The sequence below is a fragment of the Nilaparvata lugens genome, chromosome 1 (genome assembly GCF_014356525.2).
Source record: "Nilaparvata lugens isolate BPH chromosome 1, ASM1435652v1, whole genome shotgun sequence".
In the NCBI taxonomy this organism is placed as follows: domain Eukaryota; kingdom Metazoa; phylum Arthropoda; class Insecta; order Hemiptera; family Delphacidae; genus Nilaparvata; species Nilaparvata lugens.
In genome coordinates, this window is record NC_052504.1 from 8,390,628 (window position 1) to 8,462,716 (window position 72,089).

Sequence of the window (72,089 nt, forward strand, 5' to 3'; positions counted from 1 at the left end):
TCAGGATTTTAGAGTTTTAATTTAGAAAAGTTTAATGAACAGTGTTTTTGTCTTTGAACAATTTTTGTCATCGACAGAAAGATTGTTTATTTCATTTGTTATCAAAATTATTGTAGCTTCTCTTTTGTTTTTGATAACAAACGTGCTCGCTTGTGCGACTGATAAAAATATGTATTTGAAATGGCTTCATGTTTGGCATTGACTGAGTTATATATTAATACCCAAAATTTTACTTTTGGTGTGTGAGTTCGTTCGTTAGGACTGTGAGTAAGTCCGGCTGTTCTGGTGAAAGGGGATAGATTTTGTTCTTGTTTTGTAATACAGTTTTCCTGTCACAGTTCGGGCAGTTTAAAGAGAATTGTGTTATTGAATAGGAGGGGATCTGAACCCATTTCATAAGATCAGTTATTTTGATTTTAATTAATAATTAACGTCGCGTTTCAACCAGTGGATGCCAAATTGGGAAGTCATTTTCATAAAGGTAGGTGACTACTGAGTCATTGTTTTAAATTTTCCATAACCACAACAAATGAATCTTCACTAGCAGCAAAGCGAGTAGCCCTTGAAAAATTCATCTGTTTATTATTATTTCGTAATTTCTAATTATAATTTTAATTTTGTACTAATAATTTATTGTTTGTTTTAAATATCAAAACCTGTACGTTCTTTTCTTGTTTTTCATTTTCCCACCCTTACATATTCAGTGAAGGCACATATTGCTTACATATTTGGTGGAGGCTCAAGGGTTTTTAATCCAGCTTTTAAAATTTGGACTTTTCCGGTTACCTCAGTGAAGATTCAATTTTGTGTTTTCATTTGTTGCTGTGTTGTTGTTGTGATTTATCTTCTCATTTATATTTGTATTATGGAATGAGTGCAGTGGTAGATCTTAGGAATATTCGTACAAAAGAATTGAATCTTAAAGAAGCGTTGTTTATAGCTCAGCAATATAGATTGTTTGTTCCCCCAAATGCGGATTTAGATTTTTGAGATCTCATATTAGGATCTTGAAATTGTCGTTGTTACAGCCTGAACAGCATTTACTTAGTCAAGAGAAAGCTCTGAATCATATAATAGAAGGGGTCAGGTTATCGAACGAATTAGCGTTACAGCATCCCAATCTTGTCTTTTTAGAGCAGACGTTGAGAAGAAAATTTATTCTGGATTCCTCAGAAGTTAGTAAAAGTGAACAACCTATATCTGGAGACGAGGATTCAAATATTCTTAATAAAACTTTTATTGAAAATAAAGATAGTGCGGTTCAGACAGACGTTATTATAAAATCGGATACAGTTGGTTCATTTGAAACATTGAATATGGCTGATAAAAAGCGACCTTTCTTAGCTCCACGGATATATGGAGGAAAGAAATCGGAGGATGTTATAGATTTTTTTATTCATTTTGAAAGAGTTTCAAATGCAAATTCGTGGGATGAAAAGGATAAATTACTATATCTACCATTTTACTTAGAAGGCAGTCCTTTGAAATATTTAGATATGATCCAACTCTCGTTGACGGAAGCGAATAGATGGGATTACAAAAATGTTCGATCTGAGCTCGAAAAGTATTATCAGCCTATTCACATGGATAGGTATGAAATGAAGTTGACAAACATAAGAATGAAACCGTGTGAAGCAGCTAGGGAATATATGGCCCAAGTTTTAGGATTGTGCTCAAAGGTTGACCCGCATATGTCGGAAGGTAGGAAAATAAAATATGTATTGAAAGGATTGTTACCTCATATTCAGGATAGGGTAATAATGCTGCCCAACGAATCCATCGATGAGTTAGAAAGAAATTTACAGCGTTTTGAATTTTCTCAATACATAGTGGAAGATAGAGTAGGTCTAGGCAAAGCTTCAATAGTTCAACGGGATTCATATGATCATCACATTATGCAGATAGGTAGAAATGTGGATTATTTTCAAGGGCGAGTAGCCCTTGAAAAATTCATCTGTTTATTATTATTTCGTAATTTCTAATTATAATTTTAATTTTGTACTAATAATTTATTGTTTGTTTTAAATATCAAAATCTGTACGTTCTTTTCTTGTTTTTCATTTTCCCACCCTTACATATTCAGTGAAGGCACATATTGCTTACAATGACAAGACCGACTTGGCGAGAGTGTAGACTAGGCATTAAAGGTGCATCAGCTGACATCCTCTCTGGTTCGTCAGCGTGCTTCACATACCACTGGTGGCTCTCTGTGGCCCCACTGGTGACCTATTTTTATGTCCTAATGTAATATGAGCCAACATGTCCTTACTATAATTATTAGTCCTATTCAGCGAGTTATTGCAGGGAGGAGAGCCGTTTACACTACTGAAATAAAACGCCAGTTTTATCTTTAATTTCACTTTTTGAATAATAGATATTGGCTTTTTACTCAAAATGTGGAGCGCTTTCGGACGCTCCATGTCCATCTTCAACACTGGTTGTCACTTCCGTTTTTGGAATTTATAGTCAGTTAGCGTGAGTAGTATGAGTAGCATCACGCCACTCCTATTCCCACTACCCACGCTGCTGACTGACCATAAATGCCAAAACCAAAAGAGGCAAACGGTGTTGAAGATGGACGTGGTGTCCGAAAGCGTTTTACATTGTGGATAAAAAGCTAATAGCTATATTCTGAAATTTAGACTGCTGGGCCGTATTTAAAGTATTGAAAAAATGCCAATTTTGCATCAATAAACTAGACCCTAAATTTTATTTAAAATTTTGACAAAATCATTACTTGATACATCTTTCTGGAAACGCTGTCGCATCGTGGTCGTCAATCTGTAGAAATTCATCTAGTGTAGAATGGTCTGATTATTAGAAACATTTGTTTTATGAATATTATCGCTTGAACAATTCTATTTAAGTGTGCGATTGAACTCCAGTGAAAACCATACCAATATCATTAGTTTACGTTTCAACAAATTTACCATTTTTTTTTTTTTTTTTATAATGGACGAAGACAAGCAGGAATTTTTCCTAGGTGGAAATAATTAAAATATTGGTAATCTAAATTGTGAATCAAATTCATCAATAATAAATGTTTGATGTTTACCTTAAGGGCCAAGCCACATTAGGCGTTTTTGTACTAGCGATGGACGAGTTGGCAGTGCAAAAAACGCTTGTCTTGGCCCCAAGATTATGGTAGTCAAATAAGAGTCTCTGTTATTTTTGTTAAGAGGGATCAATAGTAAAATATGGAATGACTTGTAGGTACAAACGTATTATACTTTTGTTCGATAGCGTTTTTGACAAGCCTTCATCAATTATTAAATAAAAAGCCTAAGAAATTAAAAAAAAAAAACAGATTTTATTGAAAGCTAGAAAGACCGGCTTCAGTTGTTACACCATTGTCAATCGCTGATCAACTGTTTCTAAACTTTCAATAAAATCTGTGGTTTTTGAAAATCTCTTAGTCTTTTTATTTAATATGAATAATTACCATAATATCAACTTCTTAACTACACAAAAAGTTCATCAATTATTCTAAAGCTGGTGAAGTGCAGTTAAAGCTGAAATGCAAGTTTACTGACAGGCTACTCAACATTGTTAAAAATAATAATTGAAAGCATCAAGTAAACCTCGAGATAGCCTTCTCATCAATGTATCACACGTTTTATGATTAAAATGATAAGTTTTCTGACGACCTTGTTCAGGTTACATCTTGCTCGTTCATTTCTCAAGGTATCTATATCAAATAAAATGAGAAAAATACTACTAAAGGTACGGGAATAAGATGTGAGTTTCGGTGTACGAGCTTCCTTCAATTGATTACAATGTTTTTTTTTTTTGCATTTCCATTGTGTCTCATTCTTGTTCGTTTAACACCCCCATACAAAGTGTAAATATATGACTTTCTACAATAGGTTTCCATACTCTATTACGACTTGGTATGTTATTATCATAGAACTTGAGTCAATATATCACAACCTTCAAAAATGAACTGCATCTGGAGTATATCCTCAAAGATTATTATCATAGTTTAACTTTACAAGGAATTCCCAAAGTGTCTTTGAAAAGATAGTGTTAACTTGTGGTAGTACATGAATTTACAATGTGCACTGGAATAGCAAGTTTATTTACAAAACCAATAAATGCTGATAACAATTTGAATATAAAGTAGTTTATAACAAAGTACAATAACATCTCTGTATATACATATAATTGATAGTCAAGAATGTTCCGTAACTTCAATCTACACAAAGTAGACAAGTAATCCAATAAAATACATTATAAAAAATAAATAAAATCCTACTACTTCTAAAGCTCTGAATGTTTCATACCCAACTTTGTGAAGGTCAACACAAAATAGTAACAAATGTAAGGAAAGAAATTGAGAAACCCTAATTTGACTAGTTCTATGTAGTCAGTGATAACATGATGGAATACAGTCAGCATTTATTTATTGCTTTAATTAGCGGGCCTTTTTTTGAAGAGGCACTTCCCTGTATAGGCTACATTGAACACGGTCGGTTGTTTGACAACACGTTTGCGCGCTGAGGAATTGGTTTGTTGGGCTGGGAGGCTAGAGCAGCATAAGTTGCGGCCTCTCGATCAGTTTGCGGAATGCGGCCAGCCATTGAGCGCCCACGGCGCCATCTACCGTGCGATGGTCGCAGCTCAGTGTCACGCTGATGAAGTCAGCCGCTCGCGATCTGAAATACGAAAGTACCAAATTAAATATCAAATTCAAGATTCAAAATAATACACAAAAACAATACTGACAAAATGGGAATCGTTTCCTACAGCTCTCATATCCAGCATTACTGGCTCACGCCAAAAAGATCGAACGCTCTCGTATCCAGCATGGCTGGATATTGATGTTCAGGTACTTATTTATTTTTAATAAAATCAGGATCTGATTGGTGGATGACTTTAGCTGTGATTTTTGTTCAGAGCTACATAGATCAAAACAATCACTTCTTTCATTGCAATATGTTGTTAATGAGTTTAAAAAAAAGCTTTTTTCCAGCCCATGATAACCTTTGCTTGACATTGATGCAAATGAACGTAATTTTTCAATATTAATTATATTATTTTATTAATTTAGCGATTGAAAATAACAGCTGAAAGATGTTTTCATTAAGCAAACATAACAGCTGGTTTGAGTTGCATAGTAGCACAGACTACTGCAATGCCTACTTTGGTTCAAACATACATACAGTTTTTCTCTACATAAAGTAGAGAATTATTCTTTTATGTAGCAGAGTTTGATTAATTTAGTTACTTAGTCACTAGAAAATATATTATTTTCCTATGTTTCTTCGAGACGTATTGTAGAGTGCTAATATCTACCAAATATGAGTGATGAACTTGAGCAAGTGATGACTTGAGGAAGAGCTATGAGGTGTTTTTTAATGTATATCAACCTCTATTATTGAAGATTTTCATAAAATATGTGCGATTTGAATAAATAATGATTTATCAATCTGAAAAATACATTTATAAAACTATAAACATATTTTTAATCCAAAAAATAAAAATTTGGTATGTGCTTGTATAAGGGTTATTTAATAAAAATAAGAATTCTATTTTGTATTTTGTATTCTATTTTTGTGAGTTACTACTGTGCAAGTGCCAGAGCTTTACGGCCAACTATGGAAATTCTGAAGAGAGCTGTAGCAGGAAAAGAGGGTAGCCAGCGATGCTGGATATGAGAGCTGACGAACAGGAACCCGTCTTTTTGGTTCAGAGCTGTAGTGAGACACGCAGTATCCAGCTATACTGGATATAAGAGCGCAAAGGGTTAAAAATCACTTGGTAATACAAAAATATATAACCTTATGATAAGAGTATTTTTGATAAAATTGTATTAATTTACTTGAGTACAGATTTGAGCGCCACGAACACGCGATTTCACTTTTCATCAGCTGATGCAAAGCTTATTATACTACTGTAGCTTACTGTTTCAGTAAAAATACAGATATGAGCTGATGAAAAGCGAAATGCGCGTATTCGTAGCGCTCAAGTCTGTACGCAGCTCAAGAGAAACGTCCTATCAAATCGTCAATACACCCATTGCGTTAATGACGCAGATCCAACGTGCATGATTGTGGAACAAGGGACTCTGGTTCGATCCCAGCCGAAGGCAATATTTTTTTGCTACGATTTTTCAACTTCAATGGAGATTATCCATGTAATTTGTAATTTTAACCATTGTTGAGCACGGATTACACCAAGTTGCTCGTGTAAAATAATATTTGATTCACATAATTTGAATGAATAATAAATATCAAAGGAATATCAAGGAACCCTGTACTCACCCTCCATCCTTAGTTGGAATGAGACGTTTCTGGAGTCCACCGACGGCTAGAATGCACGACTGAGGTGGATTTATGATTGCACTGAAGTGTTTAATACCAAACATTCCAAGGTTTGAAACTGTTATTGTACCTCCCTGAAATAAAAAAGAAATATAAATAACGGTGAAGGAACAAAAGTTTGTAAACCATTGCTAAGATCGATAGATGTCATCGAGTTGGCCGTGTGTATGCGTCACTGCCCCAAACAAATGATAAACAGCAGCCTCGTCCTCCATCTCGAGCAATTCTAGTAAAATTCGTTAGTTTTGAGACAAAGCGGACCATCCTGACTGCAAGACGAATACTCAGCGGCACCGGTATTACTGTTCGTGAAGATCTGACACAACGTCGCAACAAATTGTTCCAAGAAACAGCTGACAGAGTTGGTATAAGAAATACATGGACAATTGATGGCAGGATTATGTGGCGGGAGAATGAAAAAGTATTGGCAGGCGGAAGATAATATCCTGATAATTATGAATTAAGATGTTATCACAATGATTTAGTATTTTCAGGATAGACTCAAATAATTTTCCCCTTTTTATTTGTCTCTTTGTGCCATGTTACTGAAAAGCACAACCATCAGTCGTAATATATAAAATAGAGGTGCAGGAGCTGATTGTGCAATTCAGGTGATTTGATAATATACTGTACATTACTTACTATTCTTCACGATTTCGACTATATAGTGATTAGATTTTTCCTCCCATATTAGATAAGAACATAGCCTACAACAATGATACAACTCGAAGACGAGGACTTGAGTACAGATTATACATTTATAAATTTCTCAGACTGGATAGATGCGAAAAACCTTTTAAAACAGACTGATAAATCAATAACTGAATTTAGATGTATATGTACAAATGTAAGATCTTTGAGGAAACATTGGGATACATTGAACATTGAATTAAATGAATTAATTGATGAAATAGATTTAATTATACTGAGTGAGATTAATCTAAGGAGTGAGGAAACTGAATTGTATGGCATCTCTGGATTTTCTAGTATTTTCAGATGTAGACCGGATGGTCGAGGAGGTGGGGGATTAGCAATCTTCTATAGGGAGAATTTGAAAATAGAGGAGATTACATGTAATTTTGAATCTGCTGAATTGATATGTTTGAAAGTTAGTGATAGGGATAAATCAGTAATCGTAGCAGCATTCTATAGACCTCCAAATCAAAATGTTAATTCTTTTAGTGATGAATTGGAAAGTTTCTTATCTCTGGAGAGGATAAAAAATGAAGAAAATATTATCATGATGGGGGATATTAATATATGTTACTTGAATGATAGATATGGTGCAGATAATTATCTTAGCGTTTTGTATTCATATGGACTCTATAATAGTATTCAAAAGCCTACTAGAGAGGAGATATATAATAATGTATTAGTGTCATCATGTTTAGATCACGTAAATGTTAAAGTGAATGATGAAAGCTCTTATACTTCTTTCATTGTTGAGAACAAAATCTCCGACCATTATTGGACAGGGGTAAAGATCAGTATGAATAAATCCTCAGGTAGACAATAGATAATGGTTATAAGAGTGTTATCAATACAAAAAAAGTTAATGAATTAATTAGAAATGAAAACTGGTGGCCTATCCTAGATCTTAGAGACCCATCAGATATCTACAATGAAATCGTTAAGAAATTTGAATTCATTTATGATAATAGTACAATAAGGATAAAAGTCAACAATAAACAAGATAGGAATCCCTGGATTAATAATACTATCAAGCAACTAATAGATACAAAAAATCGCACATGGCAAAGGCTTAAAAAGGACAAACATAATTTAGAACTAAGAAACCAATTCAAGGCCATCAGAAATGACCTGACAAATAAAATTCGCTTGGAGAAGAGACTTTATTACCATAGATTATTTTCCGATAATTTTAATAATACAAAAAAGACTTGGGAAACTATTAATCAATTTATCAATAAAAAACGTAGACCAACCATAATGGAATCAATCAAAAGTAATTTCAAAGTAACTGAAGAAAATCATATGCATGACTTAACCGAGAAATTTAAGGAACAATTTAAATTGACAATTGAGAAGGTTAATGGTGGGATGAATGGGCAACACTTTGACTTATCTCAGCATTTAAAAGAGGGAAATCATTCAATAGGCAATAAATTAAGCATGAACTTCAAGAACATGAATTTGCATTCTCTGTATTTAGCTATCAATAAACTGAATAGTAAGTCATCCTCAGGACCAGATAGGATTAGACCACGAGATGTAATAAGCAATATATTTTACCTGAGACTAATATTGATTCATTTGATTAACAGAATTGTTGAAACTGGTAATATACCACAACCAATGAAAGTAACTCATCTTAGACCCATCTTAAAAAAGGATCAAAGAAAAATCTGGGGTGTTACAGACCAGTGGGATCGATATCAGTTGTTATGAAAATTCTGGAACACTTCATAGGAATGCAATTGCAACAGTATCTATCCAGACATAGTATAATAAACAAGGCTCAACATGGCTTCATTCCCGGAAAATCAACTATTGATTTATTAGAAACTGTGACAGGTGACATTAATAGATCTCTGAATGATAATATGTTTGTAATGGCAGTGGCAACTGATTTGACTATGGCATTTGACCTTGTGAATTATCAAATCATGCTTCGCAAATTAAGTGAAATAGGTATTGGAGGTAAATTACGAAGATTATTAGAGAATTATTTCATGGATAGAACTTTGCATGCAGGTATAGGTAGCTATATTAGTAGCAGCTATGAGCAGACATGTGGATTAGTTCAAGGTAGTATCTTGTCACCTACCCTATTCAACATATATGTGAATGATTTTGCTAGTTAAACTTTAAAAGTAAAATTCTGCAATATGCTGATGACAATATATTCTATGTAATACACAAAGACTTGGAAACTGGTTTGAGACTCATACAACAGGATCTTGATTTGGCAACTAAGTACTTCTTTAATAACAGTATAAAAATTAATGCCCAAAAGACAAAGGCTATAGTGTTTAAGAATCAAAGAATTAATGTTGATGAAAGAGAAGTTGTTAAATTGACTTGCCATGAAACAGTATGCCTGAGAAACCAAAGAATGAATGATTGCAATTGCCAAAAACTTGATTACAGTAAAAGTATAAAACACCTAGGAATAACTTTCGATTCTGATATGAGATTCAAATCACACAAAGATTCACTAAAAACATAATGAGAGCAGCACTTTATAAGTGTTCTAGAATAAGTAGCTATTTTCCGGTTGGCACTAAAAGAATTATTTACTATTCAATGATACAGAGTACTCTGTACTATGGTATCTCAATATACAGTTTAGCTCCGAAATATATAAAACAGCCATTACAGAATATTGTAAAAAGGATAATAAGAACTCTTTTTAATGGTATTGATCGCCAGCTATTGGAATTATGTCCATGGGGGCCCTAGCCAATTATACTGATTTGACAAGGAATTATTTCATAAGCCAATTTAGAGAAATAAATGAAATAAACTATGAATTAAGAAACAGAGTATTTAGACCACAGAGATTCAACAATAATTATGGTAAAAGAACTCCAGAGTGCAGAATACCATATCTTCTGAACTCATTGCCTCTGGAATTGCGAAATTTACAAAGAAGGGGTGAAGTTCGGACAAAATTGAAATTATTTTTCATTGCAATAATTGATGATTGACATATGACATATGGTTGGATTTACAGTAAGAATGCAAGCTCACAATAGTTTCTCAGACTAGCGATCATTTAATAGTTATATGGGAAGGGAGGGATAAAATGAGAATAACTCAAAGGGATGATAAATATCAATTATCAAAGGAATATCTAACTCACCCTCCATCCTTAGTTGGAATGAGACGTTTCTGGAGTCCACCGACGGCTAGAATGCACGACTGGGGTGGATTTATGATTGCACTGAAGTGTTTAATACCAAACATTCCAAGGTTTGAAACTGTTATTGTACCTCCCTGAAATAACAAAGAAACATAAATAACGGTGAAGGAACAAAAATGTAAAACTTGTGCCCGCCGCAAAGTAGGCCCACGCTAATCCACGAAAAGCAGCAACCCACGCCGTAGGATGTTTTGTAAACCATTGCTAAGCTTCTCTAGACATCTGTGTAATACATGCAATGAATAATCTACATGTCAGCTGATTGATTATGAATAATTCTGTAGCAATGGTTTACAAAACATCCCACGGCGTGGGTTGCTTTTCGTGGATTAGCGTGGGTCTACTTAGCGGCTGGCCTTATACAATCCAAGTATCGTACAAAACCTTATTATAATCCTCCCCCAAAACTTTTGTTCAATAAATCCATTGACAAGAACAGGTTGAAGTGGAATTGGAGTGTTATTTTGAAAATAATTCATTGATATCAACAATACCAAATCAAATTTGAATATAATTTTCCCAATTTTAATCAACAAGAAATCATCACCAGTTTTAGTCCTATTTCAGCAACATCCAAATGCGTTTCATAGTCTCATTTGAAGTTTTACACATTATGGTAGTAGTTGAGATAGACACATTTTCAAAATTGTGGTTTTTAATAATCTGATGAGATGATTAAATGTGGTAGCAATATTTTGAGATTGCCACTGAGATTTGACTACACATTTTGAGATTGGTTTTCAAACTAACTATAATAGGTCTCTTCATCATAACTAGACTCCAAAAAATTGTTGACTTTTTTATAAATGCTCAGTATAAAATTTGAAAAGTGAGGATAGTGAGTTATTTACCTGGAACTCATTTGGCTGGAGTTTTCCTTCTCTTGCTTTTTCAGCGAGAGATCTGATATCAGTGCTAATGTCGGCCAAACCCTTTCTGTCAGCATCGAAGACAATTGGAGTTATCAGACCCGATTCAGTACTCACGGCAACACTCACGTCAACTGTATGATATCTGAAAATATCAAGTCGTGTAAGTAAATTTATCTCATTTATTAATTAATCTCAGTAAATTAATCCCATTTATCTCATTTTCTCTTTTCTATAACATCACAAAAATTACAACTCCTTGAAAATATTTACTGCGATTTACCTACTGCTGGTACGTTCTGGTTGGCATTGAATGCTCGTTGAAAAGTTCATGATTATAGGAAGAATACGCTCATATGGATAACATGAAGAGATACATGAACACATTAATTTTTAACGTACAGATGTACAAAGTTATTTTCAAAGAATTCAATTGTTAAGAAACATTTTTTCCCATCTTCAACAACAAACCTAACATCATCATGAAAATCAGCAAATTTTATATTTATCTAAAAAACAACTTCTTCTATCATTGAAACAGAACGTTGATTCTTACATCATATTAAAATTGAAGTACAAAACATACTTCATCGACAACATGAGTTAATCATATTTATTCATTACCTTAAATGAATTGTCTGTTAGGTAATACAGTACCAAATAAATTTTTATTAAACAAAAAAATTTTTTTAACTAAATTTCCATTCGTCTGTATTCCTGTTTTTTCTATGAATTTCATACTATTTCAGTTTTAAATAGAAAGACTAAGAAATTGTCAAAACCACAGATTTGTGGTCAATGTGGTCACGAAACTGTTGATGGTAGTTTTGAGATTAATTCTATTTCGCGGCGGATATCTTTTACAAAGAGTGGGCGCTTATGAGTCCCTAAGTTCATACTTCAGCTGGAACCGACAGTTCAACGTTCCCACCCGATAACACTAGAGTGACCTGGTTGAAACGTTTGTTATTAACCGGTTTTGAACCCGAAATCTCGAGGCTGCTACGCAAGCACTATATCCACTAGACCACGGATCACTTCTAAACCCCATTTATTCAACATTTAAAAGTATTAGGTACTTATTAACACAATCAAATGTCATAAGTTAGATAATACAGCTCAATCATTCAAATACCTTATACCTTACACCATATTCAGTCTTTCAAGACGTAATAAATCATAGCAAATAACAGACTCTTGATGCAAGTGGCCTTAAAAGCACAAACTAGATCCAATTATCAATTATAAATAACTAATAGTGAGTAGGTTTTTGATTTTGTATTCAAATTTTTCAAATAAGTGCAATATTTCTAAAGTTTAAAATTTATTGTTATACATTTTATGATTCATTTAGAGTATAACATCAACCTTCAAAATTTTCAAATAATTATTCCTGGACCAAAAATCAAGTGACGAAGCAGTGTTTGATTACATAACCTTAAATTTTGGACAACATTAACATTTATCAAAATTTTTGGAGAGAAATAGTACAGGCTCAGCCGAGATTTTCCTCCAATGTCATAATAGTATTATGATTATAGTGTTTTATACAATAAATGAATGAATGAATTGAAGATTAGTAAGGGAAGTGGCGATTGAGTTCTACTCACTGTCGGATGAATGTGTCCATCCAGGCGCTGTTGGCTTCAGGTACTTTGTGGCAAGCGAGTGCTGTGGCTTTGATTATGAAGTCGTTGATGCTCAATTTGATGCCTTCCTTTTCGAAATTAGTGTTGATTTCTTTCCTGAGATTTATCACTTCTTCGGCGTTGATGTCTATTGTCAAGTAGTAGTGAGGAATTGTCTGCAAAACATTAATGGGAAATAATGAATTCGTGGTCTAATTTAAATGTATGAATGGTGTTTACACGTACAATTGCACCAAAACTCCACAATTTACTTCCTGTACAGATCAAGATATTAGAAAATTTAAATGCGCCGTTAAAAACTGGAAGACATATAATAGAAAACATAATTTCGAACAATATGTGAGCTCACTTACCTAAAGTATTTGCACACCCACTCTGAATTTAATGTATTAATACTACATCTGCTCTAGTACATGATTGTGTTTCACATAGTTGAGTAGGTTAATTTTCGAGAAAATGCAATTTATTTATATTCGTAGTAAATTTCATATATTGTATTTTTGAATATTATGTACATTTTATTGATTAGATTGCTTGTTTGTATATTGAAGAAATTGTTATTATTTATTGTAAAAATGTTTCAAATGTATTTTAGAAGTCATCAACCCTTGTAAACTGATACATGCATCCAAATAGTGACTAATTTCATAGAGAAATGATATCATAAGAAGATATCACATGGTATAGGGCGTTTATGTTCTAAATTTCAAGTCGATTTTTTGTTTGCTCAGCCGATTACTGTCGACTATTATCGTTTATTACTATCTTGGATAGGTAAAAGTGTATGAACGGCACAGTATAAGGCTGGCCATGCGACGACAGGACATGCATGATGAACATGTGTGTACACCCATGTCGTCATTGTTGTGTCATCACAGGGAAATACTTTGAACACAATTTTTTTAATTCAGTTTTTGTATCTTCGAATTTTTGTTGATTATTTTCCCTTCGCTGCTCTATTTGAGGTTGAATTTTGTATCATTATAATTTGTAGTTTTCCAGTGGTTTATTTTTTGAACCGAAAGCAATAAATGAACCACTGGAAAATTAGAAAATTTTATCTCAAATGGAGCAGCGAAGGAAAAATAAACAACAAAAACTTGGAGATACAAAAACCTAACCTCAAAAAATTGTGTTCGAAGCATTTCTATGTGATGACACAACGATTTATGACGATATGTTGTGTGTACACACATGTTCATCAAGCATACATGTCTGTCGTTAGTGGCCAGCCTTCTACTGTGCCGTTAATACACTCTCAACCGGCCAAGACAGTAATAATCGACTCTACAAAACTCTAGCGTGTCATATTGTCCAGGGAGCATTGCTGCCTTATTGCTGTTCCTTGTGACGAACAAGAACTTAAGGTGGGCCGTCCACTAGAACCGTTTTCGTCTGAACTAGCATCGGCCGAAAACTACCGAACGATCCCCTAACAAAGAAAGGAATAGATGCTCGTCCATTGCAACAGGTACATACGGCCGTGCAATGCCGTCTCCGGCCGATCAATTTTTCGATCCAAATTAAATGGGATTTTCCGGCTCGATCCGGCCGAACTAACTAGTCGAGCTGAGACAACAAAGTGTTCCTAACTTAAAATTGTTTCACAGTCTTGTTTTTTTTTGAAGTTGTTCTGTTTTATAAAGTTGTAACTATGGACAATGAAAAGTTGATAAGTTTGGTTCAAGATAAGTTTTGTTCCATTGTGGAATATGCGAGACAAAAGATATCATCGTCATGATGTTCAAAGGCATCTGTGAACAAAGATTGCTTAGTAATAAATAACTTATTTAGTGGATATTTGTTGAAGGTAAGATTATTGTAATGAAACTAATTCAGTGGATATTTGTTTATTCAATTTTCAAAATCTCAATATAATCATTGTTTATGAAAAATTTTGGTGGCTATGATAGTAGTTAATTCAATAATTGGCAACCAGCCAACTACTGAACTAGACTGACGTAAACGGTTCCAATGGACGACCATATTCGGCCGAATTAACGGCCAGCAGATTCGTCCGATCCAACGGCCGAACGGATCAGTTGAATACGGTTACAGAGGACGGTTACCCTTAGAAAGAGAGTATAGTCACCTGTTTAGACTGGCAAAGTCTCTGCGCGATGACCTTGCGGATGTTGGAGACCTCTCGGTCGGTGTAGGCGGCACCAGCGGCCCCTGCACTCGCTGCCGCACCCGCGGGCGACGCTCTGCTCAGGTCACTCAGCTTGATCGAACCGAATAATCCCGACCCGGATTTCAGCGACTGTGAATCAATCAGATCACAATCAATTGAATCAATCAGAAATCTCAATCAATCAATCATTCACATCAATCAAAAGACACAATCATTCACAATAAAATCAGTCAGAAAACACAATCACATCTGTCGATAAAATGTATAACTAGTGTATAACTGGAGAACTTAGCTTATGAATATTGTAACAAATAGAAAAGTAAGTCTCAACTATTTGTTACGAATCGTTATTCAATCATTACAGGCGATAGACGTTTCCATACTGATTTTGATCCACTATTATGTATGTAAATAGATAGAACTTTATAGTTTACTCCGTATGGCTGAATAATTACGAATCAAAAATTAAGACGGACAGCTGAAATCACGTGACGTTGCATAACGGACAGATAGTCTGTGTGATAACTCCCAAAACACAAATCATCAGTCAGCTGGATGATAAGGGCCAGACCACATTAAGCATTACTGCAGGCACCAGCCAAATCAGCCAATCGGAGAGCTTCCAGCCCTGCCGACTGAAAACGCTTGATATGGCCTGGCCCTTGATCATTACAAATCTTTCCTTATGCACTTTCAATGTTATCCTGTTATATCCTTAACAAGGATGAAGGTATGAGGAATTTAGAGGATATGATTTGGTAGTATGTTTTCCAATCGTCCCTTGTAGTAAAGAGACAGTCCAATATCCCTTGTAGCAGGAAGTCTTGAACTAAAATAAGTCTTGTAGTAGGTAGTCCCTTGAAGAAATTGTGTGACAGACCGGCAAGGTGAAGTTGACTATCCCCAACTGCCATCAATATTCCAAGCAGAGTTACAATTCCACTCCTATAATAGTATGTACGTCTGGTGGAGATCAAGTAAAATCGAAACAACCAGTTAGGAAGCAATGGTACCTGTAGGCTGAGTCCTTTCTCGGCAGCGACCCGCTTGGCTAGTGGACTGGCGTAGACGCGGTCACCCTTGGCGGCCGACGGGATGACGGGTGAGGGGGCGGCGGAGGCTGGAGGCGGCGCTGCCCTGGCGGGGGCGGGAGCTGCGGCAGCCGGGGGCGGAGAAGGGGCGGCTGGCTCGGCTGCCTTGATCGGAGCTCCGTCGTCCTTGAAATCCTTGAAGGCGGCCACATCGGCTTCGTTCTCAACAATTATGCATACAAGCTGCAAAAAAATGATTTCAAATTCAGTATTCAGTAATATGTAACAGAGATGTTAGAGAATCTGATTACACTGTTTTCAAACAGCTTAGAATATTGTAACATAATTAGAAAAAATTTTCAAACACAGTATGAATAGAAAGCAAAATTATCGGCTGACGGCTTCGGCCAAGTCTGGAGAACTTTCTATTTCGAAGAAAATACATGTAAAACGAAAAAGATATTTCCAAGAAATAATAATTGATTTACTTTCTTTTTGTAATTACACTTTCTTTGTGAGAATGAAGTTTTATTCTATTCTAGAAAAAAGCAAGGAGAAGAATGGTCAAACTTAGGGTGAATAGAGAAGAGTTAATTTACTGTGAGGTCTTCAGATACAACCCAGGAGGGAGAAGGCTGAGAAAGCGTTGGCTGGAGGATGGCTTAGGCTTAGGAAGCTGGGTGTCAGAGGATGAAGACGTGAGAATGTCGATAGAGACAAGTGGAGAGGCTTTTTAAAGGAGGTCAAGGCTCTTAATGAGCTGCAGCGCTAAAGAGTAGTAGTAGTACATTCATTGTAAGATTTACAGAAGGCCTTATTTAGCTACAACATTTAATATATTATCAAGTTCTCCAATAATTGCCAACTATTGAGTCTTGAGGTTTCAAGTTATGTTGTGCAATGAAATATTGAAGGACACAATTGCAGGATAATTAATGTGGAATATCTGAATTTAAGTTTCAATTTCCATTGCTCGTAAAAGTGAAAAATGATTACATTTTATAGCATTGCATATTTAATGGTTGCATTTTATAGCAGAAGTGGTTGAATACACTACTCATAAATAATATTTTGTTCCAATTAATGATTATCGAAATTTCATGAGTTAAATCCACTCACACAGTGTAACCCGTATGTCTAGAGTACAAAAAAATTAGACTTTGTAAAACCACATGATTTTGATTGAGATTCAAGTTCAATAAACCATTCAATATTTCAGCATTCTTCTCAGTCATTTCTTCAACATTAGAATTCCCCTTACTACTTTGTTCGTACTCAGTCATTTCTTCAACATTTAAACCCCGCTTACTACTCTGTCAACACATTTCAAATCTAATTTAGGAATGAATAGATTCTATTCAGAAATCTTAATTTGCAAAAGCAAGTTAAACTTCAAGCTTGACTTCTGAACTTGAAAAGCGAAAAATAAGACGTGGGTTGCAGTTGGAATAATGCCCATCGAGACGCTCTCCCAACTGAATAAGCTCAAACTCAAAGACTGCTGTTTTTTTTTTGACAAGAATAAAGTAGATGTCAATTTAGTAGTGATGAACAACATACCTTGCCGATTGGAACCCCTTTCGTTCCAGCTGGTATGATGATTTTAGCCAAATAACCTTCTTCAGGAGTTTCAAGGCCCATTGTAGCTTTGTCTGTTTCAATTTCCGCCAGTAAATCGCCCTCGTTTAATTTGTCACCTGAAACAATAATAGAGTTGTGAAACCGATTTAAATGAAAGCTTGAGTGGAATGAAAATTCTTTATTCTTTATTGATTCATACAATAAGTACATCATCAAAATGATAGGGACAGAAAAAATAAGGTAACATTGTGCTATTCCTCTCCCAAATCCACTCTTTTTTGGTAGAGAGTTAGTGGGAAGGATATTTTAAATATTCTTTCCGAAGAATGGACATTGATATGTCCAAAGCTCCGCCATTTTATGTAGATGCATAACAATATTATCTATAGTTATTCCAATTTGTTTTTTTCATATCATATACAGTTTAATAATTATTTTCTTTGTCTATATTATGTAAATTCATCTATAGTTTTGCTGTATTGTAAGCTATTGTATTAGCTGTATTGTAAGCTGGTGTAAAAGCCAGTATATATTGTAATCTACATAAATAAAAGTACTCAATCAATCAAATTTAGATAAGGTTACACATAGTCCAAAATAGTTTACGTCTTGTAGTTGTTCACTTCAAAGAATTTTCAGTCCTTAATTATTCATACAAAGTAGATAAAAAATGAATTTGAAATTTATATAACTGTCTATTATCAATAGCTGCAGAACAGATGAAACTGCTTCTACTCTGCAAAGAATCATTGTTAACATTTGAACATTTATGCCAACCATTTCTCCATTTTTGGAGAAATAGTATAGCGTCGAATGTTTTTCATTGAAGTGAGGTATTAGTGATTTGAATATAAGACATATTATTCTTTGGTGTAGCCACTACATTTGTTTCTTAGTAAACTTTCAAACAAATTTTGTGGCTACACCCAAGTTATTATCAAGTGTTTCGTCATGGAAAACAACATCAAAAAATTATTTTAAATATTACTGCAGACTGCAGAGATGTATTTTCATCAGTTGAATAATAAGTATCAGTACTTCAACTGATTAATGATAGATTGACAACCATTACTGAACCTCCAGCTTCAGATACTGGAGCTCAAATACCTTCAAATTATGAGGATAACTTTTCAAAATACATCAGACGTGTACAAAACTAGTAAGACACTTTTACATAATAACAAGCGAGTGTAAAAAGTGAATTATGAGTACGCTTAGTTCATGATAAACTGTCTCTCAATTCTGTGATTATTAGAAAATTAATATTATTATAATAATTATCAATATTGTAGGCCATTTGAAGTTGGATAACCACTTATAATTTTAAACTGGATACCCACATTAGTGATCGTGTCCAATACAGTTGAAAAATTCTTCCCATAAGTTCTAATGGGACTCATGTGGTCTCAAACTCGCTCGTCTGGGCGAGTACCTAGGAATAGTCCCATATGGACTCATGGGAATTATATTTTCACTCTACCTAACACGTACACTGGTACTGATATATGGGAATCCAGCTTAAATGACAAAAGAGTGATTACGTCTAATAACAATAAAGATCATAAAACATTTTTTACTAGCCGTATTAGTAAGTTGTGTTACACAGAAAAGTGTTACAGAAAATTCACTTTTTAACAATCTAGGATATCAATCGTAACTAAGGCTCGGTACTATATCTTTAAAAAAGTCCTCTAACCTTCCTTTTTCGCCCAGCTCACGATGTTTCCCTGTTCCATAGTTGGCGAGAGCGCAGGCAAGGATACTCTGTTGTGAGAAGGGTACTTGTCGTCCGAATAATACCTGAAACTCGTTCGGTAGCATGGCTGTGATAGGCATGCGAGCTCGTTGAACCTGAACTTCAATGACGATCTGAAACATTAAATTCAATATTCAAATAAATTAGAACTTAGTAAAAGTATTAGAGGAATACGACAGAAATAGCTGGTGATTCTATTTTATTGGAGTTCAAATGAGACTATTGGAAAAGAGTCATTAAAGTTTAAGAAACAACAATGGATTCTATTTTATAAATAATTATTGAAATGGACTATTGTAAAAAAGAAATTGAGTTTCAAGTGAGAAATTTAAAAGAGTAGGTTATCTAAAAACATCTTTAAGGTACAATCATGTAAATCGGTTTTCGATCGTGAAACACAATATTTCTTTACATAGGGATTCTAATCCTATTTATAAGGACATAATGATTTATGAAGATACCTTACTGATAATTAAGAAATGAAAACACAAATTGAAAGTGTCAACCACTTCAATATAAATTTGTGTTTTCATTATGGAAAAGTACCACAACATCACACACAACACAACTGTACTGATAATTTTGTTGAAAACATTCTTATTTATAAGAAAAAATGTTCATTGGTGTAGGCCTACAGAGATACAAAGATCTGTAATGTAGCGTTGAAAACTCATCAGTCACGCGCATGAAATGAGTAGTGATAATTTTTTTTCAGTAGTAGAACACACAGTTACCAATGTTGGAAAAATAATTCTCTTCTCTCTGCATTTTGAAAATCTTGACTACAAAATCAAGTGAGTATTAGGTTTATCTCTTTATAATGCTAACGTCAGCTGCCATTATGATATTTATATAAACTAATATTTATGAATTCAACAAATAGTTTAAAATTATAACTAAGTTTGACTTTTTCTTTTTAAAACTCAGTCCATAATCTATAATTCAAGATGACACTTACAGACTTTATTTTTCAGTTTACATAGCTCACAAAATTCACCTTCCATGGTCTGACTTGTTGATGAAATGCATACTGTGTAAAACTCCAGATAACCTAGTTGACTTAGGCGTTGCACCCTTGAGTCTGCTAGTGCTACCTAGCCGCGGGTTCGAATCCAACCAAATCCCATCGATTAGGCATGGACGTTTGATCATCTCATAACTCACCCTCGCTCGGCCCATTACCCACGCACAAGCAAAGAGCTCATGTGGGTATTATCCGCAATAAAAACTCAAAATGGAGCAGCTGCCGTCTATAGATTCATTCAATGATTGAATTAAGTCATATCATTAATGAATCGAGTGTGGCTGAGCAGCTATTATGAAGCATCACTAGTATGTTTTCAACCGGGCTCAAATCAGCAAGAATTTATTGTTGATTGTCTAGGATTCTCAGATTGTGAGAATCTGACAATACTTGGGTGTGAGATTTGAACAAGGTTTCAGGCACCTTATCACAAATTAAACTACCTAACAAAACGGGCAACGAAGAACAATAATTTGGGAAGCGATTAGCTATGTATTTGCACTGATACGCTATCAAGAACGCCTAATACAACGGCCATTATACTCATTGGCAGAACTAGTGGATGAGCCCCTATACTCAAACACAAACAGCCGCCATCCCAGAGTCTGAGGGGTGACCCCCTGAACTCCCTGACACAGTCTATCCGGTTCTCCCGGTCAAGGACGAAGAATTCAAGTATCGATGAAATAAGTTGAGATCTATGCGTCTGCAACTCCCGTTGTAAGGGTGACCACTTGCAAAGCTGATTATTCTAAGTATGTTTATGCGTTTCAAAACTGCTTCACTGTGGTTCGGAGCCTACTTGAAAGTAGGTCTAATCATCTTTCATTATCATCCGCCTTTTTCCCCAATGCACAAGCTAGGAGCTCGTCATGTGGGCATATCCCTTGGCGAAATAAAAATGAAAAGGAACATACTGTTTTGTTACATTAATTGATGAGTTTCGACTCACTTAAAAAGATTAATAATATTGTTTAACATTGTTCAGAGTAGAAATGAAAGTTAGCCAAATTGTAAAATGTTGTTCATCAAGTTAATCATGTTGCAAAAATTCTTACTTTAAAATATTGTCTAAGCCTATAACAATTTATCATTATAAGCCTAATTATTATTAGACTATTATTCATTTAATATTGATAACTCACTATTTTATTATAAGTTTCCATATTATATAACTTGAGTAATAAATCACAATTGCGAAGACTTGAGGGTCTGGTAAAACCTAATGACCTTTAATTATCTGACAAATAACAAAAATCATTCTAATAATGCTAGATAGAAAACTTTAAAACGTATTATTTTAAATAATTCAATAAAAATTCATGAATCTCCCACTATCAACGAAAAAAATTGATAAAAATATTCAAAGTTAAGGAATCATATGGTATTTCTCCTGGAATTCCTATAATTTGGTTAATAATTAGTTATTGGTCAGGTGGATTCACTATCAGATACAGCTGGCCGTGAAATGATACAGTTACAAAGATACGGGAGACTGGCATGATACATAAAAATTGTGATCCTGATACGAAAGTGGATTTGTCCCTCTCACTGATCCCAATCCGACCAACACCACACCAACACGACACTGATACAGTATCTCCTCGGTCGATATCGATATCGGTTGGGGGTTTAGATTCAATAATGTCAAATGGAACACCAAACACCTGTTTGTAGTCGGTGGTTCGGAACCCTGAGTATAGGCTACTAAGTTTTTTCTATGGAAACCACCTGTTGAAAAAAGATCCACTCATTATAAAATCATCCTTCCCAATACATTGGGCATATACGGTACCTACCAGTGTTGCTTATAAGTAGAGGGGAGTGGGTTTACTATGACACATCATTGAATTTTTTTGTAGGGTTTTAAAGCAAATTTTTATGGTCCCAAAAATGTGACAATGACTGACAAACTTTTTTATAAATGCTTGCTCTAATCTCTAATATTTATGGAAACGCTGGTGCATAGCCTACTAATAATTATATGGAAAGGGGGGGGGGCTGCATCACATCGCTTCTCGGCCTGTTGGCTAAGATCGAAGTTTAAAAAAAAAATAAAACATTGGTCATGACTCATGAGGGGAACCCTGCCATTATATACCTACTCAGGCATCACCCTCGGGTATTTGAATTATATATGAATAGGAGAACACGCAAAAAAATACTTATCATACATTAATTTTTTATCTACTGCCCAATCATTTTGCTCTGCTATTTTTTAACAGGGGACTAAAGAATTACTGGTGTGAGGCAATAATCGAATTTATTATTAGCTGTGTAACATTTCAAAGATACATTTGTACTATATAATAATATTATTGTACATCAGCAAGTTGCAGTCACTGTGTTGAAATCATGTTCCAACAAAAACATTATCCTGTTGAAGAAGTTCAAAATTATTATTTTCCAAAAATCTCAACTTTTTTCTCAGATGAGTTAAATGACCCAGTCAGGGGTTCATAGGTATACCAGAGATACAATCGAATTGCTGGGTAGAAGGGTATAAAAAAGCTATCCAAAACTAGCATAAAAAAGTTATAACCATTAAATCATGCACGGTGGTTGAAATTAATAGAATAATACAAACTTATTCTAATAGAACAATATACGAAAGAAATCACTTCTAATAGAAGAAATGCTTATCAAATGACATTCTTAAAATACCCTAAACATATTTCATGTGAAAAATTAAATGAAACGTATTTGAATTGGGCAACCGTATCTAATTCGCTCCAAAGAACGAAATTATACTGATTTGAATATTTCTCAAGGTTTGACCTCATGACATTATAATACGATAAGGACAGTTTATGAAACTGATCTGTAAAACTGGTTATGTATTTGATTTGTAAAAAGCAGTATTACTGTGTTTGCTTGTACACGGAGGATTGTTTGAATCTTAACAGGATCTAGTGAGAAGGTTTGAATTTTAGAATTTCTATTATCATCATCATAACAATAAACGCAAAACTCATCATGATCATCATGAAAAATCAACGCGAAATAAAGCGTCTATGAAGGGAAAATGTATTAAGAGTTTACTTGATCGATTTAGCATTTTATTCAAGTAGGTAGTTTACCAATCAAGGTGATTAAGCAAAAATATACTGTAACTATTACTGCCATATAGTACCTTAACAATTACTCCATTATATAGAACTGAAATCTAATTACATGGTAATAAAAACCTTTTGCAGTATAAAATTATTAAACAGTAGGCCTATAGTCTATTAAAATTATAATATCATCGTCATAGAATAATAAAACTGATTTTACACAAGTCGACTTTATTGCTTCTATCGTTAAAATTGTTCGGCTCATCAGAATATATTTGAATAGATTTGTCAATAACTAGCCTCAAATTAATTTAAAAACGTCAATTCTTTTGTTCATAGAAATTTAGAAATAATGTAATCATTTTATTTGAGAAAGGATTAATACAACTGAATTACAAAAGTGTTTCAGCTTATCAGTGGAGAAAGGAAAATGTAATTTAATTTCAATGAGGAAATGCTCAGCAGTGATATCACTCAAACTTAATCTCATTATTCCAATCTTATTCCTGATAGTGATTTATTTTATTTTTCTTCGTCTTGAAAATCCTATTCAATTTCATATTTCTCTACTACCTAGCATTACATTCAAATAATCATTATTCAAGTTGAAAATGGCATTAATGTCCGAAACATGTTGTGATAAAAAAATTTAAAAGGTACCCCAAAGAAAAAAGACAATATCATTAATCACATTACAGTACAGTTGTGTTGAAACACAATATTTCTATTTGATTATTTAAATTATTTCAATTTGTGTTTTTTAGAAGTTTACTTCCTCAAATGGCAGATGAGATACGAATAAACCTGGATGTGCCAAGATGGGATCAGAACACGTACTGGGGTCGGGCACAGTACTTTTTCAACACTACAAATCCACTCAACCTGTTCACAACATCCAAGCGCTTGGACCAATGCAAACAAATAGTTGACACATACAAGTAAGTAAAAATTAAAATCAGTAAAGGTAGGAAACATCTTGAAATATAAAAATTATCGTTTTATCAACTTCCATGTTTCTATGTTTGATACTGCATCTGTCATGGAAATGAATATTCTCTTTGAATGAGCACTGGAAGATTTGAAGACTTTTAAATTTGATATTATTATATAAACTTTAATAAATGATCCATTTAATTATGATATGATCCACGTACCATTCAAGTGGAAAACTATTATTTCTACTTCCAATTTTTCTATAAATATAGTGTAGGAAAACCATATTCTATTCTACACACCTACGGTGTAAAAAAGGTTGGACCATCAACAAGAACTACTAAGCTATAGGTCTGTTGTTGAGTTATTGCGCACTGACTTATCAATTATGATGCCATAGTTGATAACAAAGTAGTCGATATTCTTAATTCATTATATTTTTACAATATAAGATTAAATTATTGACTATTTTCACTCGGAAGGGACTCCTCACCAATAAAAGCTGAAAACGCTGTAATTTTACCTTCAATAGCACTTGAAGATATGCAAAATTGAAATTTTAATTTATATAAATATACATTATGTATTCACGTGTTTGATGTGTAAAAAATTTTCAAAGTAGATATCAAAGTTATTGTGTAAAATAATAAATATATAATGGAAAATGATATGGATGAATAAAAAGAACTCTATTACAATATTCCAAAGCATATTCACTCAGGTGGAAAAGTGTGTAAAATAATATTGAATATGTGATGGGAAATTGATATGGATGAATGAAATAACTTTATTACAATATTCCAAAGCATATTATTTTTCACTCAGGATCATTATTAAAGCCTAATACTAAAATTTATAAGGAAATTTGTAATCAAAGTTCAATGAGATACCAAACCAATGAGAAAGCAAACCTGTACTCAGGTAAAATGCATTAAATTACAGACATTTGATAATTATCATGCATTATATTACACACAATTCCACATTAATAATATTATTAAAAAATGGAAGAGTAAGATTAATAATGGATAAGTAAAAACATATAACAGTACCTAAATATAAGCAGTAAGAATGTATTTGAAATGTTTTTGGAACGTAGGTTACCAATACCTACTATGAATTACTTATTTATATAATCATGTACAATAATATTATTATTAGGTGCACTTTTATGAGAAGGCACAACAGGCTCATGCTCTAAACTGTCCCTTTTTAAATTCATCCAACATTATTTTTCAGAGCTGGAGGAAAATTACCGGGTGTCTCATTAGAGGAATTGTACAGAGCAAAAGATCTGGTGGACTCAGCGTTCCACCCTGAAACGGGGGAAAAGATGATTATCATTGGTCGAATGTCAGCACAAGTTCCAATGAACATGGTCATAACTGCATGCATGATCACGTTCTACAAGTAAGTATCACGCTATTTATTCACAATGTTGACAAGTTGAAGTTTACCTGTGCAACAATAATAATATGTTACCTACAGTCTACCTAATTACAGGTGAAAATGATAAAATATATTTTGATTATTTGGAAAAATACAATTCATTTTTTTGGATACTACACAGATAGCAATTTTTAAATAATGCTGAATTTTGTTTTGATAGAAAGTCATGCTCTTACATAGATTAAATGTTTTGGAGAACAATAATTGAATAGAATAATTCATCACATCAACTAACAATGGATGACTTTCCTAAAAAAATTTAAACTTTAAATGGAAGGCAATATTTGATTCGTTTATAGAATAGGACCTACAAATGTAAACAAGTTAGATGGAATAAAATCATTGGACTATGAAATCCTGAAAAAAATGAGATTATATTGGAATGTGTACGGTAGTAAATGTACAATAAATACCTAGGCTAATTGAAGGTCAATATATAATTTTTAATAAATTCAACTACACGAAAAGTGTTATCTGTTAGTTCAAGTAATGATGATTGATAAAATCTCATTTCAATTCTACTCGCGAAATAAATTTGCAGTAAACTTGGGCTACGTATTTTTCATAGAGGATTTTAGAGTCTCTGAAATTGATCAGGTGCGAGCTGAAAACTCTGATCCCAAACCTGAGCCACCCAGAGGTCACTCAGAATTCCTAGTGGATAAGAGTTTCAGTAGTGTTCAATTTCCAATAAATCTTATAATTTCTTAATTTTATAAACCATAAAAAATAATAGCTTGAAGATTTTGGACACCAAATTACAAATAAAGGAGTTTTCTACATATAGATGCGAACGCATCAATATAATATATCAACTTCGCCATACAGTCTTATTGTATCAATAGATGAAAATTGACTCACTAAATAGGATCTATTGAATTGTTTTCAGAACAGCACCTGCGGTAGTATTCTGGCAGTGGGTGAACCAATCTTTCAATGCACTGGTCAATTACACCAATCGGAGCGGCTCTTCACCAATGCCCCTTGAGTGAGTATCTACAGAAAACTAATGGCAGCCTATACTGGTCAATAAATGAGTTTCCTATCTTTTGGTAAAACTTATCAATTAAATTAATGAGAGAGATAAAAAGGTTGTAATTGTTGTATTCATTTATTGTTTGTAATTGTTTATAAATATTGTTGTTAGTAGTGTTTTGTATACGATTGAGAGTCTGATGAACAATTGAATTTGATTGGTTCAATTTTTTATTCAAAGTACCACACAGTCTAATTTAGATTTTTTCCAGCCAAGTGGCGAAGTCATATCTATCTGCTACTGGTGGAGCACTGGTTACAGCCCTCAGCTTGAACAAACTAGTCAAGGTAAATATAGCCTATTTCAGAATATGATTCATGAATATTATTCAACAATCCATAGAGCTCCCACTGAAAATATTTTTATTATTCTTATTGTATTGTTTTTGTAATTTCATGTACTGAAATACTTAATTATGAAACAGCCTAAGGAAGTAACTGGTGGGAAATTCATCTAAAAAAGATAGGATACTGGAATAGAGAATATAAATTTTGGGAATCACTAGTTGAATAATGGAGGAGTGATTATTGCGTTGTGAATCCATTTCCTTCTCCATTATCAATTTAAACTTGAAATTAAAAACACTTTTGAAGTGGAAACACTTACTTTTTAGCAGTGATAAAGTTTCAACCTGTTGTTTTTGGTCATCTCCAGACTGAGGAAACTGAACTCCAGATGAAATCCAATGGAGGATTATCTCATTCTGTAGGCCTCTCAATATACAACACTGCGATTTTTCCAGTGGAAATGAATAATCATGTCCAGGCTCACTATATTTCCTCAATAGAGGATAAATTTAAAGAGTGTTAGAAAATAAAATTCATAAATCATTTTATACAATATTACGTACCGTATATATATATATATATATATATAATATATATATATATATATAATATATATATATATATATATATATATATATACTGTATAGGCTATAATGATGACAAAATATTGAATGAAAAAGACTAAGAAATTGTCGAAAAACCACAGATTTATTGATACTTAAAAAGACCGGTTTCAGTTGCAACAGAATCGCTTAAGCCGCCATTTTGTCACACCGTTGAGTGGGAGGAGACTGTCTAGCTGGGCCAATGGCAGGCGTTCATGCCCTTGACCAATAGCAGTAATCGTCTACTAGCATAAGTTCTGCTGCTCTTGTATTTAGTTTTAGTTTATCAGAGATTGACAATGGTGTGATAACCGAAACCGGTCTTTCTAAGTACCGGTATCAATAAATCTGTGGTTTTTTGACAATTTCTTAATCTTTTTCATTCAATATGAATAATTACCAGAATATCAACTTCTCAACTACACAAAAAGATGACAAAATAATTGAACTACATTTTTTTCAATTCAATTCGATTATAATATCATGAAAATAATAAACAAATGACTTATGTATATTCTCGAAATGAGCCTGAAGCCTAATCAATATCTGCTCAATTATTGATGAATTAATAAATCATTATTATTCCGCTCAAGTCTTTGTTTATGGATTTCAGACAGCACCTCCTCTGGTCGGAAGACTGGTTCCATTCGCTGCTGTAGCGGCTGCTAATTGTATCAATATTCCATTGATGAGATATAAGTAAGTAATAACACCCTCGATATTCTCTTCCCACTCAATGATGGTGCATTTTACAATTCAAACATTCGTCTCTTCCAACTCAATTTATAATGATTTAATTCAATATTGTATAATGACTCTACAAAACCCTATATTCAATATAATGGATGGAATCTGATAAATAATACAATTTATTCATGGTTCAATAATGTGTATTGTGAATTGGATGAGATGACAAACCACGAAGAAAGTATCGCCATATCGATAGGTACTGAAGGATATAGATTTGATAAAGGAAGTTTGTAATATTAATAAAGTATTATGATTGAAATTTATGGTAAAGATCTATGAGAAAGATTGTGTTTCTACAATTGATAATGGCATTACCAAAAATTGTAAGTTATCTTTAACAATTCAAAGACGATAATATTATTATTTAGCGTATGGCAGAAAGGTAGACAATAAATATAAAATACCGGTAGCTCATAAGTCTCAAATACACTGTATATATTCCCAAATTCTTTGAGATGTTGTGTAGTTTTCGGCCAGGAGAACATAAGTTTGTCTGACCGCCGTTATTTGCTAGTCCATTTAGCGTTACCCAATATTGTGCACCATGGAGGCGAACTAGTGTTACATATATTAAGATGCTAATATAGGTAGTAACTTAAATTAAAATAGTAGGCCCACCTACAGGAGTAAAGAGCATCTCATGAGCAGTATATTATGGTTTACATTGAAAACGATTAGGCCTACGGTACTAGATATCCCAATCAAAATGAATTCAAATTCAATAATAATTAATTGTTTTCTTATACTACTGGATATAGGGAGATCAGAGATGGAATTTCTGTATTTGATGACAATAACAACCACTTGGGTGATTCGCCCACTGCAGCCAAAATAGGAATTTCTGCGGTGGTTTTCAGCAGAATTTTGATGGCATCTCCAGGAATGGGTGAGAATCGAAATTTATACTAATTCGTATAATGTATTTTCTGTTGTGTTTATGAATTTATCCTTTATTCTTCATTGATTCATACAATAAGTACATCATCAAAATGATAGGGAGAGGAAAAATGAGGTAACCTTGTGCTATTCCTCTTCCAAATTTAGATAAGATTACACAGAGTCCGAAATAGGTTGAGTCTTGTAGTTGTTTACTACTTCACAAAATTTGTGTCTAGATAGTTTATTGTATCAATTTTTAGCTTCAAAAAAAAAAAAATAAAGAACAACACCTACCGTATGGAAGAAGCATCCTATAGTAATAGTTCTATAGATGTTACAATAAGGTGATTTTCATAAACACTGGAAGAGAGTATTCAGGCATAAAGTAAAGATTTAGGGTTAAGCCACATGGAGCGTTTTTTTAAAGATGCTTTTGAACTGGCGGCGGACGAGTCGGCAGGGCAGGAAGCTCTCCGATTGGCTGATTATCAGCTGATTTGCGTGATGTTCGGGAGGAAGCTCTCCGATCAGCTGATTATCAGCTGATTCCCGAACATCACGCCAATCAGCTGATAATCAGCAATCGGAGAGCTTCCTGCCCTGCCGACTCGTCCGCCGCCAGTTCAAAAACGCTTCATGTGGCTTGGCCCTTACAATGAAAGAGTGTGAGGTGAACTGAGAAATGCTATTAGTATCTGGTACGGGGTACGGGGGAAAACTCCGCAAAATTCTAACACAGAGAAACATAATTAATAATTAGAAGTATTTTGAAATTCACAATAAAAGATCGAAGTTTCATGGATTAAAACTATAAGTCATTTATGAAATTTCAAATTCTATTTAATAATATTATCATGTAGAGAAAATACACTGTTAAATGCTCAGAGCCTCAGACGGAACATTATTCCCATATGATATTTGATATCCTTGAATTTTAAATTTGAGTTTCTCACTATCAATTTGAAGCTAAAATATATGTGTCCTTATTCTATGTAGTATCATTGCTAATGTCAATATTAGATAAAACGTGGAAATTTGAATTCATCACGTGATATCTAGATCCATATTGATAAAATATTCAGTAGCTATTTATTTACCTTATTAGGCTACATGGATTATATCTTCATCTTTCTAGTTTGAAAGAGGAAAGTACTGAACCATCCTAATCCCCCTCCCCTACTGGTTGCGTGCTCATCTGCTCGTGTTTGAGAGATTGTAATCACTCTACTCTTTAACACGAAAGCTCTGTGAATCGATAAAATTTTACACTTGACATTTTTCAAATATACATTTCGTCAGTTCACTCAGAGGTTCAGAGCTTTATATTCATAGTACCAGTATCTCTCTGACTTTACGGAGATATACTTTATTTTATGAGTCTTCAGTGAGGTGGATATTCGTCTATCAGGTCATGCAATATTCATTACAGCGAAAGTTGTCACAATATTCACTACAGCAAAAGCTGTCCTATGGACATAAACGCGTTTGCAAAAGAGCCTGAAAGATTTTAATCAAGATTAAATTCCACGAGAAACAATCATAAATAGAGGAGGCTTTTTTGAAAAGAGGGCTGCTCTGATAAGTTCTCGTTGCATGGTTACGTTATGTCAAATTTGAAATTTAAGGCTGTGCAAAGGCAAAAAATAAAGTTTCTACTCGTGATATTTTTCAAAGTTTTTCGATTTGTATATCATAAAGCTATCAAAATGAAAAGTTTTCTCAAAAATAAATTTTTTCCGATCATTACCTACTTTTTGAGATATGAGCGCCTGAAGATTGAATTTTTGGGACAAAACATCTCAAATTCGGTAAGAGATAAATCCATGAGATTCAGAAGATGAATTCTTCATGGTACCGTATTGTTGATCTAGTAAAACAAAAAATTTCTGAAATAATCAATTTTTAAGATATTTATTCAATTTACTAAAAAATAACTTTTAGTTGTGTCATTTTTGGTTATTTTTGGTAAATTGAATAACTTTTCTAAAAATTGATATTTTTGGATTTTTTTTGTTCTACTAGATCGTAGATCGAAAATACCATGAAGAATCCATCCTCCAAATCTCATGGATTTATCTCTTACTGAATTTGAAATGTTCTGTCCCAAAAATTCAAACTTCAGGCGCTCATATCTCAAAAAGTAATGATCGGAAAAAATGTTTTCCTGAGAAAACTTCTTTATTTTGATGGCTTGATGATATACAAATCGAAAAACTTGGAAAAATATTGCGAGTAGAAAGTTTATGCAACCGAGACATAGAGTATGGAATCACAAATAGCTGAGTCAATCTCTAATGGAAGAATTTCCATCCCATATTTGATCATTTTGGTTAAATCAACATGTCGTATCTGGTTAAAGTAATATTATGGCCCGGTTGCACAAAAGCCGATTAAATTTTAACAGTCATTAAATTCACGAGAACCAATCAGAGAAGGCCTTTTTGATAAGACGGCTTCTCTGATTGCTTCTCGTGGAATCAATCACGGTTAAAATTAAATCGGATTTTGTGCATCTGGACCTAAAAATATTCTTATTTATTATTCACTTCTTTGAATTTTAGATACCCTCGAGATTTCGAGACGTGTGCTGTATTCTAAATGATAAGTAATATTACAATGTCTTGCAATCTCTTGGAATGTAATTTCATTACAAAGTTCGTAGAAACATAGAAACCATAGTAGGAGAAGTTTGACAATATAAGCTGTACGCTATTGCGATAGATTAATAATCTAAATAATAGGCTATATAAAGAATAATAAAATTAATTAAGAATAAGAATAATAAATTGTTGATCACAGAGTAATGGTTGGCAATAATTATGCTATACATAATATATCATTTGTTGCATTAATTGAAAAGGAATCGATTTGTTTAAGTTAATATACAGATGTATTCTTGGTTGTTCTGTACAGTTCTCACACCAGTAATAATTGATCGTTTGGAACGGAAGGGCACATTCGTTCGTTACCCCCGCATGGTGGGACCGCTGCAATTCCTTCTTTGTGGTTTCTTCCTCACCTTCACCACACCCATGTGCTGTGCATTGTTCCCTCAGAAATCTCCGATCTTAATTGCCAAATTGGAACAGTCCATACAGGTAAAGTTTATAAAGTCTCTACTCTCTTTAAATATTCCAAGCATTAATTAGTTCTGTTTAGCAAAATGGTATCGTAGTGCATATTTTATGTTCGTATTTTTCAAACAAAAAACTTCATATAGGTATTACAAATTTCAATATATATTCCAAATTTCAATATATATTCCAAGTTTCAATATATATTCCAAGTTTCAATATAATATTCCAAGCATTAGAGAGTTAAGCAAAATGTTATCGTAGTGCATGCGGTATTTTTTCAAGTTTTAATATATATTTCAAGTTTCAATATATATTTCAAGCATTAGATAGTTGAACAAAATGTTATCGTAGTGCATACGGTATTTTTGTTTGTAGCACTTTTGTTTTATGCTATTGGAATACATATATAATATAGCTGAATTATATAAATTATAAACCAGGCTGTACACGTAATCGCAACTATGATTCTTCAGTTTGGAATAACTACTGTCATGATGAGATTAATGAGATGAGACAATAATTTTTTCATCTTATTCATATCATTGACGATAGTGTGAATTTATTCTTGTTGACTTCGATAACAATTTTTCAAGTTTTAGAAGCGGTAGTTTTTGTTCTCTACTTTCAAAGTAGGCTACAGGAATGTACCGGTATCCTAAAATAAAAATTATGACTAATCAAGGAGCATTCAACTAAAGAGAGTATCTATTAGGTATTCTTTTTTCAACGTTGTCAAGTAGGAGCATAAGATAACCAATATACCGTACTATAGTATTGTTCCTCCATAGTAGCAATTGAGGACTTCAAGTCTCGTATCCTTCTATATATAGTCTAGAATAGAATAGTTTTGGGCCAAGCCTGTTTTGTTCGATCCCGATCATATTAATTTATATGATTTGTAATAATTGTATCCACAAATATAGTCTAAAGGTTTGGAGCATCGCAACATGATTCTAGTATTGCTGCATTCGTCATTACCTGGAAGAAGTTTGATCCGTCTGGCATCTTTGTATGCTCTATCATATATCCCTCTTTACAGAGATATATTGCAGCCTACATTCATACATCACATTCATACAGGCATGTATTTAGACAGGATCAGCAAGAGGAAATTAACTAAGCTAATCTCAAATGAAGGGGTTATAATACAAGGGGTCCAAGTGACATATTGTTAGTTTCGAGAAAATTGAGCCTAAAGTAAGTTTACTTAAATTAATTAATTCTCCATTCATGAAATGAATATGGAAATGATATTCATTTATTCCTATAACTATTCAGTATACTTTTACCAAATCAAACATACAGTTTCATGTCTCAAATTGCTCTCCTTTCTCAATTATCAGCAAAATAGTGATAAAAAGTATCTCTTGTACCCCTTGTTTAACCAACAAAACTCTATTGTCCAGCTACACATAAATCTATCAAATTTACCAGCAATAAAACAATGATAACCTCATTGCAATATTATCTGATTCGCTAATTATTGGTTCTTGAGGTATCTTTTGCTTGGTGACATTGCTTTAAAAGTTAAATTTAATTTGATGGATACGAGCAACCGTTGTCCTGTAAACAAGGGATGCAAGTCACTTGGACCCCTTGTTTAATCAAATAAACAGCTGTTTGAAAATGTAGTTTAAAAATTTTACATCAGATGTCAGCACTGATTAGACTCTCGCTTATACCTCTTGTATACTAGATTTTTACCACTTTCAGCTATCGATTACTGTAGCTAACTCGAAAAAAATGAAAAATGTCACTTGGACCCCTTGTATTCTGACCCCCTCAAATAATATCGAGATAAAGAGATCAGTAACTGATAGAATTATACTTACTTAACGTACTTAGCAAACAATGATAATTACAAAATGTTAATTTTAGCAAGCAAAACAACAATGATATTTTGATTTTGTTCCAGGATATTGCAACGGCTATTACTCCAAAACCAGAGATTGCATATTACAACAAGGGTCTCTGAATCGAGCGTTCTACTAGATCACTATTTGTTACATCAGACATCTTGATACTGTACCGAATTTTTTACTTTTACTTTATTTTTGGAGAAACTATTTTTCCAGTGTTCAATCTCCTGTATTAGGCTAGTGACAAAATACATAAATTTATTGACAAATATACTTACACAGCTTTCAATACCCTCACTTATCCTAAGATCAATGTACTCTCATTTGAAAATTGAAATTATATACGGGGATGTGTGTGGGGCTGAATATGAGATGATGAAATGGGAGAAAGAATCAGAGGTGGAGAAGTGGCAGTCTTCTGACGTTTAGGCAAGTGCGATGAGAAGTGGGAGGTGGTAGAGTACAAGTAGATGATAAGGAATATAAAAGTAGATGATGATTGTTATCGCATCCTAACGTAAGTGATAGGCTTCGGTTGTACTTAAGATTCTAGAATAGGCAAGGGTTCTCCATAGATGCCAGTCAACAAGTTCCAAATAAGCTATTATTTGTTATAATCAAACTGAAAGCAAATAACATGATCACTTTTGATTTCATAACTGAACAGAAACTACCGATTGTCAACGAACGAAGCCGAAGAAACCGCAGCCTCGCCTTAGCATCGCAAAATTTCGCTGCAATTATTATTATTCTATGAGGCAGTTTCATATGCTCTTTTATTACTCCGTGGGTACCTATTATGAATGTTAACAGCAAAATTATATAATTTATATTTGATGGAATTGAGAAGAATAAAGAAAAATCAGTGTTGTAAGCTTCTATTCTCTACCTCTATCATGTTACTGTATTCATTTCCAAACTTGGAATTTGAAATATAAAAAAAATAAGTAAATTTATTAATTTGATAAATTTTGTTTTTCATAACGAAATACTTCTTATAGAAATTCTAATATCGGGGACCGAGCTTCGCTCTGGAGTACATGAGCATAACAAATTTATTACGAAAGAAGAAATTATAATAACATTCATACAGAAATGGTCCATCTAACAGTAAATTGAGATTAATTCCCAGAGGAATGCAAAAATTTCCCTCACAAAAGCCGGTTAAATTTTAATTCTGATTAACTTCACGTGAACCAAATCAGAGACCATTTCAAAAAGATGGACCTACTGGAATTAATCAGGATTGAAAATAACCCGGCTTTTTTGCAACCGGATCTAGCTACCTGATTGAATGATTACAAAAGTTCAAAGAAGATTGAAGAAAATCGACAAAACTGGAAAGATCATGTTGAAAGGATGGAGAGCGACAGGATTCCCAGGGCAGTCATGTTGTATAACCCGGTTGGGAGGAGAAGTGTGGGCAGACCCCGTAAAAGATGGATGTGATGGTGAGTTTGAAGTCGGAACAGGCAAATTGCCGCCTAATCCTTGTCGGAAGACGACGACGACGACAAAAGTTCAACAGCTGAGTCATAATTTTGACACAGTACCACAGACATGAACCCGCTCACTCACTTCCATCACCAGCAGACGACGAAATAATTATTATCAGATGTTTTTCCAAGGATGAATAATAATTATCCTTTTAATGTCCTTCAGCGAGTTCTCTCAGGGATGAGACCTAGTGCAATCGAATCTTTATATTATAAACCTACTATGTTCTGAATTTCGTGAGAATCGTTAGAGCCGTTTTCGAGATCCGGTGAAATACAAACATATAAAATTCTAAACATCTAAACATATAAACATAATATGTTTATATGTTTAGATGTTTATATTATAAACATAAGCTGCTCGTATAATAGTATAGGATTACAGACTAGAAAGTAACTCATGATGCACCGCATGGGACTAATTATTAATAACTTGAAAACTTGACGTAATGGAATCTTAAAGAATTGAAAATAGGCCTATAACCATCCTCGGTGAATTAACAATCTATATGCAAAATTTCAAGTTAACAGTCTAGTAGTTCAGACGTGATGATGAATTCGTGAATTTCCAATCCCGTACGTGTATATGCCAGTTCTTTCCTTTATTACAGTATAGATTATAGCTCATTTCCAAAATTACACACCTGTTTGACATTGCAAAATAGGATGCAATCACTCCTGATAAAGATCTTTGTCAATTAATCACAGGCTCTTAATTAGGAATGGATTGCATTCCATTTCGTAAAGTTGCGAAAAGTAGCCTATAATTCTTGAAATTCACTGTGAAATACAATACGTCAAATCTGTAAAAGAGCATCTCAAAATACCGACTAAAACTTACTTTACTAGTGAAATACTGTTTTCAGCTTTTGCACTTTAAGAGTTTAGCTTGTTACTTCACAAAGAATAAACTTTGTTTTGATAAATAGGATCAATCGTCATTCGTCACGCTTTTATGTGGAAGAATTGTTTGCAATAATTTAAGATCTTACCAGAGGGTAACAATAATATTATTATTGTAGATTGTTTGATTAAGATATTACGAAGAGAGCTCCTCATCAATCAGACAAATATCAAGAAAATACATGAGGCTAAAATGTATAAGGCTTTGTCTGACGGTTCTCTTTTGAATGGATATAGGCTACCAGGTTTTGATCCAAATCAAAAATAAATATCACTTCCATTCATGTAGGGTGAGACTAATCGATTGGAATGTCAACGATATTCCAAGCGACCGACCGAAAGACAGTTAAAAATGTTTCGGCTGATTTGATAGGTTGTAGAATGAGGCATTGATACCTGGGAGGGAGGGGTCCGTGGTTCATTGATGACATGAGCGCATGTCGAAGCACGCTGTAATTGCAGTAACAGCAGCAGCTAAACGTGAACCGGGCGGGAAATCGTAGTGGGCTGGAGCTCTCGATTGGGGCAAGATTGGCAAGCCTGCTTTTCCACGCGCTCGATATCACGCAGCTTTTGGCTGGTCTTCGCCTCTGCTGCAGCTAATATCAGGTACACCGTCCAGTATCAAGGCTGATGAGGTGAGTTCGAAATTATCCATTCAATACCTTTTTCCAGTTCATCATCATTCACTTTCATTTTCCAATCATACTCCCTATAATATCAGCCCTTCTTCACGTAGCACATATCCAGGTTCTAAAGTATGATGAGAATTCTCTGCATTCCTTTCTCCCGATTCCTGATTTCAAGGAATGTCACTTGCATTGCACACAGTTGTGGAATTTGTAATAGAGCGGAGGGAGATTATATTACGTTGATAGGATGTGAAATTCCAGATTGGAGCTAAACAAAGTAGAATAGATAAGAGATTTTGCAGTGAAATATGAATGGAATGTCATGAGTGAGAAATAAAAATATAGGATGAATATATGAAAATAATAAAAAGTAGCCTAATGATTTCATGAAATTTTTTAATTTGATTGAAAGTTGAAATAATGGAAACACTCTTCACTGGGCCGAGTTGAGACATTAGAATCCACAAAACTACTCAACATTTGAATATTTTACACCAAACTACATAACATTTGAATATTTTACATTCTGGTTCAACTCAAAATTCCCGTGTACCATGGCTTCTCTATTACCGTGCTTCGATGTTATTGAATGTGAATTGCATGGAATCTGTCACTGGTAGACGAATTTCATATCTATGCTCACAGTATCTAATAGAAATCGATGACAGAGGATTAAATTGGAGAATCCTTCATCATCATTATTTCTTACTTTTCAGATTAAATTCCTTCTTATGATTTAAATTATAGTCAGATTCTAGGAGGGAGAGGGGCAGAGGGAGTCAGGGTCAGAGGCCAGAGGGAGAGATAGGTCATATCCTTTTGATCACGAATTTCACACGTGAAAAATTATGACAACTGTAATGGACTTCAGTGATTTCTTATAGGTTTGAGAAAACTGACTTCGAGAAGAGAATATTTTATCATGATACTAGTTTATCAATTGAATAATAATAATCATTAGCTTAAAACAGAGACTTTGCATTTGTAAGTCTGTCAATGAGATCAGTTCATTCATTTTATTGATATGTATAATTTCCAACAGTAAATCGAAGCCTGAACAGGGGCTCTATTCTAGTATCTCATTTACTTGTAGGGGAAAAAGTAAACATTTCAAAACAAGCAATGCTTACTTTTGAACTTCGGTAATGGTTTGAATTTGAACTAATCCTTACTTTCTTTGGGATGAAAGTAATCTTTCAACAAAATCAATTCTTTGCCTGAATTCGTGAACATCCAAAAATTCTTTGGGATAAAAATAATCTATCAACAAAATCAATTATTTGTCTGAATTCGTCTACATATAGGCCGAGTGATCGTTGCGCAAACTTGAAGTTGCTCTTTGCTGAAACCTTGAAATCTCACAATCAAACTGCACCATTACTTCTTGTAAGTTTGTATGAAATGAGTAACTTACCTACGAGGAAGTATATGATAGCATATAGCTGCAGCTATATAAATTTAGATACTCTGGAAGTCTCTTATATGCTACAAACAACCAGATTAAAAATTGAGTTGAGTGATGAAATTGATTCCAATCTACCACATGTGGTTCAATTTTATCACTCAACTGAATTCTTAACAAGGTTGTAGCCAGAATTTCACGTAAAAGCAAGAAATTTATGGAAGTTCGATAATGCAGTGCTTACGAATGAAATTAATGAACTATTAGAATTTCAGTCAAATTGTAGTAATTTTTTAACTTCAGTCATTTACAAATGGTGAGGCACGGTTGCACGAAATCCGGTTAAATTTTAACCGTGATTAATTTCACGTGAAACAATCAGAAAAGGCTTTTTTGAAAAAACGGCTTTTCTGATTGGTTCTCGTGGAATTAATCATGATTAAAATTTAACCGGCTTTTGTGCAACCGGCACTAAGATTTTCAAATGAAGTAGGGGATTGATTGCAAACATATTATCGGGTTGTGCTCAGTTAATAATCTATGAATACTGCTATCATTCCCATTGATTGGCTCTTTCCGTAGTTTCTGGAAGGCCTAGCTAGTCAACTCACAATGACCAATCTAATGACGTCAAAATGAACCAATCACAGTCGTTCACAGTTCGCCTATCCTAAAAGTAGCCATTTTCTTATTTTGAGTAGCCATTTTTATAGTTTTAGCAGCCTCTCCAATTAATTGATATTGGAGATTATTGAACAATTGCGATTTGAAGCTATTAATCAGGAAAACCAATGTGTCAAGCTCAATGCAATATTTTTGGAGATCTATTTGATTAAAAAATATTTGTTTGATGAATATGAAGAATTCTCTGTAATTCCGAAGCATTATGATAAAAGGGTTGTTGATCGTGTAACGAGCCTGTTGATTGTGCCATTTCTAACACTAGAAAATTTATTGCAGTAGTGAACACTGAAAAGAATTTATCATTTCAATAGAAGTTGGCTCACTCTTATCTGTTGGCAAGGAACTATCAGATTCGGGATGCAATAGAATCAGTTTCATTGGGCTATAGATGTAGGATGTACGAATGGGGGTGAGTTACTTAGTATTAACAGAACAGAAAAAAACAGAAGTTGCAGAGTGCATTATTTTCTTCCATTCAAAATGAAGCAATCGTTCATAATATGACTTTTCAACTCTCAACAGAACAAAATTTTGTACTTTTTGTCCAGTTTTCTATCATTGAGTTGAATTGGGAAGGAGAAATCGAGGGAATTTATAAGAAGCATGATGCAAATAATAATTTCACTTGCAGTAGAACATGAGTAGATTTCAGAGGCTATCATGAAAAGCATTTAGTTAGGATGGATACGAACAGACAGGAATAGAGAATCCCTGTTCAAATTAACAGTTAAAACTCTTGATTATATTTTGTTCAGTCTTTAAAGAGTTTGTAAGGGTCATATATTATGCACAAATCACGCTGTACTACGACGTTGAAGTATATTATATCAGAGATAAGGGAAGATTACAAACTTCTCTCTGATTATATTATCATGACTCTTGAGATATTTTGGCCTGACCATTCAAACTTCCAATTCTTTTTCCCACTGCTACGTCATAGTGCTACATTATGAGGACTTTCAAACTGTGAACATTTTTTATCGATAAAACCATAGATAAAGGATGATAAGCATAAGCATATATTTCTTGTCTCTGTTGAAACATAACGATGAAGTCTTGCTGCGGAGCAGACACGAGAGCGGCGACAAAAGAGACAACGGGTGTCAGACAAGAATCTGAATTTGGAAAAAAAGGAGAGAATGAAATGGATAAGGATGAGAAGATGCAGAGAAGGAGGGCGAACATGAGAAGGAGAAAGGAAAGTGAAAGCAAAGAGACAAGGAGACAAATAGAAGTATAAAATGGATCAGAATTAGAAGAGAAAGAGGAGGAAGATCGAGAGAAGAAAGAGGAATCGTGTACGATGGAGAAAAAGGGAAGGAACAGCTGATGGAGACGGATAAGAAGAGAATTATGAGCCTCTAAGAAGAGATGGAGAAGAAAGAGGAGACAGAAGAGAAGAAGGCAAATAGAAAAGCAAGAGAAGAAGATGAAGAAAGTGACAAAGAAAAATGTGTTGATGAGAAACAAACTGTATTGGAATGCTTTAGTTATGTACTACTGCCATAGAGAAACAATAGCGTAAGATATATCTGATTTCTCAATGATTGAGCTACAATTCCTATAGAAAACGTGGAACTTCTGTGTAATAATCTCAGAAATGATTGAATCTCGATTCAAGTTCTTTTTCAACACCTCTATCTTATGCTATCGTTTCTCTATGCTACTGCTCTTATGCTACTATGCTACTGCACAGCCTCAGCTTCATGACGCCTCCTTCACAAGAAATTATTTTCTTTCCCCTAAAAATATTATTCTCAAATGCATCATTCTTGTGAACAAAAAAAGGGTTATCGAAGATAGGTACAAACTATTAGTTACAAGAAGAAAAGATCCATTTTGTATAATTTTCATTATTTCTTGATTATCATTCAAAATGTGATAGAGTATGTGCAATATTTCATCCGTAATATAGTATTTATATGTTTCATTCACTCAACTGAATCCTGCAATATGCAAAAAAATGTTGATTTTGGAACAAAAAGACTGAGCCTCTCAACTCAAACTTTTCTATTCACGGAAAATCGCATAAAAGCTTCGAAGTGCGGGGTGAAAGGGGTTCTGAATTGAAAAGATATCGTTCCCTGTGGTACAGAGCGTATCGCTGTGCTTGAATCGTTGCCTCATGAATATTGCCATTGTGAAAAGCTTCACACTAGCACTGGTTTTTGGAAATTCACACATGAACACACACACAAATACAATACAAAACACAATATACAGTCATTATTCAGTCGAGCGAGTGAGCTACAGTTTAAGCTCTTGTTTTGTGCTATAGAAAGCTTCCTATCTTTCATTTGATGAGTGCATAACACCGCACATTGTAAATAAATAACAGTATTAGCATAGGAATGTGAAATAGGACTTCGAGATGATGTAACAGAAAGGGACGGTGTGAGAGGGTCCAGTAAAGAAAAGTTTTCAACCCTGCATTATACTCGCGTGAATCTAGTTTAATTATTACCCAAGCAGGGATAATATGACTCAATTAGAATTCAAGTATATTGTCGCAATCCTGAAATAAAGTTTTCCAAATCAGTTTATAGAATAGATTTATAAATCTTTCAATGTTTCCCTACTGGAAGGGTGGCTGTTCTAGGCCAGCTCCATCAACTAATTCAGTTTTCATGTTACTCCACAGTTACTAAAATAAAGATATTATTCAGTAAAAATGAAGGTTACTTTACTCAGTCACATCTTCAGGTTGATAGTGCCTGATAATTTCAGGGCCTGTGAATTAACACTTTACTGAAGATTTGGGAGAAGAAGAAAACGAAGAAGAAGAAGAAAATAATAATAAAAAGAAGAGAAATAAAAATAAAAAGAAGAAGATGAAGAAGAGTAAGGTTGTTGAACAAGCCAGTAGCTGCTGCCATCTAGTGGCAATTAAGAACTATAATAGTCTAGTCAAATGGTCGTTTTTCAGGAAACAGCCCCGAAAGAATTTTTCTCGACGGTTCTTTGGGGCGCTGAATTCGAATCTGAAATTTGCTGACACGCCAGAGGGCGGCTTCACCCCCAAAACCCCTAAAATTTCGGACTTTTTAAAATTTTTCCATTTAAACTCGAAAACTTCGAGTTTTTGGGAAAAAATTATTCCTGACAAAATTAAAGACAATCAAATTTCCAATAAATTGAGTGGTCACGCAGGATTCTACCATCTTTGGTTCTGGAGCTACGAATTTTCAAAAAAGATGTATTTTTCAAGGGGTTTTCAAAATTATGCAAACCTGCCACTTCTACCCTATTCCGAAATTTTAGGGGTTTTTGGGGGTTTTGAGGGTGAAGCCGCCCTCTGGTGTGTCAGAAAATTTCAGATTCGAATTCAGCGCCCCAAAATAGATATAGAACCGTCGAGAAAAATTCTTTCGGGGCTGTTTCCTGAAAAACGACCATTTGACTGGACTATAATAAATGATTGTCGACCATTGAGAGTAGGCGGAGCTAGGAGGCCTGGCTTTACCTCGACTGTGATTGGTTCTTTTCTCTTTCGTCAATTTCAAACTCATCTGCGTTCTTCTTCTGTCTTACCAACTTTCTATTTTCCCTCCATCATGTTTCTTCGATATCATTAAGCTCATCTGTAAAGTTTAATCCTTTTAGGGTTGGCATGTTCTCCCTTATATAAGATTTTTCTTGAATATATTACAAGATTCAAGAAATTTTTTGAATGTATTCATTGATTTTTTAAAATTGAATGTAACATTACAGTCATTCCAATTCATGACATGAGTTACATTCTTCTAAACTGTATGTTCTTTTAAATTGTATATAGGTTGAACTGTACTTTGAATTGATAAATAAAGGGATGATTGACGTAGATGAGTAAATCCTAGACAGGACTTCACCGAGTGAGACGTCCATCACCTAGATTCTCATTAATTTTTCAATCTATTGAATCAATTACCTCCTTGTCTGATCGTCCAGCTTGATACTTATCTTTCTATTTCTTTCAGGTAGAGGGAAATGAAAAGAGGGAGTTCGGATCCCGGCCTGAGTGGGAGCTCCATTCTACAATATCATTGGGTGAGTTGAAAAAAAAATATTGCATGAATTATCATCCATTATCCATACTATTGAGCATACATGCAATAACTTTTCTCTATCTAAGAGGTACCGGTAAAGTCATTGATGAAGAATAAGAGAACACAGAAAATGAACCTTCACTTTAAAACACGTTTTTAAAATAATTATTTGTAGAATTAATAATATAATTAATTGTTGACAAACTGACGTAACCAGTCTTTCCCCAAGAATCTCTGCGACTCCACTATTTTAAATTTGTATTCCACTATTCTTTCTATTTTTGGAAGAACACTTAAATTTCTATTGATTTTTGGAAGAACACCTCAGCCTTCATGTGCCTCCAAAGAAAACTTGTTGACCTCGGAGGCTTTCCAAGAGAAATGAGAGATAAAACATAAAACTAAGAGCACTTTTGGGAAAGATTCATTGATCAATGTGTGGAACGTCAAGAAATGACAAGTTTATCGAAAGAGATTATCTGTATCGTTATTATTTTGTTGTAACAACTTATTGGAACTTGGAAAACTGTATTGCTGCACCGCTGCACCTGTCCAAGGTTTACAATGTAAATCAATCAAAATAGTCTGCTTATAATATAAGTCTGCTTTTTCCCAATTGAATTTGGATTACTAAATCTGTTTTCATATCCTCATTTGGACTATTTTAATCAAAATTAGGGATAGAAAGAGTTTTGGGTTTATCCTCGACACTGTTGATTCTCTCCCAATCATTAATTTGTTATTGTGATTGTAGAATGTAATAAATAGCCTAATAATAATAATAGATTCTCCAGACAATCAAAACTATACGTCAGATTCAAACAGTGGAAATGATAATATCAATCTACTGAAGAATAGAATGGAATTTAATTCTTATAGCATTCATTATTTGCGTTGATTGGCGTAATGATTATTATATGTCGTTAGTTCAATTGGGCTAAACAATTTTATTGCAAGACAAGACAGTGTAAAATCATCAGGTTGAATAAAGATTCGTTTACGAAAAACAGTCATGAATAGAAAATTCACATGAAGGATGTTCAAATTGACAGGGTTTATCATAGTAAATGGAAGCCAAATTTATCAATTATAGTGAGGTCCACGTTATAATAGTAGTGAAGAAAGATAGGAGAAAAACGTTGCCAAGTCTCTCCATTTTGCCACTGACTGTACACAGCTGTTACTCAATTTATCCCATTAAATTTAATCTAATAATAATTATCATTTCCTTGATAAAATAATCAATTTAATGTCAAATTAATCAAGAAAAAATATTTTTTCATAGTTTGATTCTAAAATTGCTTTCATAACAGATCAGATTTTTATTTTTATACAAACCTGGAACAATAGAAATTAAGTTATTCGGTACGGTAGGTATTCTATTCCAATTTCTTTCAAAGATAATAGAAAAATAGAAATCCTATCTAAAAATGAGTAATTTCAATGGATTAATTCTGAAATAACTTTTCAATATTATTTATACCGGTACGAGTAGGTCTAACCTACAGTAACTATATTATATAGTTACTGTAGTCTAATCTATACGGGTGGGCTAACTAAAGCATGGATGAAGTCTAGGATGGTTATTTATCAACTTTTAAAATGTCATTTCAGGTACTTTAATTTGTGTTTCTCAAACGGTTATGATTGTTTGAAAATTATTTCATTGTTTCAAAAAATGCATTTTAAATCAATTATACGACTTGTGTACTCAAGTATATTGATAAAATGAAAAAAAAATGGCGGCTGAGAATTATTTGTTCAGTTTTGTACAGTCACTGTCAAAAGTAAATATAAAATATTCTGGCAAATAGACAACATTGCAAAGCGAGAGAGAGATAGTGCTATCTGTTTTGTTGTATGATAGAAAAGGACAGTAACAGTATTGTCAATCGTACACTGCCATTATAATGTGGACCTCACTATAGACATTTTATATTCACAGGAGAAAAATTTATTATTAGGTACTGAACTTTTTAATTTCAACTCATTTACATTATTCTATTGAGTATCTATTTAGAATATTGAACTTCTCAAGTTTTCAAAACGTTTTTCAATCCTATAAGAGTGGCCAACGCCGAACAAAAGTTTTCCCAACTCAACAAATTGTTCACTGCGACACGGATGATTCATCTCCGTTGAAAGTTGATCACAACAAATCCACATTATTGCGGCCGGCGTGTTAGTGTGAGATGAAAAATATCTCAACTTTTATCTCCAAGCGATTGCGAGGGGTACAGAACATCTTGACTAGCTTGACAAAATTCTCTGTCGGCGAAAATGTCTTTTTCCGCCGGGGAAAAACAAGGGCTGCGGACAAAAGAAAAGAGTGAAGGAAAGGGGATGAGAGAAAAAGAAGGGAAAGAATAGAGACAGAGAGAGAGTGAGAGAGCATTAGGAGCCTGTAAACATCAATCTTGGCTTTTATCGAACGAGAGCTGCTTGCTCCTTCTTTTAACAGTAGCCGGCAGTCTTTTGTTGTCTTCTTTTTCACTTTATTTTTCTTCGCTCCCCTCAAAAGGCTTCATAAAAAGAAACAAAAGACTTGGAAAAGTGCTCTAAATTTAACTGGCACAACGATGTGGCGATTAGTGTGGGAAAATCACAACATAGACTCTTAATGGTTCCTCAATGAAAACAATTTCATCTATTTCTAGCGTCAATTGAAATATATCAGAAGATGAATGAAAAGGAATTGCGTTAAAATATTCCGAAGATCAACCAAATTGATTTTAACTAGATGTCAATTTTAGATTTCATTTTCCGAGATTTTTCCAAACAATCATCTATTCAATATATCAAGTTTTTTCTGTCAATCAGCATGTGAAATAATATTGTAATAATTTTATTCTCTTAATGAATAGTCTTCGTTCTCAGCCGTTGTTGCGAGACAATTTCTTGGAAAACTGGAGCTTCTGGTGTTTGTCTTTCTCATGGTTGGAATAGTGAATAAATGATCCGGACCTTGTGCCATTCCTCTCCCAAATTCAGATAAGGTCACACATAGTCCGAAATTGGTTGTCTTATAGTCACTTAACAAAATTTTCAGTCCTTGAATATTTTCACAAAGTAGATATTTAAATTTAGATGCTTCAAAACCAAACATAAAATTATTATTAGACTTATTCTCTTGAGTTTTAAAACGAGAACTCTCGCAAATAATAACGAGCTTTTGACAATCTTTGATATTCTAATTCAACTGATCTCTTATGAGTAAAGTAATAGAGTTTGGATTCTTACCGGATTTTTCCAACGGAGAATGGTACACTGTGATTTAAATTCAATTCAAAATTCTCTGTGAAGAACAGAAGTGAGAGATATTTTCATACACGGTACTATGAATAACTTACCTGTAAATTTGTGTTTAGGAATAAGTTTTCTTAATTTTAAACTTAATAAAATAGAAACTCAGGAAGTGAAAGTGTAAGTTTTTAGTGAGAAAACATGGAGAACCCAATATATACTCGACAACATATAAAATAAAGTGCTCTTATAATATTAACTTGCTTTGTGCTTATTTATAAATTACTACATTAGTAACCTATAAACTTGAGTATTAATAGGAAATGACATTGGGTAATACGGCGTACGGCGAGGCAGAACATACAAAAGGATCTGTCTGCTGATAAAAGCCATAAGAATAAATAAATAACTAAAGATGGAAATTACTGAGATATTGCAATGATTCATATGCTAATGAATTAATAATTATTATTAAACGAAATGAAATGCTGTAATTCACCCCGAAAACTTCTGCTACTGCAAATATTGACAACAGAGGGTAAACAGCTAGATGAAAATTCGATGAGCACTACTAGTCAAACATTATTTGTCAGCCCGGGAACTTACCAGCCTAAAATTTATAAATCCATACATTCTCCAATGTTTGATTATAATAATGCTTCTAATGTTCAACAAAAATAACTAACAGGAAATTGTGCTCTTGCATATTGAGAATTCATATTAAATTTACCATACCTCTAGTTTGAGTTAATCTAGATGGTAGGATAGGATGTGGTTTATGAACATACGAACATGAAACTTGCCTCTTTTCACCGCTGTTTAGCTGACGTTAAGAAATATCCATTCAGTTAGACTCAGGATAGCTGGAGTTCATCAGCCAAGAACAATATTCTCAGTTATCAAAATAACTGGCCAGCGATTATGTCCACATGAATGAAGAGACGAAAACAATCATTTCAATCTCAGAAATGGGAATTCGACAGTATACCGTGAATATGGATGGAATGAAATCACTTCTCTTGTATGGGATACCTTATTGAAATTAATAAAACAATATAAAAACATGAATTATTACACTTTCCATTAAAAAACTTGATTAAAACAAGTTTCAAATAAAAAGGGTACTTCATGTTTTTGGATGAAATGATCTACATAATATGTATTTGTAATATGTATTTCGGACAACTACAAAAAAGGGTCATGCACCATGGTTTGTGAAAATTCTCAAAAAACGTTCACTTGTGTGGGTTAGTATAGGATAAAGTTAGAAAGTAGGTTTTAAAGTAATGTTAGAAAGTAGGATAAAGAAGACACATATATTCATATTATGAATGAGTGAAGTATCACCTCTCATTCTCTCACCGAAACTAGAAGAGTTCAGCAACTTCAAACAGATCGATGGTCTGTGCTAAGGAAAAGGATAATAGAAACTTGGGTGGAGCAGTTTCCTATTCGTATGCGGCAGAATTTCCACAGTGATGGTTGGCTTAGATAAAACCGAGAAAGGCGATAGTTCAAGGCTGGATCAATGGACTGCTGCAGCACTTGAGGTGAGGTTCGCTCATTAAATTTGTAAATCACTGACACCGACACTGACTGAGAAGTGAGGTTCGCTCATTACATTTGTAAAACACTGACACGGACACTGACTGAGACGTGAGGTTCGCTCATTTCATTTGTAAATCACTGAAACTGAGGTTGGAGACGTAAGGTTCGCTCATTAAATTTGTAAATCACTGACACCGACACTGAAGCCGTTCTTTCTGCTTTTCCGACAGGTAGCAAGTCTCGTCCTGGTGTCCGGTTTGGGTCTATTGGCGGTGCTAGCGTGCTGGCTACGTCGCACCTGCAGGTAACGTCAACCACCTGATTTATCTTGTGTGTTATCTTAGATTTATGCTTTTTGTTACGAGGAAAATAAATTGCTGCTTTGCAAGTTATGTTCACTTTGCACGAAACATCTTCAGGAAGCGATCATGATAGTGTTTTTATTCCAACTGATTGGAAATCAGGCATAGAACAGTTTTTCCTTCTTTGTGAGCGTCCAGTCGCCATGCATGTGGATTCGACATGATGACATGCCACGTTGTGATCGTTTACCTCACTATGCGTTTTCATCAATCTATAAGAGTAGTTAGCGTTTCAAACTGCAAAGATAACCAGGGATCACGTGAGATAAACTCAGGCGCGATCACATTCACCCCCATAATAATTCATACAATATATTCTGACAATACATTCTTAATTGACAATAACAATACTTGTTGGTGTGTAATATTTTCCATATTTATGTTTTGGGAGGCTCAAAAGGAGGAAACCGTTTGAACTAGTGTAGTGCTTGTTCAAGTAAAATGAAATGAAATGAAAAAATTCTTTATTAGGCGGAGTTAGGACTTTTAAGTCCTCTCTACCACTCAACCTCAAGTAGTGTCCAGTGAAAGGGCAGAGCAGTGAGTGAGTGAATCTAGCCTCTATAGTGCAGTCAATAAGTGTACATATTAATTAAACAATAGCAGTAACAGTTCCTAATGATATTTCTGTGCAGCTACAAGGTTTATTCACTTGTATTGGAAAGTATGAAGGTTCTTAAAAATACTGTGATAATTTTTAATTACTGTAATAATCAGAGTCGGATGGTGAAGAATGAGAACCAGAATAAGAACCAGTGTCAGAAGAATGGGGATTGAATTAGATCACGTATGCATTACATAATAAGGGGTACATTTATACATAAGAGATTTTTTAACATCAGCTACTGTTCTGTCTCTGTATAAAAGCTGATCAAGATCCTCCTCTTCACGTAAAATTAGTAACAAAGTATAATAATAATAATACTGAGGATGATGCTCACATATGTTCTTTTTTATTTTTTATAAAGAAGCACTGATTGGGAGAGAAAAACTGAGGATACTCCTTGTACTATTTCTTTCCCAAATTCATATAACATTTTGAAAGTCCAAAATGGGGTTATGATTTCACTTTACTAAAATTTAGTCCATTTTCACTCAAAAACAACGAAAACTAAGATTTTTAAATTTTGACGGTTGAAAACAGAATGAAAAACAAAAATATCACACTCAAATCACTAGACTTGTGCGTGGGTAATGACTAATGAGTGACAGGGATGATAATGAGAAATGACTACTACTTATTAGGTAGTCTGGACCGACGTATCGTCTCCTCTGAAAGAAGGGGGTGGCCGTATGTATGCGATTGTGCTGTGGTCAAAAACGTTTGGCCCCGGTCGAGATTCGAGCTCGGGTTTTCTTGGATTATTAGACCGGCGTGTTATAACTTACTCCAACGAGCCACCCAAATTTTTCAGCTGTTCTGAAATGATGAAGAGGAGGGTTCTCAAATGTGAAAAGGTATATTCAACGTTACGGTACTCGAGATCTCGGGACTTGAAGGTGCACTGCAATAGTGGATATGTCTAAAAGCGTTCGATTTCAGATTATTTCTGGAAATAAGGTTTTGCCAGCTCTTGTGAGTTCGGATATTTTTGTTGAAATTCAATCATTAACTTGATATAAACTTCTACAGATCATTTTCAAATACGTTTTGAAAAGTTGTTCAGCTCACGGTATATAGAAGAAGACGGTAGGTGTCACGCGCATGTTTGTGCTGAATTTCTGGTGGAGCTGACGTCATTTTATAACCAATCATCTGTTTTTAACAAAAAAGTTTTATAAATTGCTAAAAGGTGTTAAAAACCTCGGTTGGTGGCGATGACGCAATCTAGCTGGCTGGCTACTGCGCACACATTTCTTGACCCCTACCGTTTTCATCTAAATACCGTGGTTCAGCTCACCTATTTAGATAAGTTATGGATGATATTCATTGTAAAGTTGAGGATTTTCCAGTTCAGAGAAAACTTCCAATTGAATCAAAAATGAAATTTAATTTCAAATCACATTCAAAAATTCCATCAATCCCAGATTGAATTGATTTGATGAAATGATGGAGCTTAGAAGTAAAACAGAGCTTGAATCATTTTGACTTTCCAGCGCGTTTTGTCATCCCTATTATAAGCTTCATTCTTCATTTTTCAAATATCACCACAATACTAAACGTGCTGACAATTGTCAAGGAGCCTCCCCATTGCGCAAGCTATTCATATTTTTTCTCACAAACAATATTTTCACGATATTCGTTGTATTTATTTTAGAGAACAGCACAGTCCAAAAAGTGTGCAGAGTGTGCAGTACAGTCCATTGGGAATCTCAAATTAATTCATAAATTTCTTCTTTTAGTAAAGAATGCGACTTGGAGAAAATGGAAGTAGCAACAAAAAGCACAAGGGTTATTTGCAAACTTATTTAAAAACCCTAAAGCACTCTCTGCTACCACATGTGAAGGCAACTGTCGCAGTTTGATATTAATACTTCGAGGAATTTGCACGTTGAAAAATGACTACATGATCGACTGGGAAGCTTTCAAACTGAAGACTAGAACGAACCTTTCGGTACAGAATATTATTAATGATCCATCATGTCGGGCTTCATTAATTATTTTGGTGGCAACAATAATTGATCGTGATAACAGTAAGTTAGGAAGGAGCAAGATTGGGAATATGAATGGAATGGAGGATTTAAGCTATATTTTTATATTAGTGGTTTGAATAAGCTCTATTTTCTTTGTATTGACCTGTTTGCTGTACCTAGTTGTTCGAACTCACAGCTGGCGCACAAGTTGCTCTTTGCCGGTAGTGCCATTTTGTAACTTAGAATATTTATTCTATCAATCTTTATTATTTCATGGCAGAATAAATGAATTTGAAATTTGAAAATTGAAGCTGAAAACTTTCACGTCTAGACAATGTCCAATTCCAATAATTGCTAGAATAAGATGATTGGCATTAGCTTGATTTGAAATTAAAGAGGCTAGTAGTATTCCAGAGGGAAATATCCTAGAGCAGAGAATTTGGAAGGACTGCCTAATACAATACCAGTCAATTCATTCTCTGATGGATTCAGTTACACTGATGCATTATTGATCGAGAGCTGTCATCTGAATTATGAAGCCATGACTGAGCATTGGATACGGAGCTAGGCACTTGGGACAATCGTAGAGCATAGAAAGCAGATCTTGTATCTCCTATATCGAGAACAGAGAACACAGTTACTTATCGAAACTGTAGGAGGCTGAATTTGAATTCAATGGAAACAGTGAATTATTATGCGTTTGTTGTTTTAAAATTCATATGGATTCCGAATCGATGGGCATTTTCAAAGATTACTTCGAAAATTGCCTCTTTTCAATCTAAACTTTTTCGATTCAATATCTGAATAATCCTCAAAAATTTGTAAAAATGTTCGAAAATTGAAGGTTTCCAAGTTGAGTGAGTGGAAGAGAGAGGGTGGTGTGTTGGACAGATGATAGAAAGGAAGAAATTAAATGAATGTCTCCCCTTATTGACCGAGCAAATAATGTATAAGGAGAGAGAGTCAAAGGAAGAGCTCCTACATTTCATGAAGCATTAAAACTATATTCATTCAAATACCAGTCAATTAATTGGGAGGAGTTTACCAGAACGTATTTCCAGTTTCTGGGGGTATTTCAGGGAGGATTGTTTAGACAAATTTCAAGTTCCTATTGAGAGTTGAGAAATCTGTCAAGAAAAAACTCCTCCCAATCAATTGACTGGTCTTTGAATGAATATTGGAGTTTGATTGCTTCATGAACTATGGAGGCTCTTCCTTCCACTCTCTCACTCACTCTCTCTCTCCTCATACTTTACGGTATTTGCTCAGATAATAAGGGGAGAAATTCATTTAATTTATTCCTTTCTATCATCCGTCTCATACACACCATCCTCTCTCTTCCACTCACTTCCCCTTTCTCTCTCACTCATCTCTCTCTCACACACACTCTCGTCTATCTCTCAACCCCTCTTCTCTCTCTCACTCTTTCCCTCTCTTTCCATGTTAATAGGAGAGATATCAGCACATATCCTTCTTCCTTGGTCAACCTTCTCCGATTATGTAGGTGTAACACAATATGATTTATCTTCAAATTGAATTTCATCCCTTTACAGCCAATTACAATCGGCTATTCAATTCAATGATAGCTATTAAGTTCTCACTATGTGAAATGCATTGAATAGTTTGTCATATTGTTGATAATTTGAGATTTCTATAAACTAGAAACTGAGCCAGCAGCAAACATAACTATTGTAGTCTACATAGATTGAAAAGTATAATCTCCATCTCCTTATAGCCGAGCTCAATTTGGCTATTCAATTCAATGAGAGCTATTCAGTTCTCACTATGTAAAATATATAGAATAGTTAGCTATATTGTTGATAAATATTATAATTTCTATGAACTACAAACTGGACAAGCAGCCAGCATATAGTAATCCACATAGATTGAAAAGTATAATCTTCATCTCCTTATAGTCGAGTTGAATTGGGCTATTCAATTCAATGACAGCTATTCAGCTCTCACTATGTAAAATGCATTGAATAGTTTGTCATATTGCTGATAATTTGTGATTTCTATAAACTAGGAACTGAGCCAGCAGCCAGCATAACTATTGCAGTCTACATAGATTGGAAAGTATAATCTCCATCTCCTTATAGCCGAATTCAATTTATTTATTTATTTAATCATTCAGAATTACACAACTTACAGAAAGGTACCACAGGCTTATAAGCCCAAAACGGTTCCAATTCTAATTTATACAACAGTCCAAATGTAGCTAGGTTATGTGTCACTTAATATTCTTCTATTACACACTCAATTTACAATTCAAAACACAAAAATAATTTTTAAATTAAAAAATACTTCAATATTGAATTAAATCAATCACAATTAATCAGAAAATTCCAAACTTTGAAAAAACTATAACATTTTGAGACCGAAAAGACAAACACACTATTCAGAACATTTATATTCAATGAGAGCTATTAAATTCTCTCTTTGTGAAATGCATTGAATAGTTTGCTATATTGTAAATAGTTTGTAACTATTTCCATGAACTACAATCTCAACTACAGCCAGCTTATTGAAAAGTATAATCTCCAGATATATTCTCTCTATGTGAAATGCATTGAATAGTTTGCTATATTGTAAATAGTTTGTAACTATTTCCATGAACTACAATCTCAACTACAGCCAGCTTATTGAAAAGTATAATCTCCAGATACATTCTCTTCTCCCTCTACAATATTTCACATGATAGAAGACATATAAGATACAACACATTGGAAAGTCGATAATAATGCTCTCTCTCCACTAGTAGTGTTTCTTCAGTAGCTGTTTCGATAACGACAGTGTGGTCACAATTGCCCAAGTCCCTCGAGTGGCCTCGTTAAGACCCACAGCGATAAGAGAGCGGCACGGCAAGGTGCATCAAGTGGCTCTAGGGAAGAGCAAGTCTCGTCGAGTCTCGACAAGTCAAGTGGTGTCATGAGAGAGTGTGCTGATTAGCAAGATGATGTGCTTGACCACTGCTAGGTGAGAGTGCGGTGACGTATGAGCCTTGAGGCTTCGGCAAGTGCAAGGAACCCCCTAGGGGACAATCCTCCCCCCGGTAAGGGGATAAGCTCCCCCAAGTAGTGGTGGGGAGACTAAAAGAAACCACGTCAAATAGTGGGGGAACGCAACATGGCAGATCGCGTGATTTTAAATCATGGTAGACGTCACCCGTCAGTGTCAGTGCGGTATTGCAGGTATCACTGTTTCCGGGGGTGACCGCGACTATTATTCGTCACTGTTACTTTCGTAGGAACTGATAGCTCCTATCAACTATCTGTCCGTTCCGTGTCACAGTTCCGTGTGAACTGATAGTAGAATTCTGGCAACGTGGATCCTTTCAATATTGTGTTTACTCCAACAGACTTTTCTGAATTTGATCAGATTTTGAAAAAAATATATAGTGAGAATAGCATTAAGTTGAACACGTATGCGAATTTTCAACAAAACGTCTTTGATGCGGCCGATAAGGGCCTCAAGAAGGATCATAAATATTCCTTTCCTTATAACTTTATTTGCGAAAAACCTGATTGTCTTGATTCCAAATGATTCTCAACAATCACGATTTTCAATCAACAAAGTTTGAAACAAATATAATACGGTATTTGAAGTTCATAACATGGAATAGGCAAAATTGCAAATCAAGCTAGTTCAGAATCATAAATATCTCTTTTCTTATAACTTTTTATGAAACCAATATAATACGGTATTTGAAGTTTATAATATGGAATAGGCAAAATTGCAAATGAAGCTAGTTCAGAATCATAAATATCCCTTTTCTTATAACTTTATATGAAACAAATATAACAGGGTATTTGAAGTTTATAATATGGAATAGGCAAGATTGCAGATCAAGCTAGTTCAGAATCATAAATATTTCTTTTCTTATAACTTTATATGAAACAAATATAACAGGGTATTTGAAGTTTATAATATGGAATAGGCAAGATTGCAGATCAAGCTAGTTCAGAATCATAAATATTTATTTTCTTATAACTTTATATGAAACAAATATAACAGGGTATTTGAAGTTTATAACATAGAATAGGCAAGATTGCAGATCAAGCTAGATCAGAATCATAAATATTTATTTTCTTATAACTTTATATAAGAAAATATATATAACTTATATGAAACTTTATATAAACCTTATAACTTTATATGAAACAAATATAACAGGGTATTTGAAGTTTATAACATAGAATAGGCAAGATTGCAGATCAAGCTAGTTCAGAATCATGAATATTTATTTTCTTATAACTTTATATGAAACAAATATAACAGGGTATTTGAAGTTTATAACATAGAATAGGCAAGATTGCAGATCAAGCTAGTTCAGAATCATAAATATTTTTTTATAACTTCATATGCGAAAAACCCAATTGTCTTGATTCCAAATGATTCCCAACAATCACGATTTCCAATCAACAAAGTTTAGTAGATAGTTTAATTAGACTAATATCTGCCAATTTATTGTTTGGATACGTGAAATTGATAAAACACAATCGAGAGTAGAAGAGCCCTGAAATTGTTTTCAAATTTCTCATCAAGATAATAGTGGATTAGTTAGGAGCAATACTACGCGTAGTAGGCCCAATCTTTACTCTGTTATCAGACCCCCAGAACAACACTAGTCAATTTCTTTGAAGACATTATATAGCCGAAACAGTCATGTCGTGACTAAATACTTCTAAAATAGGTACTCAGATTTTTATTCATATTTATATTCAAAAGTAGTTCTAAAGAAAAAAGACTAGTCTATTTATATTGTCAACAATAAGTCCTTCGCCGTTGTTTCAAATATATTCCAATCAGTTCAATTGAATCGGCCTGAGGAGAAAGGGAACATGTCAAAATTTTTCATTTTTTTATGGTTGAAATGAGTTGTTTACTGTGGGATACATCGATTGGAGTTGAAAGGGAACATGTCAGTATACTCTTTATACGAGAAACAGATATCGTATTTTTGCTGTACTGGAGTGAAAGGGAACTAGTCATGACACACAATCATGTTCCCTTTCAACGCCATTCGAAAATTAGCTGTTTGTCAGTTGTGATTTTTATGCTTTTGTTAGGTTACCTTTGATTCACGCGTTGCTTTGAGGTTAGATTGCTTCCGGTTGAGCTGTTTATTGACTGTAAAAGTTGAAGAGTGATAATTTATAATATCATAATGTGTAATAGCAAGTTAACAAAAAACTCAATTTTAAGGGGTGAATCTTATGTAAGTGCTTATACTGGATCAAAATTCTTGTCTCGAACAAAAAACAATCTTGAAATTATCAATACTTTCAGTTTTCTCGTATTTTGTATTTTTTATTTTGCTTTGTATTCAGTTTTTTCTCTCCCCTGAGAAATTCTGATTTTTGACATGTTCCCTTTCTCTTCGGACCGATTCAATTACTATGACTGATTTCCGCTAACATCACCTTTTGATGGCGATCCCATTGGAATAATGTTTTGAAGAACTTGGTTTGAAACATGTAGAGGAACCATGTTTCTACTGTTGATAAATCAATAACTCCCACATACGCGGCAGTTGCAATATAATCCCTGCTAAAATAAGGACAAAATAACAGTTTCTGTTGGTGTCGTGCTAATATAATTATTGAAAGGGTGGTGGAGTGGCAGCTAAGCTCTGCTTGCTTCGTCCACAAATCTCCATGTTTGGAAGGGGGAAATAGGTCATCGATCCCTGTGATTAAATAACTCTGAAGAATAATCCTACAACTATGTAAAGTTTTCGGGGTTTTTATACATCTCATTCTACCAATTCATTCATCTTTACTCTCTGTAGAAAGTATGAACTTTAAACATATACAACCAAACCAATTAATCAATATACATGAGTTACATGTGGATCAGCCTCCAAGTCATTTCAACACTCAGTTTGAAAATTATATCATTGAGATGACATACATTTTGAAATAGATCTCTCATACATGACCGCATATAATTATTTCAATATGGGGGCACCGAGCTTCGCTTGTTATTTTTATTTATTGATGAACAGAACACAATCTCTAAAATGATCGTGTTCATATTTTACAGCTGGCTATACGTCAGCGTATGAATTTCGGGGATGCAATATTTTGATTTTCCACAAAATCACTTGCTCACTTTTTACTATCCACAGACGACGAAAGTCTCAGCTGTTATGAATTATCCTTTTAATGTCGTTCAGCGAGTTTTCCCAAGAATGAGACCTAGTGCAATCGAATTTCTATATCATAAACCTGCTATGTTCCAAATTTCGTGAAAATCGTTAGAGCCGTTTTCGAGATACGTTCAACATAAATAACCAGATATAAATATACAGAAATTGCTCGCTTAATATAATAGGATTATGGGTTGAGAACCAAAGCTTAATAGCCATCAGTAGCCAAGTTTCTCCAATTCTCACTTCATGATAAGTTGAAATACAGGTTTTTGAAAAACTCTCGTAGGAAGAATATTAAAATCCAAAATCTCATAAGTGTGTTCAAGATCACCCAAAAAATCTACAACACACACCTTTAAAAATTAATCAATCAAATTAAAAAAAATATATATGAGGGACATTATACTGTAATGTAGGGCAAGTGTGGCACTGTTTTAAAAGTAACAGGTGTTATGTAAATGTTTGTAACTGATACTACTAAGTAACAGTTACTAAAATAGCTTATCTCAGAAGGTAGGGGTGGGAAATCGCGTATCAGCGGCTGTTTCCGTTTGTTCTACTAAGGTAAAGGGTTAGTAAGCGGGCAGTCAGTGAGCTGTATTGTCCATAAAAACTTTCTCTAGTGACAAAAAGTGAACGGAGCTTTCAACTTCACAAATCCTCTCGTTAAAAAAGTATTATGAATTAGTGCTGGGAAAATCTTTCCGATAACATCAGTTACAGTGCTTATCAAAATAAGTTTTGTTTATCAAGACCACAGGAATATTTCTGTGTTGGATAATCGAGCATCGTATTCCTAAATTTTCTGTTTTTTTTTCTATAATGGAAAACGTTGAAAACCCTTATGGTATCAGATAATATGGTATCTCTCCCGTAATATCCAAATCCAAATCCATCGGTATTGTATGCAAAATTCATTAACATAAAGTTCAAACATACATTATTTATTTAATTATTTATTAGGTCAGCACAAACAATACAAAGGAAAAAAACAGGCTATTGCCTAAAACTTCTCCAATTTCCCAAATTAGTTTCAAATTGTCCAAATAAAAATTAGTATGTTAGTCTATTTTGTGATAACTACTGATAGTGAACTATTAAAAATATGTTATAAAATTTATTTTTGTGCTATAAAGTGTGCATCAACATAGAAGTGAAGTGGACTTTCTATCACTTATTCAACTTGCATTGAATATTGAAAAATTGGAATGAACTGTAGGTGCAGGGCTCCAATATTGTATCTTTACAAATAGAGAATCTATTTAAGCTCGCAAACACAATCAGAACAAAATGGACTTAACCAGCGGTGAACAATAAATTGATACAATGTGTTGAACTTTAAGTGCAGTGTCTCAATGTTGTGCCTGTACGAGTAGATGCCTCGCGAATTTATTTGTGCTCACCGACTCAATTTGGACTGGAATCTATATTATAATCTAACCTAATAGTTATTTTAAAACGTCAGCAGCAACATATTAGGCTACTTGAAACGATAGGTTGATTTAAACGACAGATTACGTTTAACTACAGGTTACAGAAACGAAACATAACTTTCTACAAGAGATCATATCAAACGACAGATTACGTTAACGACAGGTTACAGAAACGAAACATCACTTTAAACGAAAGATCACTTCAAACGACAGATTCATTTAAACGACGGATTCCTTTCAACGACACATTATTAAAAACGACGGATTACTTTAAACTACAGATTATTTCAAACGATTGAATACTTTGAACGTCGGATTATTTAAAACGACAGTAGATTGAGAGTTAAATCGTAATGTTGATGGAGTGAGCAACCGCGTTGCAACATGTTGAACCTCTATAAGACAATGTCGCGCCAACAAGGTGCGGCTGCCTCCGAGCATCACACGGGCCACGACCGTTTCGCCCAAAGCCCGGCGAGCGAGCACCGCCCCCGGAGGCGGCGAGCCCGTCCGCCGGCCGCGCGTCGCGCGCACTCCGCCCTCGAACTGAATCCGCGCGCGTTGGCAGTCGCGCGTCAGTCGCTGCAGCGCTCCGCCAGCACTGAGTCGCAGCCTGAAGACGACTCCAAGCCGCTGCTCAATCGCCTATTCTCCTGCGTTACCATCTCCTCGGTAGGAAACGACCAGCAGTCGCCCAACAGGTGAGATAAACGACGTTGCAATCACAGAACGTTTAGAGGAATCCTACTAGATTTTCAGTTATTTAATTGAAAAGATATGGCCTCGAAAATATGAATTGCCTCGCTTCTATCACACAAATTTTAAAGGATCCTTTTTGATTTTCTGTGCTTTAATTGGGAAGATATCGGTAAAATGAGATGGAGGCGGATTCTCACATGTCAGTATGAATTATGTAGTATCAGTGTCCATATCCAGTACAGTGAAAATATTCAAATCAAATTCTTTATTTGCAATAATACATTTTTTTCAAAACAAATATTTATGCTCAAATCAAGTTTTTAATGGTGTTTTTGTTTTGAAAAATTGTATTGTATTATGGCAAATAAAGAATTTGATTTTGATTTGATTTGATGCAGAATTGGAACGTTCCCTCTCAACTCGGCTGATCGAGTATATAATACTTCCAGTAGAGCTCAAGGGAAGAATATTTACACTAAAACAACGCGGAAACTGATACTGGTATAAGGAAATTCAGCTTGAAAGACCTCACTTCAATGTGCAATTACAGGAAATTAAAAAATCCCTCATGATTTTCTGTGCTTCAATTCAAAATAATCGGTGGAAATTTGTTGATAATATGGTAAGCGTGTGCAGTGGGCTTTATCAACTCACTCAGTTAGGTCCTTGCTCAGATGAATCATTGATAAGATGTATTTTCTATTCATGTAATTAATGGTTCTACATAAAATAATACCTCTCTTTTTTATCTCGTCTTCTACCTTTAAGAGTAAGGTGAAAATGTTCATTTCCTCTAACGGGAGAAATTCCACGATATTTTCTCTGTTTAAATTGTAAATTTTATTGGAAGGAAAGTTTTGGTCGTCTTAGTTCACAGAGAACAGTGATGGATGGGAGTGGAATTGAAAATCTTTTGGCGGGGGGAAGGGGAGCTCCCAATAAAAATGTCAGTAATGTTTAAAATACGCTTAATATTTTTCGTTCTTCACTGATACTAAGAATAAAAAGATATTAAGACTAATATTAAGACTGATATTAAGACTAATATTACAAGAATAAAAACAATACAAATAAAACGAGAGTAGGTTAGGAAAAAATATCAAGAGAATTATGAATAGATAACAAGGAATAATTGGGAAGATAAATCTGAATCATGAATTGAATCTTCATTTACAAACATATCATAATCAATTTATTACTGCACTTTCAATGGCGACAGTGAGTTGTAGACCCTTATCAGATCCACGTGAACCTGAAAAAACGTGTATATGGGTCAAGCTGTAGTCAATAATTTCCACTTTTCTTTTAAAAAGGAGAAGGTTGGACATTTCTACTTCACGTGACTCATAAAATCCTCGGTTTCGTGACTCAATACAACACTAATCAGAATAGGGGTGTTATCAATGTCTATCTTTATTCTCCATAAACGTTAAGAGCAACTGAAAAGTAATTTGAAAAGTAAAGGTCAAAGTAGTTACAGGACCTCAGTAACTATATAGGTACTCTTTATATACTAGTAATAATTGTATTTATGACTAACATATCATATATTAGTATTTGATAGGCTACTAAATGAATAATCTATACCGTATAACTGATTACTGGCAGTGAAAATGCTCTTACCTTGATGATAACTTATTTGAATCTTATGAGTTGATCAATAGAGAAAAGATAGATTGAAAAGATATCTCATGGTATAGGTCGTTTATGTTTCAAATTTCAATCGGATTTTTTGTTAACTCAAGCCGATTACTCGTACACAGTATGAGAGAATACCAGCGTCAAAATCACTACTAGCACTATCGGCTTGAGTTAACAGGGAAATTTGGAACATAAAAGTACTCTACCATGGGATATCTTCTTATGCTATCATTTCTCTATGGTTGAACATTGGGAAAATGAAAGAAATGAATCATAAAATATGAAGAGATAACTCAAGTAAGCTTGGAGGCATTCAAAACATAAAATTAATGATTCTATTTTGACGTTTTTGCTGAATAAATGTTAGGAAACATGTAGTGAACCTTTATTCAAAACCTTAAATATCCAAGAAGGATAATGTTCATTATGTTAATTTATGAGGATAACAAGTTGGGTCAACTGGAAAAGTTCGCATTAATATAGCGTTCTGTTGCTTTGTCTTTCGCAATGGAAACATACAGGATGGGGAAAGCTATCGTTTGTTAGCGTGTAGAAAAAGTAGCGCACTCAATATACTGAGTCCTAATGACATTCGTTGCCATCAGACACAGACTTTTCCACAAGAAAATCGATTTCTCCGACCTTTCAAGACCTTTCTCAGGCCTTGAGGATCATCTTAGCAACAAATCCACTCAGTTCAAGTCCACTAGAAACATGTTGATGGCTCCATTCCTTCATTCTCAGCTAGATATATCTCTTTTTCCAATCCAATGTTGCTCTCTGGACTAGTAGGGAATGAGATCAACAAAAACTTTGTCCTGGCGCGTGAAGACGCGATTCGATTGCTAGAAAGTTCTACATTCACAATATTGTAAAATTACTTGAGGGAACTTGAGTTTACCTAATAATGTGGGAAATAAATTACATTACTCAACATATTGCCACTGGTTTTATGATCAGGAATTTGAGATAGAGATCGGTATCAGAGATTTTGTACAGTAATAGATTGCTATAAACTATTATTAGTTGGCAAATTGATCCGTGAAAATGATTAACCAAGTCTTAGCCTCAAGAAAATTATTGTAAGTAGACCTAAAAAACTAAAATCATTCTTCCCAAGTGAACACTACTTGTTATTGAAAGAACGGAAAATTATCCTCAAAATTTCCCGTAGGAAAATTCTCAAAAAAATCAAAAATCGGCAAAACCTGTCTTCTGCTAATAAAGCGAAAAACAGTAATTTAATTATCATTATATGAGATATCGAGAATGATTAATAGATAAGTATTAAAAAACATGATATAAGGAAATAAACCACTTCACAGAAATTTGATTTTCTCGTAAATTTGAATATCTTGGAATGAAGAGATCAGAAATATAAAATTGGTGTCAGAGATTCTTTTCTTTTCTGCGTCGAGGAAGCGAAGTTTTGTAGAAATCGGAACTGTTAGGATAAAAACTGTCGCACTGTATTAGTGGTAGGGAAATTCCTGGTGTAGAGAAGGTAAATTTCCAAAAGAACTCTGGATGTTAGGGTTTATTTGAGGGTTGAGGCACAAGGATGGCTCGATCTATTTCGCCACATAAATGCAATTATAAAAAAGTAATGCACTGTATAATTAATCTTAGCCTTAAATAGAGGGGCTAGAGAGCGAGAATAATAATTATAAGATAAATAATTTAAGAAAAATAATTATAAGAGTAGTACTAATATAAACTTGTAGGTTTTTGTAGGCTCTATGGCCTGTACCGGCATCCATTTCTTTCTTGGTCTTCATATGCCTCGCTTTCCTTCGGGTTTGTACTCCTATGCTAATATTGGGAGCCTTTATTGGATGGCATTCTGAGGAAATGAGTAGACCATTTTTCCCGATTTTTCTCTAGTATAAATAACAGATTTATTTATTTTTTCAAGTTTCACAAAATCATTTGAGTTTAAGAGTGAAAAATGGCTGTTGCTACTTGCTATGAATATTGACTTATTAGTCTGTGAGTATTGTGATGGCTCACTTGATTGAGTGTTCCACTAGCCAAAAAAAAAGAGAAATTCTAAAATATATTATTTCATAGCGTGAATTTAGGGTAACTAAATTAGTGGATCTCCATTGAGACGCGACTATCTCACTAATTTCGTAAAATTATCAGAGCTAATTTACTGAATAAACCTTCAATACTTTTATTTCAATTATCAAATTTGAATTAAAATTTATTTGACACACATAACACATATGCAAGGAGCAAAATGGAGTTCAGCATGATAAAACTCAACTAAAATTTAATAGTTTATAGTGATCCAATCTCAACAGTCATAACCTCTATAGGAATCAAATCATATCAGATGAAAATAGTTTCAAATCTTTGTGAGAGATTTTATAATTTTTTAAATCTTTGTGAGAGATATTAGATGAAAAATAGTTTCAAATCATTGTGAGAGATTTTGAATAACTTGGTTACGATACAGTCGCGATAAACATGACAGTGGAATAAACATTACCGAACAATCTGGAATAGTATCAATTCGGAAGATGAAATTTCGTGTTTATGAAAGAATTGCTGTATAGAACTCCTCCATTAGGCTAATGGCTTGTAAAATTTGAGGTAAAGACCACCAGCATACACGTTTACGAGCTGGCGAAAAAGCTACTGCTTGTATATAGTTATAAAATAAAATTGAGATAGATATACGAGTATCGATTTGCCCTTCCCCTTTGCCACCCGAAAGCCAAAACGAGCTACATTCTCTATTATTTACAACTTCGTTTGCGTCCTGGCAATTAGAATTCTACACCACTTGAACGTTTAATTATTAGGACTATTCTTCTAATGTCCTACTAGCTTTTAGCTGAAAATGGAGGTAATTAATATTGCAGATCCACTATTATTTCATATGGAATGGAACAATGAATAAAATAATATTATAATGTGATATCTGAACAATGTATAAGCTTACCGGTAGTTAGGCCTACTGTTCGCTCTCACTCTAAGTGTAATCTACCTGCATATTATGCTGTATATATAGGCTTTATATAAGAACAAAACCATATAATTTTTCTCATATATAATTAGATTCATGTAGATTTAGAAAAATACCTATCCACATATAATATAGTATTTTATTATTGAAATATAGTATTGAATTCATTATGGTTGTGAAACATGATCATTCCTGCTATAGTCGTCCGATCAAAAACTTTTTATAGAATTCAGGGGTGAATCCTACACGGGAGAGGGCGGCAGAGGGAAGACGGTTCTGTGTGTCCCAAAAAAGGTACGCCGTGTAACGACTGTCTCGAACTATTTTTGCAAGAGTGACTTATTCTCAAACGCATAATATATCACCAAGTCATTATTTCACTCTAGATTCTGTGACTCAGACAAATTTGTGCCTTCTATGAGGAAGGGGCTGGTGCTAAAAAGGAGATTTGTCAATGGGCTTGATCGATTGGGGGGGGGGGTGAGTTTGGTCACCCCTGCATGATTACAGATGGTCAGGGGTTTGGTTACCCCTGCTTAATTACAAATGTTCTATTGATGGTCCCGTCTCCGGGTGGAGATGTCTCGGTTTGAACCATGATTATTAAGGACAAAAATTCAAGGAAACAATAAGGATAGATTATGATGTGGAAAAGGCTTAGGTACCATAATGCGTGATGCGGAAGAAATAAGAATCGTTAGAAATATCAATTCTTATGATTCTGAGCAAGCTGATAATTTCTTCAGTATAATAAACTGTTAGAATCTGGATATTTAAAATTTACCAGAGGTTTTGAGGTTGTTTTACCAGTTACATTACTCACGCGAGAGTCCTCGCTAAACCTCGACCATGACAAATCATGATGCCTAGCTTTTCTAATTCTGTTCTTTATTAATGATTATCTTTTTAGACTTTTCTATATAGGTAGCCTAAAAATGAGATTCACGCTATAAAGTCAGTGGAAACAATAGGACAAACGGACACAAAGTTGACGATTCTCTTTTCTCAAAGCCTTTTATATTCTATAGCTGTGATTCAAATTATTCAAGTATAACATCTGATGTTCAATTGTTTTGTTGTAATTATAATTTTCAATGGTTTCATAATTAAGATGAGATATTTCGTTAATTAGTTATTAATTCTACATTGTTAATAGACGATATAGCAACAGAACAAAGCGAGAAAAAGATAGCGCTATCCGCTTTGTTGAATGATAAACAGGGATAGCAATACCATTGCTAATCAAACACTGCCATTATAACGTGGACCTCACAATAGTCAATCAAATAAATCTACTAATAAACGTATCACAATATTCGACAATATTATTAAATGATGACCCGTGAGGGAGGAGAATGATGATTTAAAGCATCAGAATAACAGAATATTTTATGATCAATATTGATGTTCCACAGTTGGAATGAAACCTTTCAAGTACTTGTGCTTTACCAGTAACAATAGTGAACTAAGATGTCACATTTCTATTTTAATTCGTTTAAGGCTGTCCATTGTTGTGGTACACGAATGTATCTGTAGCGCTTCAGCTTACTTTGGTTACAGTAAGCCTATCCAGAGTTTGTGAGTTTGTTCTGAGCTGAACAAGTATCTAGTATAGTGTTTTTATGAAGAGTTTCCTATATTTGACGATTGATTGCGACCGTGTAGTTGAAGCTAAACGTGTCAAATTGGTTCTTACCTATTCAGTATGTCTTTCAAAATTATTATGAAAAGTTATAGCATAGGAATAACAAGTACGTAATGATTAAATTATTTTATCAAAAAAATAGTTTTTCCATACAAGTAGCTTGCAAGTAGAATGCAAGAACTTCACCCACTTTACGTTCTCAATAATCATCCTACCGAGAAGACTAATCGCAATGTGGTGAACAAATTTGAAAACCTGATTCGGTAAATGTTCGAACAGCACCCATAAACGACAATAATTATTACTCGCAAGGTCTACCAAGGATATTGAGAATGTAATAGGAGAATTAGCACCTCTCTGATTTCAACTACTAATAATTCCTGTGGCCTAAACTGGAATATATGGATGTGGACGACATGCAATTTTAGCAAGACGGTTCAATGTGACAGACAGCGCACAGAACATTAAATTGAAACTATGAATGTGCGATTCCCATACATGGTTATTTTAAGATGAGGCGCGCGATATCAATTGGCCATAAAGATGGTGTGATTTGACTCCGCTAAACGTTCTCTTGGAGGAATATTAAGCTGAATGACAGGTCCATGCCGATAAGCCGTGGATCATCAATGCGAATGCCCAAACAGTCAACTTCACAGTCTTCTCGGATCCCCGCCATAATGGCATTGATAAACCTTTCAAACAAAAATTAGATCTCATCAATATCTCACAGACTTACTCACAGTTGTTTTATCTAATTCCAAAGGTAGGGAACGCTCAATGGAAAACCACATATATTTGATATGATTCATGATATATTTCAAATTTGATATATTTGATAAATCCTCAGATACAGTTGAGTAGTTCAAAACCTACTCTCAATAATTGTGGAATAGAAGCTCAGTTTGGATTACTGACTAACAATGATATTGCCCACTGCACTGTTGTCTGCAAGACAAGCAAAAGTAACTGTTATATCGTATAGAATGAAATGAACTATTTAATCAATTGATGATATTATCCTGTAAATCGTGGAGGTTAGAGACGACTAGTGAAAAAGTAATTAAAGTGAGTTAATTCGTGTAGCTCTTGTTAGTGGAGAGTCCATTGCGGGAAGGTCCCACTGCACCTGAATCATTTGAATGATTTGAACCGCTAAAGGGCCTTACAACTGTCACATTTCAGCTGGGACTTACAGTTTAACGTGCCCATCCGTTAACACGAAAGAGTCCTGGTCAAAAACTTTTGATAATGAGCGGGCTTGGAACCGGGATCTCTAGGTTGCTACGCAAGCACTCTATATATTAGACCACATCCACATACTACCCAATCCAAAATAAAGTCATTGATAGAAGTTATTGATTGATGAAGTCTTTGAACAAGTCTACAACCACTACACACTCCACAAAGTCATTGATAGAAGTTATTAGTTGATAAAGTCTTTGAGGAAGTTCACAATCACTACAATCTACAAAGTCATTCATAGAAGTAATCAGTTGATAAGGTCTTTGAACAAGTCCATGACCACTACACACTCCACAAAGTCATTGATAAAAGTTATAAGTTGATAAAGTCTTTGAGCAAGGAGAGTAAGTGCCACATTTAAATATAAAACTTTTTCTCGTCAATGTATTCGATCTTAGAGTTTTGATTTCTGAAATAAGCTACTATGAAACTATTGGAGAACTATGGTAATTTAGTATTGTTTTATATGCAGGCATGTGGGAAGATACGAGTACACCGCCCTGGAGGCAGAGAACAGTGTTCACGAGCGGCTTGAGTTGGAGAGGAAGGCGAGAGCGCAGGCGCAGTCAGCATGCTTGCATTACCTGCGTTGCTGTCCGCGCTACTCACTCCTGCACCACCTCAATGATATCGGTCAGTATCTTAACATGATTATCATAATGGATGTATAGTCCATACATTTGCAGTAGAATCAATGTCAACAGTATTAGTAATCTAATCAAATCAAATCAAATAGCTTCTTATTCACAAAAAAATCTGGTGTGGCACACTCACACACTTTCCTTGCCGTTATGGAAATTGTTCACCTGACGCTAGTGTTCCCGCGCATCTCAAGTCTACTATTCAAAGATTTGAGCCAGCTGGTGACAGGGGAATAACGCTGAAGACACACGAGGTGTGCTATCTCTTCATAGTGAATCATTTAATAGAATCAACAGTTGCCAACAGCTTGCAATTGGATAATCACATTTTCTCGAATTTCGAGCTTATTTTCAATTTTAGGTGAAAATGTTACTGAAATGCTGAATCTTTTCTACTCAAAAGTTTTTGTTTAAATTGTATCTGAAGCCTGATAATTGAGTGTCTAAAATCAAACTTTGCATAGATGGGGCGGAGCTCCTGAAATTTTTACAGACATGGGACTTGTGGCAGTTGATAGAGCTTATCAATGACTATTACAGGTATAACTTTAATCGAAATCGTTGGAGCCGTTTTCGAGAAAATCGCGAAAACCCCTGTTTTTGACAATATTTTCGCCATTTTAGCCGCCATCTTGAATAGCATTTGATCGAAATTGTTCGTGTCGGATCCTTACATTGTAAGGGCCTTACGTTCCAAATTTCAAGTCATTCCGTTAATTGGGAGATGAGATATCGTGTACACAGACGCACATACACTCATACACACACACATACAGACCAATACCCAAAAACCACTTTTTTGGACTCAGGGGACCTTGAAACGTATAGAAATTTAGAAATTGGGGTACCTTAATTTTTTTTCGGAAAGCAATACTTCCCTTACATATGGTAATAGGGCAAGGAAAGTGAAAACATAATACAAATTTATAAAATTCATTTAAACATTTAACAGTGAATACTCTCCACAAAGACTGGAGTCTTTGATTGAAGAGCGAGTTCTTTCAAGTTGATTATTGTGACTATTTTTTCATGTTTTGTACATAATATATAAAACTATTATAATTCTTTCTATTAGCATTCTTCAGCAAATCAAAGAATATAAATCGCACACAATGAAACTCCTTAGTTAATAGTATATGTATGTATGAATACAGACATAACAGACTGTATTAGTAAGATATATTGATGTAAATAAGTTTAGTGCAAATTCCCAAAGATTACCGAAACTATTGTTTCTATTATCCTGCAGAGTACATAAGTGAGATATGAATGAAGGAATTATATTGAGGAGGCCAAGTCCATCCAGGACTGTAGAGCCGCAGATAATAGATCTGGTATTTATTATTCTATATTCCTATCCTATTGTATCTTTAAATTTATTAAATATTGTATCTAAACAATACAATATTATCAATCTCCGAGTTATACAAGTAATTATTGTTCACTTAATTGATGGAAGTTTAATGCCTAATTGAAGTTGACCAAGTTTGGAAATTATTTGGTAACTTGACAAACTGGAAAGTAAACGTAGCCTACTGAAGTTGCCTACCTGAGCTGATTCTTGATAATCTGAGATCGTAATGAATTGGATGTCACCCACTTAATCTATCAACCTCGAGTACACTCAACCAATTTCCAAACCTCTGTCAACAATAATTGTTGAACTTTCATCAGTAGGTGATATTCAATTCATCAAGATCTAAGTTGATCAAGAGTTAGCCCGGGTAGACAACTTCAGAATTCTTAGTTTTCAGATTGTGAAGTTCATGTTGCTTTCAGAAATTCCAGTGGATAGAGTATCATGCACTTTACGTATTTCAAAAATCATTATAGAATTCGAAATAATATCAGAAAATCGCCAGTAAAAATCAAAAACTTAAAGCTACGTTTATACCAAAGTTATTAACAAAATGATTTATAGATTCTATTAGATTGAACATAACTTATCATACACATGATGAACATATGTGTTTGTCAAGTTCCGTTCAATCTAATAGAATCTATAAGGATTAAGTTATTAATATTTTCTTAATAACTTTGGAGTAAACGCAACTTAAACTTTCACTAACTTATCGATTTCTAACCCATTCTCACCAACAAAAACGGTGTGCTACGATGAGCTGACTGTGTATAAGCCTGCAACAGAAACTTGATGCCATGAAGAGAGTTCACAAACTGAAAAACTCAATAACTTCCCATTTGATTCACTAGCGCTAACTCAAGAAACGTATCTCAACGAAAAGTAGATTCAGCGGCAGCGATGTTGCCGTACTACAGCGGACAGAGCTCTCAAGTTAGTGAGTGTTCAACACATCTTGATACATATATCCAGTTTCCTCTCTGAAAGCACTGCATCGACTGAGCCTGTTTTGCAAACTTGTCAACCGCGCTTGTCTCTATGACTGTATCCATCACTCTGAGCGACTGAACTGGTTCTCTATCTCCCTCCATCTCTCTTCTGTGCATTATGTGCCTCCAAGTCGGAGGTTGTTTTAATTTTACACTGGAGTGATTTTTTGTCTGGTTAGTGCCGTTTGCCTTACAAACAGAAGATATAGGCTTACTACTTATTTCTGTTGTTGGTCGCTCCCACTGTATACTTCTGATGGAAGCCCTCTTTATATTCTTCTTATTGGGTCAAGTGAAAGAGGGGTCCTTTATTTCCTGAACTTTGACCACAACACTTGTAATATTTTAAAGTGTTAGAAATAGAGGTAATCATCCATATCTATCTAAATCTATCTATTTATTTGGTGTGCAGGCTCACGCGTGGACAAACAGTGGTTCGTGGTGCGAGACGTGTCGGTGAAGACAGAGCGACTACTGACGCTGGTGCCGCGTAGCTCCAACTGCCCGATCGCGTGCGACGCCGAGACGCGCACCACCATCCTCGACCTCTTCCTCGCCCTGCAGCACCCCTACATCTATCCCATCCTCGACCTCGAGTTCCAGGAGGCCAGCACCACCTCCAGCGACACCTACATCATCCTCGTGCTGCCCTTCAACAACAAGGGCAGCTTGAAAGATCTCATCTACCAGGTAACGCAGCGTGGTTCAGTCAGTGAAGGTCACACAATTACAAGTTGATTCAATTATTTCTCATTGCGAGATACACAAATTATTGTATGATAGAGAAAGCATCAGCAGGCTCAGTCAAAAACTGGTGATTTCCCCAAATTAATCCTGTTAGAAATAATCCTAAAAAGGGTAATGTTAATCACTTAATTTGAGTAGGCTACCTACAATTCTTAGACCGAAAATGAAATTACCAAAATCTTTGAAATTGCAAGAGATTAAACACGAAATATCCCTGAAAATTGCTGAAAAATATGGTGGAAATATAATTATGCAGAGTGATCCGAAAGTCGCGCAATCAAATTTGAAGCATTCCTTAGTGGAAAGCATTGCTATAGTATGTAATGCTTCTTGGCGACAGTGATTTTGCACCAATTATTGTTTTTTCCAATTCGAATCGTAAGGTATTTTTAAACGTCTTCATCGTTTTGAGTTACGGTACTGTGAATCAAAATTTACCCATTTTAGAAATCAAAATAAAAAATTTCTCACATAGCTACTTCTTCCGGATTCCACAATGCCGAACAAATCCATTATAATATAAGTTATTGGAGGTTTTAAATTGTACCAAATTTTTTTTATCAGTTTGAATCCAAATTGTTCTATAATAAATGCGACCATGGATAGTTTGATTTGATCCTGGATTTTACTCTGAATGAAAAGAGTTAAGACTTGGACAAATTATCCATACTGGTACTGCCAAATGTGCGAAACTTCAATCCATCAATTTGAATTAATATTGTTGTCAATCTTCAATTTAGTAACAAAGTTGATGCATGATAGTCAATTTTAATATATTCAGACCTATGGGCTTGACTAGAAAGATTGAAATTACGTTCAATTTGACGTCACGGATATTTTGATCAAGTATTAAATGAAATTGGGTTGATTTTGGGCCTGGAATGACATCATTTCGTCAATTCTCTCATTTATTTCAAGTTTTAAAATTCACTCTGCCTGGATACATCAAAAGGTCTTACCCATTATGATAAACCATGTTTTGATGAATAGGATTACTTAAAAAATATATGATGCGAGTTATGATTTTTCGCAGAGCTCTTGGCAAGATGACTGGTGTGAAAAATACAGTCAACGAACTGAAGGTCTTCCTACTTCGCAAGTTCAACGTCTGGGAAGGCAAATACTAGAAGCCCTGTTGTTCCTGAAAGAGAGAGGCTTCCCGTCTTGCACGCATCTTCATTCTGGCAATGTTATTCTTCAAAATGGAGTAGCAAGGTTTGGCAACATATTTTCATATAGAATCAGCATCTAACAGGGTGTGCCATTTCTGTCGTGAAAAAGGTTCAAATTTTTCTTCTAACGTACCTACTCTACACGTTATAATGGCAGTGGAGGAAGATATGAGAAAAACGTTGCCGATCCTCTGTTTCGTCAATACCTTCTATTATAGACGGTTGCTGATACAGGTTTATTGATGTAATACAGTATAACGGTTCATTCTCGTTTGAAATGATCAATTATATTTTATTGAGCAAGATATCATTCATTCCATAATGAATTTTCATAAT

At 34.3% G+C, this 72,089-nt stretch overlaps 3 protein-coding genes across 10 annotated transcripts in view; 2 read left to right on the top strand and 1 right to left on the bottom strand.

Annotated features, from left to right (window-relative positions):
* Positions 1-4,057: 4,057 nt before the first annotated feature.
* On the bottom strand, positions 4,058-19,799 carry LOC111051316 (dihydrolipoyllysine-residue acetyltransferase component of pyruvate dehydrogenase complex, mitochondrial). Of its 2 annotated transcripts, none has more exons than XM_039429402.1 (8): positions 19,170-19,799; positions 17,453-17,589; positions 15,875-16,135; positions 14,820-14,990; positions 12,689-12,882; positions 11,061-11,223; positions 6,264-6,397; positions 4,058-4,655 (listed from the first exon to the last, which is right to left on the bottom strand). In XM_039429402.1, the coding sequence occupies exons 1-8, from the start codon at positions 19,207-19,209 to the stop codon at positions 4,526-4,528; spliced, it is 1,230 nt and encodes a 409-aa protein (XP_039285336.1). In that variant the 5' UTR covers positions 19,210-19,799; the 3' UTR covers positions 4,058-4,525. The 2 variants fall into 2 exon arrangements, with proteins under 2 accessions (XP_039285336.1, XP_039285341.1); XM_039429407.1 differs by lacking the exon at positions 6,264-6,397 and adding an exon at positions 10,150-10,283 and having other exon boundaries at positions 19,170-19,373.
* Positions 19,800-19,904: 105 nt separating this feature from the next.
* On the top strand, positions 19,905-34,453 carry LOC111051312 (sideroflexin-1-like). Its single transcript, XM_039429441.1, has 9 exons — positions 19,905-20,023; positions 24,074-24,247; positions 25,482-25,652; positions 26,581-26,679; positions 26,939-27,014; positions 28,233-28,318; positions 29,128-29,255; positions 32,162-32,346; positions 34,241-34,453. Exons 1-9 carry the CDS (start codon positions 19,920-19,922, stop codon positions 34,298-34,300), a joined length of 1,083 nt encoding a protein of 360 aa, XP_039285375.1. The 5' UTR covers positions 19,905-19,919; the 3' UTR covers positions 34,301-34,453.
* Positions 34,454-37,084: 2,631 nt separating this feature from the next.
* The window catches only part of LOC111060142 (slowpoke-binding protein), a 65,054-nt gene continuing 30,049 nt past the window's right edge, over positions 37,085-72,089 (top strand). For 3 of the 7 annotated variants that reach the window (XR_005571457.1, XM_039429449.1, XM_039429462.1), the window contains exons 1-4: positions 57,784-59,341; positions 67,317-67,477; positions 70,247-70,524; positions 71,615-71,796. Coding sequence is in view for 5 of the 7 variants with exons in the window: in XM_039429449.1 (XP_039285383.1) it covers positions 59,025-59,341; positions 67,317-67,477; positions 70,247-70,524; positions 71,615-71,796 (938 nt within the window). In the remaining 2 variants the exon portion in view is untranslated. Of the gene's footprint in view, positions 37,222-43,257; positions 43,328-48,347; positions 48,422-57,782; positions 59,342-67,316; positions 67,478-70,246; positions 70,525-71,614; positions 71,797-72,089 lie in introns of those variants that run through there. The other 4 variants (XM_039429459.1, XM_039429468.1, XR_005571456.1 and 1 more) reach the window with 2 other exon arrangements.

Bases quoted from the DNA above. Each gene is read 5' to 3' on its own strand.
- LOC111051312 (XM_039429441.1), top strand. From the start codon at position 19,920: ATGAGTAGTGATAATTTTTTTTCAGTAGTAGAACACACAGTTACCAAT. The intron at 20,024-24,073 runs GTGAGTATTAGG...TGTGTTTTTTAG, and splicing joins AATCTTGACTACAAAATCAA to AAGTTTACTTCCTCAAATGG. The intron at 32,347-34,240 runs GTAAAGTTTATA...ATTTTGTTCCAG, and splicing joins AATTGGAACAGTCCATACAG to GATATTGCAACGGCTATTAC.
- LOC111051316 (XM_039429402.1), bottom strand. From the start codon at position 19,209: ATGGAACAGGGAAACATCGTGAGCTGGGCGAAAAAGGAAG. The intron at 14,991-15,874 runs GTACCATTGCTT...ATTGATTCACAG, and splicing joins AGAAAGGACTCAGCCTACAG to TCGCTGAAATCCGGGTCGGG. The intron at 11,224-12,688 runs GTGAGTAGAACT...TGATATTTTCAG, and splicing joins ATGGACACATTCATCCGACA to ATATCATACAGTTGACGTGA.